The sequence below is a fragment of the Taurulus bubalis genome, assembly GCF_910589615.1.
Source record: "Taurulus bubalis genome assembly, chromosome: 16".
In the NCBI taxonomy this organism is placed as follows: Eukaryota; Metazoa; Chordata; class Actinopteri; order Perciformes; family Cottidae; genus Taurulus; species Taurulus bubalis.
The window spans coordinates 1296944-1369032 of NC_136604.1; the positions used below are offsets into that span (position 1 = coordinate 1296944).

Consider the following 72089-nt stretch of genomic DNA (forward strand, 5'->3'; position numbering starts at 1 on the left):
ACCACTAGAGGGCCAGTAGTCAGAGAGGAACCACCACTAGAGGACCAGTAGTCAAGAGGAGCCACCACTAGAGGGCCAGTAGTCAGAGAGGAGCCACCACTAGAGGGCCAGTAGTCAAGAGGAGCCACCACTAGAGGACCAGTAGTCAGAGAGGAGCCACCACTAGAGGACCAGTAGTCAGAGAGGAGCCACCACTAGAGGGCCAGTAGTCAAGAGGAGCCACCACTGGAGGGCCAGTAGTCAAGAGGAGCCACCACTAGAGGGCCAGTAGTCAAAAGGAGCCACCACTAGAGGGCCAGTAGTCAAGAGGTGCCACCACTAGAGGGCCAGTAGTCAGAGAGGAGACACCACTAGAGGGCAAGTAGTCAAGAGGTGCCACCACTAGAGGACCAGTAGTTAGAGAGGAGCTACCACTAGAGGGCATTAGTCAAGAGGTGCCACCACTAGAGGGCCAGTAGTCAAGAGGAGCCACCACTAGAGGACCAGTAGTCAGAGAGGGGCCACCACTAGAGGGCCAGTAGTCAAGAGGAGCCACCACTAGAGGACCAGGAGTCAAGAGGAGCCACCACTAGTGGGCCAGTCGTCAAGAGGAGAACCACTAGGGGGGCAGTAGTCAAGAGGAGCCACCACTAGAGGGCCAGTAGTCAAGAGGAGCCACCACTAGAGGGCCAGTAGTCAAGAGGAGCCACCACTAGAGGGCCAGTAGTCAGAGAGGAGCCACCACTAGAGGGCCAGTAGTCAGAGAGGATCCACCACTAGAGGACCAGTAGTCAAGAGGAGCCACCACTAGAGCGCCAGTAGTCAGAGAGGAGCCACCACTAGAGGACCAGTAGTCAGAGAGGAGCCACCACTAGAGGACCAGTAGTCAGAGAGAAGCCACCACTAGAGGGCCAGTAGTCAAGAGGAGCCACCACTGGAGGGCCAGTAGTCAAGAGGAGCCACCACTAGAGGGCCAGTAGTCAAAAGGAGCCACCACTAGAGGGCCAGTAGTCAAGAGGAGCCACCACTAGAGGACCAGTAGTCAGAGAGGAGCCACCACTAGAGGGCCAGTCGTCAAGAGGAGAACCACTGGGGGGCCAGTAGTCAAGAGGAGCCACCACTAGAGGGCCAGTAGTCAGAGAGGAGCCACCACTAGAGGACCAGTAGTCAGAGAGGAGCCACCACTAGAGGGCCAGTAGTCAAAAGGAGCCACCACTAGAGGGCCAGTAGTCAAGAGGAGCCACCACTAGAGGACCAGTAGTCAGAGAGGAGCCACCACTAGAGGGCCAGTCGTCAAGAGGAGAACCACTGGGGGGCCAGTAGTCAAGAGGAGCCACCACTAGAGGGCCAGTAGTCAGAGAGGAGCCACCACTAGAGGACCAGTAGTCAGAGAGGAGCCACCACTAGAGGGCCAGTAGTCAGAGAGGAACCACCACTAGAGGACCAGTAGTCAAGAGGAGCCACCACTAGAGGGCCAGTAGTCAAGTGGAGCACCACTAGAGGGCCAGTAGTCAAGAGGTGCCACCACTAGAGGGCCAGTAGTCAGGGAGGAGCCACCACTAGAGGGCCAGTCGTCAAGAGGAGCACCACTAGGGGGCCAGTAGTCAAGAGGAGCCACCACTAGAGGGCCAGTAGTCAAGAGGAGCCACCACTAGAGGGCCAGTAGTCAAAAGGAGCCACCACTAGAGGGCCAGTAGTCAAGAGGAGCCACCACTAGAGGACCAGTAGTCAGAGAGGAGCCACCACTAGAGGGCCAGTAGTCAAGAGGAGCCACCACTAGAGGGCCATTAGTCAGGGAGGAGCCACCACTAGAGGGCCAGTCGTCAAGAGGAGCACCACTTGGGGGCCAGTAGTCAAGAGGAGCCACCACTAGAGGGCCAGTAGTCAAGAGGAGCCACCACTAGAGGACCAGTAGTCAGAGAGGAGCCACCACTAGAGGGCCAGTAGTCAAGAGGAGCCACCACTAGAGGACCAGTAGTCAGAGAGGTGCCACCACTAGAGGGCCAGTATTCAAGAAGGGCCACTGACTCGCCGCTGTCCTGACAACTGGCTGACGCCACACGCTCACCACAGACTTGCCGCTGCCAGTAATCGCACTCGCTGTCTCTCAATTGTGATATTCAGAGCATTAATATATCTTCAAACAACTATAGTCTATGTAAAGATTCAGAGCAGGGGTGGACAAACTACGGGCCTGCCGAGTATTATAATTATTATAATAATTATAAGTTATAGTAAAGGCCGCTGTAACGCTTCTCCGTTCCCGACTTGAGTTTCACGAAGCACGATGATGGCAACAGACCAGCATCGATGTTTCTTCATGCTTATTTATTGCTCTTTAAGTATGTTTGTGTGCAGCACAACACGGCAGGCAGGTCGGAGGACTGTCCTCCAACAGCACGGCATGTAAAGACCGCTGTAACCCTTCTGCTGCAGGAGAGAGCACACACCAATTCAATTCAGTTTATTTTGTATAGCCCAACATCACAAACAAGGTGCATTACCAGCCGCCTAAAAGATCGCTGAGCAATAAGTGAGCACATTGTAATTGTCGTCGTGGAAATATAGCGTCCATGCTCCCCCTTAGGTAAACAGTGTTAATTCTGTCAGGACTTTTGTCGTTGTTTGCATTGATAGAACTTCACCGTAACTGTGGCTCAGTGTTGGAGCGGGCCTTCCTTCAATCAGAGGATTGGCGGTTTGAGCCCTGGCTCTGCCAGTCATGTCGATGTGTCCTTGGGCAAGACACTTAACCCCTCCAGCGGTGTGTGAGTGTGTGTGGATGTTTAGTCCTGGTGGGCAGGTGGCACCCTGCATGGTAGCTCCTGTCATCGGTGCAGTGTTAAAGCACTTTGAGAGTCGGCACCATGTGTAAGCAATCCATCATAGATGTGATCGGAATTTATCATATTTAACGTTTATGTTGCTGCTCTAAGCCTGAGCTAAGTTTTTACAACGTCTTGTTTTCATGTCTTTTTTTTTTTTACTATTTTGATTAATTTCATAAATATCTGACACAGCTCTGGAGTTGTTGGAAATAGCATTAGTTAATTTTGGTCAGAACTTGGCAAGCGGTTTATCACGGCTTTCCACAAGATCATTTTTCTATCGACTGAATAATACTTCATCATTTAAACACGAGAGGAAAGCTACATCAAAATCACCAGCTACATTTATTACAAAAGAAATATTGTTGTAAGGGCCTGTAAATAGTGAATAGAGCAGAAATTAAACGGTCTTTCAATCCTAGAAGTATGCAAACCTGACGCTCTACAAAAGGCTCACTTGTGAAAGGTGATCCCAGCATTACGAGTCGCACGGTTGTCTCGAGATTTGCAGCCGCCTGCTGAGCAATGTCTTGGCATCTGAAATTATACAGTGAAGAATAAAAAAATACTTACACATTTTGAAAAGTATCTGAACAGAGAACCTCAAACAGAAACATCCTGAGAAACTTCACCTGGCATCCATGTTTTTAGTTAACAATTAATTAACATTATTACACTTGTACTATAATGATATTTATCATTCCATCAAATGTTTTTCTTTTCTTTCTAAAATAATTAGCAGATCAATTATAAAGACAGTCGCTCAGTACGAGGGTTGCCAGTTTAAGTCCACACAAGACCAGTGGAAAGTGGATTGGTAGACAACGCGTCTCTTGCTCCTGCTTATGGCTTATTTGGTGTGTGGAAAAAAAACACAAAAAAGATATGATTTTCCCCAAGGGAATGCTAAGAAAATATCAATTAAATATAGTTGCAGCCTTACAACACATGTTGGAAGACAATTATTAATATTGTGTAAATTATTAATTTATTTTTGTTATTATAAAAACATGTCACATGTAAATTTACCAACACAACACATGAACCACTTATAGTTTCTCTATATCACATCTTTATATAGAATTGCACTCTCAAGTCCCCATTATGTTAAATGCATTTTTTACTTTCTATCTATTCCTCTTTGTTTTGATTAAATCTATGTTTGTGTAATTCCACGGCACGTTGGCTTGTTTGTCCGTTATGACGTGTACAATAAAGTTATTGCTAAAAGGGAAGAACACAGGTCGACCCTGTCCTTACATCCGGACATACCGCGTGTCGCAGCGGCTCGGACCGCAAACACACGTAAACAGTGACGTCATGGTTAACAGATGAAACAGCGTTAGGACAAACGTGTAACAACAACGCCGCGTGATTCATTCATTCATTTCGCTCTGGAGATGACTCGGCAGGGCGTCGTGAGTCACGTGACGTCACCTCGATTGCCACATACGCTCATGTCACGAGCTAGCGAAAGCTAGCACAAAGCTAACTCGCTTCACGGACACGAGGCGCGCGTCAGCCTTCGGCTACGAACCTTCACTGAGTTCAGTAGACGCTGCATTCAATGATAGTTCATAAATACTAAAGATATTACCCCTGCACTGCAGATTTCGACCTCACGAAGATGGCGGATTTTCTCTTCTTCCGCCCTCTTCTTTCTTTTCCTCGTCCTCCCCTTTTTTTTGTAAATACAACTTTATTTAAAATATGCAGCTCACATTAGAAGGAACACAATGTCCTCATAATATAATGTTATATGGCAATAAATAGCCTATAGTGTGCTTCGTATTTTCAACCAAGCTCATTTAAGTATTGCCTATGTTAAACCATAAGACAATCTTGTTATTAATACCATTATTAATTGCTATAGTTCTGTTGTTCCATAAGGTGGCGCCATCTGGAGTAAATGTATCCTAGTAATGCACCTTGTTTGGTACGAGCTCAACATGCATCATTTATTCTGATGACTCTTTTGAGTCACAAGTCCCATTTTAAAGTGAGGGATATGGAGATTAATTATTGGACAACCATCTGGATGAGGTCTGATTTACTCATAGGTCTAGAAAGTCCTGTTCTTCAGGTCTTTCATTTTTATCCACTTATTATTATAGGTTTTCCACTTCACATGATGAAGTCAGGTTTGCCGTCATTTTCTATCTCAGATCCCTTGTGTGGATTTTCCTTGTCATAATTATTATTAAGGGGAATGTATTCACCCATCCAAAGTCTGAGATTGACATCTACCTTAAATGCCCATGTTACAATGTCGATGTAATTTGTATTATCTTGGGAAAACAAAGGTTGGATCTCTGAACATAAGTGTTCTATTAACCTGTGGCCTCTTTAAAAAGCCACAGCTTGAGTGAACTCTGGGTAGTGAAGATGCTACAAGAGTTTCCTGGTAAAAGGGACAGAATCCCTCTCCAAAGCCAAGCATATTGGCAACATTTCCTTCCAACTTCATTACAAATGCAAATTCACCCCTAGGTTCATAAGTAGCTAAGGGACATACAATAATGTAAAAACATACAAGTTGCAAAGTTGAATACAATATGAGGTAAAAAAATTACCCTTTAAAACTGTCTTTTGACGATAGACTGTAGTTTTAGCATTTTCAATATCTGTTTTGTCAATCTACTGTCCAGTTCTTCAATGTCTGGGACTGCTCTTGTGACAGCACCCTCTTTGTGTGGATGCATGTCACAATCCTGGTGACTGGCACCGCCCCACCACCAGGTACAACATCCTGCTGGGAGGCTGCCATCGATGGGAACGGAGCTTCAACAGTGTTCATGAGACCTGACCTGCTTTTGCAAACAAGACTTTTATGAATGTGTCAATTTGTTGTTCAACAATTATACTAAAGCATAACATCAATGTAGCACTAAGCATCACATACCGTACTCCACTCAATTACAGCATGCATCTTAAATTCACAGAATCTGAATTGTTACCAACCAAATATAAGCCATTATGGCAATAGCATTACATTTGACCTCAGGCCAACATTAGTTATGTTGAACATACAAGGAATTTTACTCAGTGAAAGGTGAATAACAATAAAAATCGACACAGAATAAAACAATACAAATATGATAAAAACAATGAACAGTGCAATAGTAGATAAATACAGTAAATAACAGATAACAGTAATTTTAAACAAGTATATATTATAAAATAAAAGCCCCAATCTCATCACGCACCAACATGCTTAAATATAGAAGAAAGAAACAGTGGCCAAGGCTTCTGATGGCATGTTCATAACACAAACACATCATAACACTAGGGCCTCATTGTGCCCCTATGTAGTTCTATGCAGACACTTAAGCTCTGAAATAAGTTACGGTTATGAGCACACAGGGACTAATAATGACTATACCAGATATCAAAGAGTTAATATTGGCAAGGCGAGTTTATTCGTAGAGCACATTTCAACAACAAGGCGATTCAAAGTGCTTTTCACATAAAACCATTAAAAGCATCAAAACATAATGCAGAGAAAACAGGAAAAGAAAACATTAAAAACAGTCAAAAAGCAAAATAAAAGATAAAAATTTAATAAAAGTTGCAGTGCAGTTTAAGAAATAAAATGCAGTAGTGAGATGCAACAATTTAATCTGGATCAATTAAAGGCTGGGACATCTGCTAGGTGTTGGCCGACCCAACCGCCCTCGCAGCAACATTCCGCTTCTCATTGAGGACAGAAACTGCATATTAATACGTGCTTTCACGTCAGTCTCCATGTCGTCAAGTTGTCTTATTTATTTATTTATTTTTAATTTTTGATTGACCTCACGCAGGCCGGTCTGGGAGAGCCGTAAGATGCCCAGTTCTTCTTCTTCAAGTTTAAATGGCGGATCGCAACCAACTTGACTAGGTGCATACCGCCACCTAGTGTACCGTAGTGTGCAGATTCAGGGTGCTGCAGCTGCTGCTCCTTGTCTCTGTGAGGAATCACATATACAGAACCCTCCTAGCAGGCCGTCACCATGTAGTTTAACCGGCTTCTCTGCCATAGAGAAACAGAGGTGAAATCTGATTGGATAAGAAATCTGCTTAACCAGCTGCGAAGCCAGAAGCTGAGGAACAGACAAGACAGGAGCTTGTGCAATGAGAAAAAAAGCTAATAGGGACAAATTATTATAATACATGTAGTGTATTTGTGAAAAACAATTACGATATAATATATATATATATATATATATATATATATATATATATATATATATATATATATATATCTGTTTAGGCCAGCAGAGAAGGCTTAGAAGGCCCTGACAGCCCACCACTGATTAGTTCATAGTCATAGCTGACCTTATTCATTAGTTCATAGTCATAGCTGACCGTATTCATTAGTTCATAGTCATAGCTGACCTTATTCATTAGTTCATAGTCATAGCTGACCTTATTCATTAGTTCATAGTCATAGCTGACCTTATTCATTAGTTCATAGTCATAGCTGACCTTATTCATTAGTTCATTAGTTCATAGTCATAGCTGACCTTATTCATTAGTTCATAGTCATAGCTGACCTTATTCATTAGTTCATTAATTCATAGTCATAGCTGACCTTATTCATTCGTTCATAGTCATAGCTGACTTTATTCATTAGTTCATTGCAGAGCTTATTCATCACTTCTTTGTCATAGCAGAGCTCATGCACTAACATGCACTAATATGCAATAACATGCACTTGAAGCACGACTGACCGGCGATGTGAACAAAGAGAGGTGAGGCAATTAAGTCTCTCCTGATCGAATTGTATGCCTGTGACCAGTTGTTAAAACCTGCAATGCCCTTAATAGTAATGACTGAACAACAGACCACTCACCTGGCAGGTCCCACATTTTTGGAAATAACCTTAGCACCTACCAAATAATAGAACAAATTGAGCCTTTGTCATGTTACAGCCCATTAACTCATCGTGCTCTTAGACATAACATATGTATACTATTTAACTTCAACTTTTCATTTCTCCGTTTAAAAAGCTGCTCTTAAATATTAGCATTTTGTAAATGGTTTCATATTGGGATGTAGTAAAGTGCAGATAATCGTCTATACTAAGCATTCCCACACAGCTGAACACTGTGCGTGTGTGTGAGGGGGCGGTGATGATTCAGAAGTCAGATTTCTCACAGGAACAGTCACTTCACTAGAAGCAGAAGCACATTGCAGTTGGCCAGTGAGGGAAGATTTTTTGGTGCTTTTTATGTCTCTTTGGTAGGGATCTGAGGGATCCGAAGAAGTATACAACTGCCTATATTGGATATTTTATTTTCAGTTCGTCACAATGTCCAGAGTTGCTAATCTGTCGAAGCTGCGACAAGAGAGGATGAAGGAAATCAACCTGCGGGTGAGTTGGCATTATGTTCATCATTGAGTGTAACATTAAAGACATTAACATCAGGCATTTGGCATTGGATTCACTTTAGGTCAACCACACAGTGTTTATTGGACAGTCACAACCACAGATATTTAGAGATTACGACTAAATGTTACTTCGTAGATTTTTTTTGTCACTTCCCCCCTGTCTATATCAGTGTCATTGCCTGCTTTTGCACATTGCAGTCAGAATACATTTCCTCAATCTGACACAGGGCCTGCCCACTACGGCATGAGCGCAGGCCTCTGAGGCCACAGGCCCTGATACCACTGATTTCTCCTCTAGATGAACAGGATACATCTCTCTGTATTTTTGGGATGTAGGTGGTGTGTATGTAGGTTTGCTTGTACACAGTGTGCTTTTTCACTGGATATTGAACTATAGCAACTGTTGCCATAGAAATAGCAGTCGGTGTGTGTTGTACTGCTTTCTTGAGAATGTTGCAGGCCTAAAAAATGTGTAACAATAAATTGATAAAAAAGTAGGTATTGCTGGATTTACTGTGGCACTAGTCTAGTCTAACACACACACACACACACACACACACACACACACACACACACACACACACACACACACACACACACACACACACACACACACCCGATCATGTGATGTGCTTGATTTACCAAGGCTCCCCAATTTACCACCACCAGCTGCACACTATCCACCTGACTATACAGTCCAGGACTGTATTGAAAACTTCTACTTCAAGGTGGCTATAATACATAGTATACATAGTAGACAAAAACGATGATCAATTAAATGCATATCCCATTGTGCGAGATGAGAATTTGGCAACAACAACTGCAACAAACATTTACTATGAAAGCTTCACTGGGGGTTGCAAGGACCTCTTGAATTTCAGGGGCAAAAGAAAACAAACAAACATTTTTGCGAAGAAAAGAACAAATGTAATTTGTTCTAAGTTATCCATTTAGAAAAAAAAACAAGATATGAACTTCTTGCGAGAAAACTGATACGTTGTAGATGTGAGCATAAGCCATATTCACTGAGCTTTCATTCTGTTTCGTGTAGCAAGCTAGCTAAATAGCTTAGTCCTGCATTACAAAAGTTATGTGGTTAAAACTACCAAAGAGCCAACATAGCAATGTCCAAGTGTCAGGGAGAAGGTGTCAAAAAGAACAAGCGTATTTACCAGGACAGCTATATGGATCTTAGCTTCATGAAACACCAGACTATTAAACACCCTGAGATGGCAGGTGAACCCAGGGAGTTTTTTCCTCCAAAAACAGGAACTTGTGACAGAATCAGGCGCCAGATCACAAGAAATCGTTTTGCAAGGATGGAAGTGACCAGAAGTGGGCAACTGTTGCATAATTTGAGTGCTCTTTCCTTTTTATGCGAGCCAAAAAGCCACACAGCATCTGGGAAATGATGCCCAAACAGGCTTGCAATGAAATTGAAGGTGTAGACCTCAAGTGGCTGACAAATGTAAGACTGTACCACTATCCAACAAGACAGAGAGAGATACAACCGTCCAGTTGGATGAACCACTGTGACAGCGGAGGCAATTCTCATGGTCCAGTATTTACTTTACAGTATTTTCAGATTCCCATAATTTTCACCCAAAATGCCTCCACCAATGTCCAGGGCCGAACCAGGCTCTGGTGAATCATAGACTGCTTACAGCCTGAATCCACCATTGCCTGATGTGTACTCCCCTGGATCCTTACCGGAACGCGGTACGTCGCCCCTGGACCGGGGGAGGGTGTTGGAGAGCCGGCAACCTGATTCACCTGGCTAGTGGGAGCCTCCTCCGCGGTGCTGGCGCCGGCCAGGCTGGAGCCAGCATGCAACTGCTGTCCCCGTGACCACTGGGATGAACCGCTAGGTGGTCCTCCGCCAGGGTGATGGCGGCCTCCAGCAACATAGGGCAGTGGCAGCGGACCCACGCTGATGTTCCGGCCGGCAGTCTCCCCACGAACTGCTCCAGGGCGATCTCATCCACCACCCCCTTCGTTCTTCCACCTGCTTATCAGGGAGAGACACAATTTGATCCAGCTGAGGCCAATTAGGCCTCTTCCGGCACTGTTCCCTGAGCCACTTCCCACACCTCCCTCTGCAGCTGAGCCCCACCACCACAGTGATGCTTTCCTGAGGAGCTAAGCCCGGCCCCAGCCGCTGTCGTTCCCCCACTGCCTCTGTACAACTATACTGAGACACCTGAGACCTCATCTGTAGATAATGATGAGGATGGCGACAATATCTCATTGTTGTCCAGTTAGCCTCCTGCGGAAGCCCGCCACCAACATCACTTTTCTGAGACTTCTCACTTATGATAACCACTCCAGCAGGATGTGTTGGAGAGCAGCTAGTACAGGAGTAATGCGATCTCTCTTCCTAGTCCTCGTTAGTACACAAGCTGCAGCATTCTGGATCAATTGGAGAGATCCAAGGGACTTACCAGAGCAGCCTGATAATACGGAGTTACAGTAATCCAGTCTTGACGTAACAAAGGTGTGAATCGACTTTGCATCGCTTTGAGACTACATGTGGCCTAATTTTTGAAATGTTACTGTGGCAGCGGGGCAGGGTTGCGCTCGGGGTTGCGTGTGTGGTTCAGGGAACAGGTGCGGGGATGAGGTGTAATCAGCCTCAGCTGTTCCCTGAACCACACCCTCGCTCAGTTCCCTTCGTGGCTGAGCGCAACCCCGCCCCGCTGCCACAGTTACGTAGGTGCAAAAAGGCAGTCCTTTAGATTTGTTTTACGTGGGAGTTAAAGGACAAGTCCTGATCAAAGATAACTCTGAGATTCTTCACGGTGGTGCTAGATGCCAGCGCAATGCCATCAAGAGCCTTCAGTTATCAAGCTCCTGTTCTGCGGAACCAGCTTCCACTTTCAGTCTGGGGGGCAGATACAGTCACCTCATTTAAGAGTAGACTTAAGACTTTCCACTTTGATATAGTTAGGGCTGTTTCAGGCTTATAGTTAGGGCTGTTTCAGGCTTATAGTTAGGGCTGTTTCAGGTTTATAGTTAGGGCTGTTTCAGGCTTATAGTTAGGGCTGTTTCAGGTTTATAGGTAGGGCTGTTTCAGGCTTATAGTTAGGGCTGTTTCGGGCTTATAGTTAGGGCTAGCTCAGGTTTATAGTTAGGGCTGGCTCAGGTTTATCGTTAGGGCTGTTTCAGGCTTATAGCTAGGGCTGTTCTCTCTCTCCTTCTGAATAAATTATTGTCTCTTCAAAGCCCATTACTAACTCTGAGTGGCGGGCCGTGGCTTTTCTACCTGCGTATTCAGTGGATCAGCTATGTAACAGCTGGGCGCGTTCTGGGCCAAGTTCAGTTCCTTCCTTATCATTCTCTCCATCTGCTAGGTGTTGGCCGACTCAACCCCCCTCGCAGCAACATTCCTGAGCCATTCTTCAGGCTGTGTCCTCCAAATAAGCCCCACCAAATCACAGACGTTAACTTATCTGAAGGGGCCTTAATGTTTTCTGGCTGCCTTCCACAATCACCTAATACATCCCATGATTCCAATTGATACATTTGCATAATACATACAGTGTCATTCATTTGATATTGCATAATCCTATAATCATACAGAGTTATGTATTTGTCTTGACCCTCCAACATGTTAACTCATTATAACACACAATAGCTCTCACACAGTAGTAATAATGTTTTTATAACAACCTGCTCCTAAAGACACACGTAATAACCTGATCCTGACCGAGGTCAGAGGTCTCTTAACAAATATACAGGAAGTCTTTATCCCTTTGGGATTAATAAAGTATCTATCTATCTATCTATCTATCTATCTATCTATCTATCTATCTATCTATCTATCTATCTATCTATCTATCTAAGTCTCTGTTTTTTCTTTCAGAATAAAGAGAGAGAGCGCATGAGGGAGCGAGAGAAGGCGGCGAGGGAGAGGGAGGCCCGTTACAGCAATGGTCACCTCTTCACGTCATTGACAGTGTCAGGAACCACACTCTGCTCATCATGCAGCAAGAGTATTACTGCCAAGGAGGCACTCAGCTGCCCTAGTAAGTTCATAGTGCACATAACAGTGAGAGGTGGGTACGCGGAAGTAGAAGTAAAAGTTCTGTCAGTTCATACTTAGGTAAGTCGGTGAAGGTATCTATGACTTACATTCCAAACAACAAAACTGCGTTGGTCTGCGGGAATCTGTGTAAGGAGGAGGTTGGGCTCTTTTACCCAAGAGATGCTGTCTGTGTCCTGTTGCATTAACATAACTAAGCATTTTGGAGTCATTTTAAGCCAAACCCGGATGTCTTTTGCTAAACCTAACCAGGTTGTTTTGTAGCATTGTTTAGTTTTGATTAATTTAAAGTTAACCACGTCTTTCAAATTGCGACCGTAATCTGGGAGAAAATACGTTAACGAGAGAGCAGATATAACCTGTTTGTCCTTTTTATGTCCATTTTTTTCCAGCCTGTAATGTCACTATCCACAACCGCTGCCGAGACACTTTGCCAAACTGCGCCAAAATGAAACAGAGGGTAAGATGAAGGCTACACCACAAAGCATCAGAACTCTAATTATTGATTAGAGTTTCTTCCCTCTTCTATTAATTGTACACGTATTTAGAGAGTTATGACATTTTTATTCCAAAGCCCCTTTACACTGCAATTGTTGTCTGGTCAATTGTGAGAGAAATATCACAACATCTTCGGTCATCAATAAAAAGTGATGTACGATGAGAACATTCAAACCAAAAGGTGAAGCAAAAGAAGATTATGGGACATAGATAGAGGGGCATAGATGCTCCAATATACAGTACGCTTTTATATTTACATGGTACAAGATTCACATTCATTACAAAATCGGACAGCCGATTAAAGTGATATTCTACAGCCCGACGATCTAGATTCAACTTTATTGTCATTACACATGTACAAGTACAGAGCAACGAAATGCAGTTCAGCATCCAACCAGAAGTGCAATAGTAGTAAGTACCAATATACAGATAATAAGTAAGTATTTTATAGATAATAAGTTAACGCTCCAAGTGGAACTGTAATATATAAATATGGAATATACAGATTGATTGATTGAGGTAATATGAACATATTATACAGGTTGATTGTGCATTAAATGTAGGTAGACTATGAACAGGAACTATAAACATAATTTACAAAAGGCAAATGGGCGTATGATAAGTTAGATAATACAGATTGAGTGAACGTTAAATAGTGCATAATAATAAACAGCAGCTTCCTAATGTTACTAGACTAGTGCAATGTTCAGTACATATGATAATAGATTATGGCCAAGTGTAAATATACAACACACAAACCTTTAGAATAATATGAACAGCAAGTAGTCACACAAAGATACACAAAAAAACAGATCAAAAACACATCATATTGCAGATCATTGTAGATCATATTGCTACAACATTGATCAAGCCCCAATCTCTATTTTGAATTAGAAGATGAAGATGATAGACTGTTGGTGAGACCGGCCAGCAGGTCTATTCATAACACTTCCTCCAGTTAAATGTGGATCCTAAACAAATTGATGACAATTTTTTGTTTTTTGGAAACGATGGAAATGTGATTGAGAGTTTGAGAGAGCAGCGCTGGTGTTGTCAGAGTTTCTTGAATTAGAATACAGAAAGTGTAGCTTTCCACACATAGATTGACTTTATATGGAATGCTATTGTACATGCAACATTCTGATGTGTGTTCTTTATTAATACAGCAGCAGAAGATGGCCCTCATAAGGAATAACTCAGCCGTACAGAATGTCACGCTGCGCACAAAAAGTGAGATCTTTTCTTACACATATATTCAGTCTCCTTTTCCTATCTCACATCTTTCTCATGTAGCCATTCCTATTTTTCTCCTCCTGCCTTCCTCCCATTTGCCTGTCACTCTCCGACAACTTTTTTTTAAATTCCACAGCTCCAGGAATGCGCGAGCGTCCAAGTTCAGCCACCTACCCTTCTGACAGCTTCCGGCAGTCCCTGCTGGGATCTCGCCGTGGACGCTCAGGCCTCTCTCTGTCGAAGAGTGTCTCTACCAACAACATTGCAGGGTGAGCTTCACTTTCATTGACCAGCAGCTACAACACAATGTAAGGCACACTCTACCTAAGGCACAGGATATGGTCTGGCGTCGGCCCACGGTAGGACTTGTCCACAATCACAACAATTGTGGATCTTGATCCTGTGAATTGATACATCTTTTGTTTCATTCTCATCGTAGGATGTGCAGTAGATCATTGTTCATCATTATATCATGTTTGCATGAAATATTGTACAGCTGACAGACTTTTAAATGTAGAGAAACTAATTACAAGATAATTCTTTAACCCGCACTCCAGATACAAAGTCTAGCATCACTAATTGTAGTGATGCTAGACTTTGTATCTGGAGTGCGGGTTTGAAGCATTAAGTTCGTCGACATCTTGGATTTTTTTTTTTCAACCAGTGGATATTATGCTGTATTGAAAATATTTGAAACTAGCGACTGAGACTATAAACTCATGTTAACAATGTTTAGGGAGATAATACATGAGACTTTTAATTTTTTGATTTTTTTACCAGAGGAGCTACTTTTCCGTTTGCTGCTGCCTTTAATTGAACCAGATTCAAGGATATGAATCAATTACTGCATCTCACTACTGCATTTTATTTCCTAAACTGCACTGCAACTTGTATACTTGTACTTTAATCGCCTTGTTTATGAAAAGTGCTATACAAATAAACTTGTTGTGTGTGTGTGTGTGTGTGTGTGTGTGTGTGTGTGTGTGTGTGTGTATTGTAGGACCCTGAATGACGACTCTCCCCTCGGGCTGCGCAGGATCCTTTCCCAGTCCACAGACTCCCTCAGCTTCCGGACCAGAGCTATGTCAGTGGAGTCTCTCAATGATGACGGTATCACTACATTCAACCTATACATCATAGTACAATGGCTGGGGAATCTGGAGACATTGGGGGAGATGTAGGTTAGCTAGTTGGTAAGGTGTATAGTGCAGAAGCAGGAAAGACATGTTAATTATTATATGTAGACCTTCGCTTAAATTATTCAGTAAATGTTTGTAAAGAAGTGCCATAAGTAAATTGAGTAATGTGGATGTAAGTGAGGTAAGTTAGGCACGTAATAGTTAGAAGTGCAATAGGAAGGGAAATATTTCAATCAGGAGAGAACAGTTGGATGAAGAAAAGATAATTATGTATTATTACCAGATGATATGTGATGATAAAGCCTTGACAGGGTCAGCGCTTGGACTCTACTGAGATTTGTAATTGAGGGCCATCTTGAGTGAGCATGCGTGAGGAGTGATTGGCAGATGTATGAGAAATAGGGGGTATGTAGATTGACAAATAGCCTAGGCTTCTCTTTTGCCATAGAAGTGGATGGGGACTAGTTAGCTCCTGTTTGCATTACCAATGCTTAATTAGAGACAATTAGGTGATCGTTTTAGGTATGTGACAATTCAAGGACGCCATCAGAAATGCGACATATTAGATGACAAGTTTTTAAATATTGACCCCAGGGGATGTGGTGGTGACTTTGACACTGTGTTCTGTAGGCTTTGGCTTCCTTCTTTTCCACAGCTGAGTCACTTTTACATCCTCTGTCTGCTTCACTCTCAAATCAAACCACTTTTTTTAGTTAAATAGTAATTATTTAGGGAGTGCAGTTAGTGGCAGTCTGGTAATGCAGCTCTTACAGCTTCACTCAGTAGCGGTGGGGGTGGGAAGTAACAAATTTGCTCAATATTTCCCTCCTCCTTGTGATCTTTGATGTTGATGGCTTTCTCTTATTAGGAGACATGTATTATACTGCAGTATTGGAGGATCTGGAGCTAGAGGGCCATGACTTTAAGGCTGACTCATGGAGCATGGCTGTGGAGAGCAGCTACTTGCAGACGCACCGCAAAAACGTCATCAAGAGGCAGGATGTCATCTATGGTGACAGCTGTAGTTGATCAACCTTTTTATTTTTAACCCAGACATTTTATGTATTTTTGAATACACAGTAGCTGGAGGAAATACAAAAATGTCCAGAGAAGGTATTTATTGTGTGTGTATGTGTGTGTGTGTCCGTCCTTCTCAGAGCTGATTCAGACAGAGCTGCACCACATGCGGACGCTGCATATAATGGAGAGGGTGTTCCGGCAAGGCATGCTGGAGGAGCTTCAGCTGGACCTGTGCACCGTGTATGCCATGTTCCCCTGCTTAGACCAGCTGACCAGGATACACTCCAATTTCCTGGCACAGCTTCTCCTGCAGCGCAACAGCAGTCTGCAGTCTGGGTCCAGCTGCAACTTCACCATTCACCAGCTGGGGGACATACTACTGGAGCAGGTGGCTGCCATGCATCCTTACAACCATTAACACTGGCACAGTGACACAGAACTGGATCCAACATGTAACTGTATTTGGTCATTGTTTTTTTGTGTGTAATTCTATAATTTCGCCAAAGTCTATAACTACAATAGAGACTAGTGTCATAACGGTAATGAATGATTCCAACATGAGTTGAACACAATTTCACTGCGAGAACAATGTTTTTTAGTAATAGATATTTCACATTTCATATATGTCTTCATGTCATTTCATTTGCAATAGTTATTTTAGTTGATTTGCAATGAATTGCTAAAATAACCACAAATATGTATTGATATTTGTACTAGCTTTTTAGTTTTAATAATAATATTTGTTTGTGATTCACTATTGTTGTTAGAGTCTGTCAGAAGAGCGGCACATTTTACAAACCAAGAGAAAACTGTATTGGAGAAATATGAAGACGATATAAATACATAATTTGTTGAAACACACAGTTGAAATTGACTAATGCAGGAAGGACAGCTGTCGAAAAAAATCCCAGACTGAGAGAATGTGTAAATTAAGAGCTTTATAATATCACTGCTTCATATAGAGCATGATCAATCTGATAATTACATGTATAAACAATATAATCCAACATTCCATGTACCAAGCTTTGATTGGTCAGTAGACGATGCTTTCACACAGTTTACACTCCGGAGCAGATTATGTTGGTTAACCCTGAAGTTACCCCACATCTTGCTTCGTAGTACAGACCCTAGATCTGAACAGTGTCTTTACACTTATGTTCACAGACAAGTTAATGTGTGCATTTGCTCTTCTGCCAGTTCTCAGGCCAGTGTGCAGATGAGATGCGAAAGACCTACGCTGAGTTCTGCAGCCGCCACTTGAAGGCTGTCAAATTGTACAAGGAACTGCTGGCCAGAGACAAGAAGTTCCAGTGCTTCATACGGGTGAGACGGCACAAACACATTAAAAACACATCAAATAGACAGCATAGAGTGCGTCAGCCAATCAGCGTTGAGAAGCTCCACCCCCGTCATCACCGCCGTCTTGCTCTTGCTGAATCAAACTATTGCTTGTCTGCCTGAAGTAGCGCTGGTAGCGGCTTCATTCAGACGCTGTTGTGGGACTACGGGTAATATTATGAACCCAGACACCATGGAGTTTGATGTTCCCACGTATGTGGAGTTTACACAACAAGTATAAAGCAGAACTAGTGGTTATTTATTCCATGGTCAATAGCGGAAATGATAGCTCTTTTCACGGAGATAAGCCACGCCCCCTTTGACGCGGCGGCTACGAAAGCGTCGTCTTTACACCTCAGGTACCAGCTCATAAGTCCTAAGTATTGCATTTTTCACTTAATCGCACCTAAGACTGCACACATCTCTTGTGCCTTACCAACCAACTTGCACTGCAGTAGTAGAGGCCAGACCTCCTTGGGCAATGCAGGGCAGCGGCAATGAGTTCAAATGCACGGAAATAAGCTTCTATACTTCAGTTTCCCGGAAGGGAGGGACCAGAGCGATGTTTTTGCCAACATCGAATGCCGAAGGAGTTGAAACTGGCTGGGGGGAAACAGGATGTTCAATAGCATCCTTTTGAGACTGTAACTCAAGCTGGCGGATTGTTATAGCTGTGTCAGCTTCAAGCTTCTGGCAGCTCAGCTGGAATTCTACTTCCTCTTTACACGCCCTCTCTTTTGCCTCCAGTTCAAGACGAGCTAAGCTCAAATTTAAACGAGCACCCACATTAGACACAGGAGAAGAGTCAATCGAGAAAGGTTCAAGCTGTGGTATCGATAGAGGTGGTTTTCCCTCAAGTAGTTTAGCAGCATGGGGCCCCGACAGAGGCCCCATGCTGAGATATGAGATATTTCCAATTAATTTGCCTTATTTACGTCCGTTACACAACAGAGGTCTTATTCTCAAGGATGCCTTTCAAACTACATGCAAAAGAAATGTCAGCCATGATAGTTTTCTGTGTGTGGGTGGGTGTGTGTGTGTGTGTGTGGGTGGGTGTGTGTGTGTGTGTGTGTGTGTGTGTGTGAATCTCTCTCTGTCACTGTGTAGCGGGTGAGTCGCGGACCCCTGCTCCGTTGCCATGGTGTTCAGGAGTGCATCTTGTTGGTGACTCAGCGAATTTCCAAGTATCCTGTCCTTGTTCAGCGCATTCTGGACAATACCAGCGGTAAATCATCATCATCATAATGGGTTCATAATCAATGGCAAATCAAATCAGGCAACAATAAGCATATGCACAGAACACATTATATTCAGTATATCACTGTGATATATATATATATATATATATATATATGTATATATAAATAATTGTACTGCAGTTCACCAACATGTTACCAATCAAAATCATTCTAAAAGCAATAGTGAGTCTGTGAAGAGTTTAATGATTGACAACATTGATGAATAATAATGTGTTGTACACTGTGTCTGTCGCCTTCAGGTTGTTGTACCTCCACAGTAAAGTTGCTTGTTCATTTGTCTTCCAGATGAAGATGAAGAAGAAGCCTCCTCTCTGGCCCAGGCTCTCTCCATGGTCAGAGAACTTCTCAGCTCAATAGACCAACAGGTACCACATTATTTAGTTGGCTAGAATATAAGACAATTTCATGGCTATTAGCATTTTTGATGCTCCTACTCAAGACATGTTATGGCACCAGTGATCTCATTTATTGCAAGACAAAATATTACAGGACAAAAAGAGGGGGGAAAACAAAGAATGAATGACAATTACAACATGTGGGTGTGGGGGGCAGGGGGGTGCTAATTATTATTGTTATCATTATTAATAAATGCGATTAATGGGCACTGGCACTATTTGGCAGCCATGGCTTTGTCACTGGAGGTGCATGGACATGGCTCTGAAGTTTCATGAATATGAGATACACAATGTTGCATGAAAGGTAATTTACCAATAATACATTATGTTGCTGTATATCAAGTGTTCACAATGTAAATAGGATGATGTCATCACATAAGGCTTACGTCTTGTTGTCAGTAGGTGGCGCTATGACTTTAAGGCTATTTTGGGGTGCAGATACTGGACTTATTATACAATTTGGGGAAGATTGTACAATGTTAAGTTGAGTTACAACAGCTAACTGGCTTATGACAAGATATGCAACTTGTTCGCCTCATCATGACAACACTGTTCCATGACAACTTAAAAGATTAACAATTTAGCATCATGAAGAATTTTGGTCGGGCTTGGTAAATGAAAGCAACTGTAAAATATGTCCTGGGACTAACACACACTAGCACATTTGTATTTCTCTGTATGAGCAGGCCCGGCACCAGGCACTGATTTGCGGGGGGGCCTTACGTGGCTTTGGGGGGGGCACGTGTTTTCTTTAGGTTTTTTTTACAGCCTATGGTAGCATAGTAGTTCAACTTTTCACCTATAATCGAACTCCGGCACAAAAAGGTGACAGACGGTATTATTTAGAATCTCACAAGCTAATAAATAGGCCAGCTGAGCAGGTAGCCTACCCAATAGAATTAGACATGAACCGTAGGCCTATGGCAATCAATCAACATAGCAATCAAGCAACACATAAGTCCAACAATATATTGTATTGAAAGATCAGCAGATAGCAGATTCAGCCACAACAAGACATTTAAAAAATAGGCCTAAAAAGGTGTAAAGTGATTAGGCTAACACATCCAGCAACAACATTAACAACAACAATAACGATAACAACACACTCAACAACAACACACTGTCCGGTGTTTGTCCGAAACAGAGCGGAGCGCAGCATGCAGCAACGACGAAAAGGGCCTACCAACAGCTAGCCTACAACAGAAATTAAGACGACATTGCTTTGCAGAACATGTTTGTTTGTTTTTCCAAGAAAGAACAAACACATAGGCCTACAACCAATCATTTAGCCTCATCCATAGGGCCAGCAGGCTGGATGAAACCAGATAACTCACCATTAGTAGAGCGGGAGACGACGGTTGGCCGCCAAGGGAAATCTGCGTAGGACAGTGTCCCTCCATTCACTCCTGAACTTCTTTGTTAAGTCCTTCTCCAAAGCATAATCAGGTTGACCTTTCATTTGTGGAGCATCGACTGTCTGTGATCAAAATGATTTTGCTCCTTTTTTCAGGAGAAATCTAAAAATCTGGCAAGTATTTGTCATTATTATATGTTATAAAGGCTTAAAACACTGTGTAAAAAGTAAAAGGTTAAGAAATGTATTTGAATTTTCATCATATCTCTCTAATAAACAATTGAAAATGAACATGGGTTTAGGTGGGCCAGCAAGTGGCAGAACTCTCAGAAACTATACTAATACTATTATTTACAACCACAACATATTATTTCCACGCATGGCATTGGAAAGCTATGCTTCTTAGCGTTCAGAATCCGTTGGAATTACGATTACGTCAATGGTGTAAATATTTGAGGAGTTATGGTAATTTTAGTTTTGCATCCTGTTTGCATGTTACTTCCTGTGACAGCTCCTGTCGCCGGCGACAGAGAGTTGCGCTCTTTTTTTTTACGTGTGATAAGTAACTGACAGGCTTGTCCGTCCAGGGCGGGCCCAACCGAGTCCGAGGGCGGGCCCGGCCCCCCAAGGCCCGCCCATAGCGCCGGGTCTGTGTATGAGGTTACGGGGTCCATTCACTGCACAATAGGGTTGCGCAACAAGTAGTGACTGTGTGGGTTATGTCTTTTAATAACCTTTAGGATATTTGCAGGCACCTCGTTACTAATATCACTGATGCTCAGTAGATGGGTACCAATGATGTTCTGGTTGGTTTGAATCCTCCTCCTGTCCTGGGCCGTGATCAACCCATGCTAATGTGTAATGTTTATAGTTAGGATTCTCCTATTGCTCCTCTGTAAAAGTTAACAAGAACTTGGCATGGGAATTTAGCTTTCTTAAGTTTCCTTAAAAAAGTCTTTTATGAGCTTTCTTCACCAGGACGGAGATGCGTGTGAAACATATCAGGTTTTTTGTGATGGTGATTCACAGGAACTTAAAACTGTTTCATTGATGTGGTCAGGGGTGTCGCCTCCTTTCTTCAGAAGTAAGTCGTTTTCTGAGCACGACTCTGTAAACATGTTGATTTGCTCTCTATATGAATCTCATCATTGTTTGTAATCCGGCCAATGTCAACAGAGTTCTCTTCATGTGTGGGGTAGTGGCTACACGTGAACAGCAGGGGGCTGAGCACACGACCCTGGGGGGGCTCCGGTATTCAACACTATGTAGCGTGAACGGTGCTCTTGCCAGGGAAAGAGGAGGGTAGGGGGGAGAGTAGGAAAGGCAAGACCTCACACCTAACTCGGTGGCACTCCGTCGGCTAATTATCCTAGTGATCCCGTAGGAAATAACAATCATCATCCGATATTGGCATAACGCCTTCGGTCTTTTATCTCACCCCGTGCTAAATCGTTAGGTTTTTGTGTTATTTTCATATTAAGTTATAGGTTTTGTCGAGGGTGTTTTACAGCTTGCGCTCTAGGTCCCCTGCGGTAGGCTGTAACTTCTCTCAACCCTTATCAAGCGAGTACGTATATCGTCTATACCTTCTCTCTACCTATTTTGACACCATCTCATCATTATGACAAACACTGCAAAAGTCTTCACCCAAAGATACTTACCTTAAGTCTCTGGTAGATTCAGTCGTCACTTCTGTATCTCACGGTGGATGGACAGGGAAAGAGGGTTTAAATTGTTTTAAAGAACCAGAACCTTTGGTTTGGTTTCAATCCCTTACGAATAGTAAGGCCGAGTTTTTATTCAAAGTTTATCTTACATACAAAAAATTAAATTCAATCAAACAGTTTAAAAGTCACAAGTAACTAAGAGAAAGGGTTAAGTTTTTAGAGCTGGTGAGTGAACACCTCTTCTCTCTTGTCTACTCCTGCACAGAATTGCCAGGCACCCTCCTCCTGATAGCAGAAATTTCTTCCAGACTCTAAAGCTGGACCAAAGCTGGTCCAATCTGCACTCTACTCCTGCACAGAATTGCCAGGCACCTGTTAGAAGGTGTGTGGTGTTGAGGACCCAAATGCACAGACACAGCAGTTCAAGTTCCAAGGGCGGACTTTATTGCGACAAAACAAAGCACAACGAATAGACACAAACTAATACAACCGGTAATGTCCAGCGAACTCAGGAGATCCTCCTCTCCTGCTCCAGAGTCGGGAGGGCAACTCAACCGCTCTTGTGATCAATGCTCTTGAAGCACGCCAGACTGATTCCGCTCCAGAGTCGGGAGGGCAACTCAACCGCTCTTGTGATCCACTCTCTCTTGAAGAAGCAAACCAGACTGGTACTGGAACAACCCGACAAATGAGCCAGGTAACGCTGTGGTCCCTAAATCACCTGCCGGTGATCAAGGCAATGCACAACAGCTGGGATGAAGGAGGGGGGCGTAGCAGTGGGCGGAAACCGGGGGTGGAGACTTAAGAGCAGACAGGGAATCCAACAGTACGCCCCCCCTTAACGGGAGCCTCTTGGCGAACCACCGGGTCTATCAGGGTTCTGTCGATGGTAGTCTCTAATGAGCCCCGGATCAAGAATCTGAGAACGGGGCACCGAGCACCGTTCCTCTGGTCCATACCCCTCCCAGTCTACTAGGTACTGATATCCCCTACCCCACCGGCGGACATCCAGGAGGCGATTGACCGTGTAGACGGGGCCCCCCTCAATGAGACGGGGGGGTGGAGGGGGTACAGACGGAGGATTTAAGGGACTGGAGACAACGGGCTTGAGGAGAGAGACATGAAATACTGGGTGAATTCTCATGGAACGAGGCAGCTGAAGTTTGACCGACACAGGGTTGACGATGGAGATGATGGGATAAGGACCGACATATCTGGGGGAGAGCTTCCTACACTCGGTGCGGACGGGGATGTCCTTGGCCGAAAGCCACACCAATTGACCAACACGGTAGTCCGGGGCTGGAACACGCCGTCGATTCGCCGATCTCCTGTTCTGTTCTGCTGTGCGAAGTAGAGCGGCCCGAGTCTCTCTCCACACGCGCCTACAACGACGGGCATTGCTTTGGACCGAAGGTACGGCAACCTCAACCTCCTGGCTGGGGAACATGGGAGGCTGAAAACCCAAAGAGGCCTCAAATGGGGACAGCCCGGTGGCAGTAGATGTGTGGGAATTGTGGGTGTACTCGACCCACGGAAGGTGACGGCTCCATGACGAGGGATTGGTGGCGGTCACACACCTGAGGATGGCCTCGAGCTCCTGGTTCAACCTCTCAGTCTGGCCATTAGTCTGTGGGTGGAATCCTGAGGAGAGACTGGCCGTGGCGCCGAGGGTGTGACAGAAGGCCTTCCACAACTGGGACGAAAACTGAAGACTGCGGTCCAAAACTATGTCCGCCGGGATGCCATGAAGCCTCACCACATGTAGAACTAGCAGATCGGCGGTTTCACGGGCCGATGGAAGCTTGGGCAGGGGAATTAAGTGAGCAGCCTTTGAAAACCGGTCCACAACCGTCAGAATGTGGCCCGAGAGACGGGACTCGTGGGCCCACCGCAGGACTCGGGAACGGGAGGCCTCAGGAACAAACAGGCGGTTCGGGGGGCCTCTTCCGGGGTCAGGCTGGGTGTGCTGGGCCTCACGTACCACCCTCTCAATCTCCCAGGTGACTGCACCCAGCACGCACGAGGCGGGCAGGATGGTGTCGGGAGTAGAACCTCCCTCCTCCGGAGCAAACTGACGGGAGAGTGCGTCCGGCTTGGTGTTCTTGTGCCCTGGCGGGAAGGTGATGGTGAAGTTGAAGCGTGTGAAGAACAAAGCCCAGCGGGCCTGGCGGGAATTGAGGCGTCTCGCCGAATGGATATATTCCAAATTGTGGTGGTCGGTCCATACAATGAAGGGAAGCACCGATCCCTCCAGCCAGTGCCTCCACTCCTCCAAGGCTAACTTGACCGCCAACAGTTCGCGATTGCCAACGTCATTATTCCTCTCCGCCGGGGACAATCTGCGGGAGAAGAAGGCACAAGGATGGAGCTTGGAGTTGGAAGCGGACCGCTGGGAAAGTACAGCTCCGACTCCGGTGTCCGAGGCGTCCACCTCGACGACAAACTGGCGGGTCTCGTCTGGGTGGACCAGGATCGGGGCCGAGACGAACCGATCCTTGAGGGCACGAAAAGCCCCGTCTGGGGTCCATGAAAAATGGACCTTGGAAGAGATGAGTCGTGTCAGTGGTTCAGCCGTTCGGCTGTAGTTCCGGATGGACCGACGATAGAAAATGGCGAACCCCAGAAACTGCTGAAGCTTCTTTCTTGAGGTGGGCACCGGCCACTCCGTTACTGCCTTAACCTTCTCGGGGTCCTTTCTCACCTGACCCTCCAAAAAGACCCCCAGGAACTGCACAGATGTAACATGGAACTCACACTTCTCAGCCTTCACGAAGAGCTGATTCTCCAACAGTCGTTGCAAAACCAGGCGAACATGGTTGGTGTGCTCCTGGGGGTTCGGGGAGAAGATGAGAATGTCGTCAATATACATAAACACAAAACGGTTCAAGAAGTCGCGGAGGACATCGTTCACCAGGGCCTGAAAGACGGCAGGGGCATTAGTTAGTCCAAACGGCATCACCAAATATTCAAAGTGTCCCAGGGGTGTGTTAAAGGCCGTCTTCCATTCGTCCCCCTCGCGAATTCGGACCAGGTGGTATGCGTTGCGGAGATCCAGTTTGGTGAATATCTTGGCTCCAGCTAAGGATTCGAAAAGAGAGGACATCAACGGCAACGGATATTTATTCTTGATAGTGATTTTATTCAAACCTCTGTAGTCGATGCAGGGACGGAGGCTCTTGTCCTTCTTCGAGACGAAGAAGAAACCCGCTCCCACAGGTGATGAAGAGGGGCGTATGATTCCAGCGGCGACCGAGTCCGTGATGTACCTCTCCATAGTCTCACGTTCTGGCCGGGAGAGATTATATAACCGGCTCGAGGAAAGTGGAGCGCCCGGGAGCAGGTCAATGGCACAATCGTATGGGCGATGAGGGGGAAGTGAAAGAGGCCGCTCCTTGCTGAACGCCTCTCACAAATCCACATACTCCTGAGGCACTGCGGCGAGGCCAGGACCGGTGTCTGGTTTGCTGGGGAGAATAACCTGACGGGGCAGCGCAGATCTGAGGCAGCGGGAATGACAGGCAGAACTCCAGCCGATGATCCTACCTCCAGCCCAATCAATCTGAGGATTATGCTCCTTGAGCCAGGGAAGTCCCAGAACCAAGGGTGTCTGGGGGGACGTAAACGCATAGAACCGGGTATTCTGACTGTGATTGCCAGACACGTGCAGGGAAATTCCAGTGAAAGTCCAGTGTGTTATCTCCGCCAGTGAACTGCCATCCAATGCGCTCACCAGCAGAGTGCGCTCTAGCGCCTCCACAGGAATTCCTTGACTCCTAATAAAGTCAGTGTCCAAAAAGTTCTGTTCAAAGAGAATCAATGAGGGCTGACAGGTGCACAGGCCCCTATGACAGCCTCAGGGTGGCAGGAAACAATGACCGAGACTCAGAATGGGGAATTCTCCTTGACCCACTCGCCAGCACCCCCACTCCTACTGACGAGCTCTCTCTTTTGGCCGAGCGGAGCACACAGCCATACGGTGTCCCGATTCCCCGCAGTACAGGCAGCTTCCTGTGTGGATGCGTCTCTCTCTCTCCTACGGAGAGAGATGAATCCGCCCGAGCTGCATCGGCTCCGGTTCCAACGGGGGAGGGCCCGAGGAAGGAGAGCGGGCGCGCACCTGGCCGTACCGTCCAACCGGGCTCGGAGGCTGAGAGCTGGGAGCGGAAGAAAACTGACGCACCGGATTGGAAGACCGGTAGTTCCTCTCCCGACAGCGTTCCCAAATACGGCTGTCCATCTTGACTGTGAGAGCGATGAGCTCCTCTAAGGAATCCGGTTCGTCCCGGACGGCAAGTTCATCTCTCAGAAGCTCCGACAGACTGCAGCGGTATATTCCCTTCAGCGCCTCACTCCCCCAACCCGACTCCGCCGCCAGAATCTGGAAATCCATCAGTTGTATGGGGGAGATTGTGTTAACGGCTGAGCTGAAATCAACAAACAACTTTTTGATGTAGGTGTTGTTATTTTCAAGATGTGCGAGGCCTGAGTGAAGTTTGAGCCTTCCAGTGGTAAAAACAAGCATTTTCTGTTGACATACATTAGCGGTGAGAAGTTGCCTGTATGTAATTACATTACAGCCTGTTTAGGCACTGCCCCACTTTAATTCCAGCCGGGAGCCGATGTGTCATTCCCATCTCTTCCCATCTTTCTCGTCTGCCCTCTATAACATACAGTTGGACCGGCCTGGTCAAGGTCTGGTCCTAAAATCTTAAAAAAAGAAAAGAATAATCAAATAGATCAGCCTTCGGTGGCAGATCCACGCCTGTTCACTTTACTAAAGTCAGTACTGATTCAGCATCTTGGAGCATTGCACTGTAAAAAAAAATTGTCATATCATATTAAACTTCTTGCAAGATTACTGGAATCATGACAAGTTTAAATGTTTAAGATGACCAATGCAGCCCCGTTTTCTTTTTTGCATGGTCTACTATATTCAATTGAAATGTAATTGAGGTTCATTAATTCTCTGTTATTCAAATGGTAGATTACTTTCATCCTTGTTGCAGATGGAGGACCTGGAGAACGCTCAGCGTCTGCAAGAGATCCAGTCCAAGCTGGACCCGCGGGCCGAGGCCAAAGTAAGAGACGGTGGACTGTTCAAACCTGGAGAGTTGTTCCGCCGGAGACTTGTCCATGACGGGAACCTTTTCTGGAAAACCCCAGGATCCAGACTCAAAGGTACCTAACGCTTTGAAAACCTTAGTCTGTGGGTAAAATAAAGTATAAGAATGTAGTACAGTACACATAACTGCACAGAATGATGTCTTGTAGGCTCAATCTGGTGCTTCATATTCAATAATGTGAAAATAGTACGGGTCAACAACACTACTGGAACACTGTCACAGGTTTACTGTGTTGTCATGGCTACCTTCCTGAGTGACTGCAACAACGACAGGCTTCGTAATAGCTGCTCACTTGTTCATGTAATACGGTTGACAGAGTCACTAACACACTGTGAGGAACACAGTATGATTACAGAAAGGCATTACAGCTACACAGTGTTGGGGTAGTTACTCAGAAAAAGTAACTAGTTACACGTTACTAGTTACTTCTGAAAATTGTAACTTGATTACTTTACTAGTTACTGCATTTGAAAAGTAACTTCACTACTAGTTACTTTACTTTCCATTTTTTTAAGCAAATGTCCAAATTAACTGCAAAGATACATGGACAAACATCATGGCCCTTTCATCACTTTATTTTCAATTTTCAATAATAATGTATTATTATTAATTAATATAATTTCCAATAATAATAATCACGCAAGTCACACGACACTTCCTGCATGAACAATCTACCGTAAACGTCGGGTTACGAGTCGCTACTACCTTCGGTCAGAGTCCCCGTTAACTCCCCGCTGTAGCCGGCTGGGGCTCCTGCTAGTGCTACGTCACTTCCCCGCTAACTTCCGCTAGCTCTCCGTTAACTTCCGCTAGCTCCCCGAAAACCACCGAAGGTAGCGGGACCAGGCTCAACACCCGACTTGGGCAGAGGAGTCGCGTGCAGTAGCAGCAGCAGCGCTAGCTAGCAGCTTGTTGCTATTGTTCATGCAGTAACGCAGGAAAGCGCGTTACTGAGGTCTAGTAAAGTAGTGTAGTTACCAATATTTTGAGTGTAATGCGTTATTTTACTTTGTTACCTATAATAGTAATATCGTTACTGTAATCCGTTACTTTGTAACTCGTTACCCCCAACACTGCAGCTACAGTTAGTTACTATAATGAAAATAAGTGTTTGTCCCACATCATCTGTTCAAAGCAAGTTTACGAATGGACATTGAATTGAATTTAATTCAGTTTATCTTATATAGCCCAAAATCACAAATACAAATTTGCCTCAGAGGGCTTTACAATCTGTACACATAACATCCTGTCCCGGGACCTCACATCGGATCAGGAACAACTCCCCAAATAAAGATAGTAAAAACCCTTTCACAGGGAAAACAGTGCTGTCTCTGTGCTATGATGCTTCTTAAATCCTGACTAAAACTCCTCAAATAAACTATTGTTATGTAAAAAGTCACACAACTGATTTGCGACTACCTTCTCCAGTATCTTAGAGAGGAAGGGAAGGTTAGAGATAGGTCTGTAGTTAGCCAACACCTCTGGAGCCAGAGTGGGCTTCTTAAGAAGCGGTTTCATTACAGCTACTTTAAAAGACTGTGGTACATGACCTGTTAGTAAAGACCCATTGATAATATCTTGTAGAGAGGTACTAAATAAAGGTAATACTATGAAAGACTGTGGTACATGACCTGTTTGTAAATACACATTGATAATATCTAGTAGAGAGGCGCTAATTAAAGGTAAAACTTCTTTAAACAGCCTCGTCGGGACGGGGTCCAGGAGACAGGTAGAAGGTTTAGAAGTAGAAATCGTTGAAGACAGTTGGTCGAGGTTGATGGGAGAAAAGCTATCCAAACACACAACAGGCCCCACAGCCTCCTCCATGGTCACTTCACCGTTTTTTCCACCATAGTTTTAAACATTTGGGAAAAATAAGTTTTGGTCTTGAACTTTGGGAGTTAAATCAATTTTGATTCCGTTCTGTTTTTTTATAAATATATTTTTTCATTTTTCAGTAGCAGATTTTATATCTTCAACTTTCAGTCTTTTTTCCAGGTTTAAAACGGATCTGTTTATAGTCTTTAAGAAGAATGTGACAGAGAGGCTCAGAGGCACATCTGCCTCACGCAAAAATAATAAACCAGTTAATCCAAAACCAGTTCATCTCACACACCGGATGTAAGGACTGTTCACAGTGTGCTCCTCAGATATTACAGTGTGGTTTTTGAATGGCACAACCTAGCATACTTTATTGCTCTTATACTGCGATTCGTGCCAAGTATGGTGTACAACCGCTTGCTATACATAACTTTGTCACTAATAGCAATTTTGTTTCCTGCCAATCACATGAATATGGTGTATTGAAAACAGTGGCGGGCCGTGCTTTTTATACTTAGGCCTGCTGTCTGATATCGTATACATAAATACGTGCATGACGGGATGGCGCATTTTTATAATACATGTAGTGTATTTGTGATAAACAATTACATTATAAAATAGTTGAGGCCACGTCCCTTTACCAGTCAAGGACATGCCCCTTTTCCAGTTGATATCACGCCCTTTACCGGTCGAGGTCACGCCCATTTACCAGTTTATGCCACGTCCATTTACCAGTTTATGCCACGCCCATTTACCAGTTTAGACTGCGCCCATTTACCAGTTTAGACCATGCCCATTTACCAGTTTATGCCACACCCATTTACCAGTTTATGCCACGCCCCTTTACCCGTTTAGGCCACGCCCATTTACCAGTTTAGGTCACACACATTACCAGTTTAGGCCACGCCCATTTATCAGCTTAGGTCACGCCCATTGACCAGTTTAGGCCACACCCATTTACCAGTTTAGACCGCGCCCATTTACCATTAGTTTGAAACGTATTTAGATACAAAGCGGGTTTTTTCTGTTCAAGAGGAGTTTTCATTTATTTTTCTGTTATACAATAACAGGATTTGAAGTGAATGCACGGTATTTTCCCGACCGCTCCTACAATAAGTTAAAAATAGACCATCTAAACTCCAAAAAGAACGCCAGTCAACGTGGAAATGAAGGAGGCCCAGAGTCACTGTCGTTTGAATTGAGCTGGACTGCAGCCAGAATCAGATTTCACCGATACCATGAGTAACTATAGACGGCAGGACACCGCAGATCAATATCACTGCACGGAAACGGAAACAAAGCACAGCCGCGCATGAAAGAATATAAATAAATAAAGAAGTAACCGAAATACTAACGAATATTCCAACAAAAATTGTCTGACTTACTTGGAAAACCCCCTGAGTTGGACGCAGCGCAACAAATAAAAACATTTAAATCACTCAGCGCAACACGTAGAGGAGAAACTCTCACACTGTACACAGACAATGAATGAAATAAAGGCAATGATGAAAGGGGTGCTGATGTTGACAATGTGAATAAAGCTGCAAAAGAATTTCTAAGACTGCTGGATGTATTTAAAGGGTCTCATGATTCTGTTCAGTTATTGCTGCCTGAGGATGTGAGAATGATTTAAAATCTGGACTGGTTAGAGCCCAAAATGGCTGATTATGATGTGTATGTCTGAGGTGGATCAATGAATAACATCTCAGCCTGACCCACAGCCTCCTGTGGAGGCTGGGGACAGTGTCTCACAGACTGGCTCAAGGAGTTCTAAAAGTTCTAAAGGTTCCAAAAGTCCAAATCCTCATCTTTGGTTTCAGCACGCATGAAAGTAGCTGCAGACAAGGCTGCTCTGCAGGCCAGAGCTGAAGTTCTTAAAAAGAAACATGAACTGGAAACGGAAAAGTATCAGCTGAGTTTAAAAATGGAAACGGAAAAGCATCAGCTGAGTTTAAAAATGGAAACTGAAAAGTATCAGCTGAGTTTAAAAATGGAAGCAGAGAAGCATCAGCTGGGTTAAGAATGGAATCCCTGGGCTTGGACGCAAATATTGCTGAAGCGGATGCAAAACTAAAGGCTCTAGATGCATTTGAAAGTGATGAAGCATCAGAATCTGGAAAAAAAGGGGAAGAACAAATAAATGCATCTGACAAAATGGAAGGAAGCCTAGCACAACTGGAGTTTGCACGGATAGGAACCATACCTAAGACACCCTAACGACCACCAACTGGAACAACAGAAAGGCCTGAGCAACCACCAAAGGCTCCAACAAACCCTCGCACACGCAGAGCTGTGGTTTCTGATGGACCACGCAGACGAGGTGAATCCACTCCCAGAAGTGAAATGGCTCAGAGCATCGATCTCACAAACATTATACAACGACAGACAAACTTGACGGACCCTCTAATGATAGAGCAGAAATAATCTAAAATCCCAAGGAGGAGCTGGTGTTTGACGGCGATCCTCTCACTTTCAGGCCATTTATGAAGGCTTTTAAGCACCACATTGAGGACAAAACCAAAAGCAACGATGACCGACTGTACTTCCTGGAACAGTATACTGTTGGACAGCCAAAATAACTAGTTGAAAGCTGCTTTCACATGAATGCCACAACTGGTTACAAGGAAGCATAGCGCCTACTTAAATATCACTTTGCCGATGATTTCAAAGTCATATCCGTATACGTCGAAAAGGCCTTGAACTGGAACCAACTACATACAGATGATGGAAAGGCACTTCATAGCTACGCCCTCTATCTGAGAGGCTGTGGTAATGCAGTTGAGGGCTCTGCATACATGTCAGAGCTGGACTCACCATCTAACATGAAAAGACTTGTTTTCAAACTCCCATTCAAACTTTGAGAGAAATGGCGATCTACTGTGTGTGATCTGAAAGAACAAAGCAGAGACCTACATTCCATGACCTTGTTCTGTTTATGGAAAGGCAGGTCAGAATCATTCAAGATCCCATCTTCGGTGATATACAGGACGCTGCTGGAAGCACAAGAGGGAGAATATCCAAAAGAGACTCACAGTATATGAGTATCCTAGCAGCAAGAAAAGCTTTGCTACGACTGTTGTGCCCAAGACAGAAACCTACAAGAACACTAATGCACGGGAAAGGGCAGACAGGCCACAAATTGCTACGGTCTCATCAGCAGCACAAACAGGGCACAGAACCACAGACTACAAGTTAGCAGTGGTACCCGTAAAGATAAAGGCACATGAAGGCAGCTGTTTGATAGAAACCTTTGCATTTCTAAACCCTGGAAGCACTGCTACCTTTGTCACGGAGAAACTGATGGAACAGTTGTCTGTCAGAGGAAAGAAAACAGAGATCTTACTCCGAACGATGGGTCATGAGAAGCCTGTAAAAACCCATGCGACAAGAGGACTGGAATTATGCAGCCTGGATGGCAACAGCCTCATAGGGCTTCCTGAAGTCTTTATGCAAAATGCCATTCCTGTCAGTCAAGAGAACAATCCTACAGAAATGGACATAAAAGGATGGTCTTATCTAAAGGATGTCCACTTAAGGCCCATCAAGGCAGAAGTAGATCTATTGATCGGTGCAAATGTTCCAAAGGCCATGGAGCCACTGAAAGTGATCAATAGCCAAGGAGAGGGGCCCTAACAAGCTTAGGTTGGACTATAAATGGACCTCTCTGCAGTACTGTACCTATGGATGAGCATGGTCGACCACAGATAACGTCCAACAGAATATCAGTGGTCAAGCTGGAAGAGCTCCTTATACGCCAATACAACCAGGACTTTTCAGAGTTGGCCTACAATGAAAAACAAGAACACTCATTTGAAGACAAGAAATTCTTGCATGTGATGAACAGCTCAGTCAAAAAGAAAGATGGCCACTATGAAATACAACTTCTGTTCCGTCAGGATAACATCAGCCTGCCAAACAACAGGAAGGTGGCGGAACAAAGAGTATTAAGTATTGCCCGCAGATTCCAGAACGATGAAGCCTTTCGGAAAGACTATAATGGCTTCATGAGTGATGTCTTGAGAAAAGGGCATGCAGAAAGAGTGCCAGAGGAACAACTTCCCCAGAAAGATGGAAGACTGTGGTACATTCCTCACCATGGTGTCTACCACAAAAGAAAAAGGACAATCCGGGTGGTGTTCGATTGTACCTCTTCATTCCAAGGAACTTCCCTAAATTGTGAGCTGCTGCAGGGTCCTGACCTTACGAACACCTTGTTGGGTCTACTCCTCAGATTCCGACAAAAATCAGTAACAGTGATGGGGGACATAGAAGGAATGTTCCATCAAGTAAGAATATCTGAAGATGATGTGGATTTCCTCAGATTCCTGTGGTGGCCAGACGGCGACACGAACCAACCACTAGCAGAGTACCGGATGATGGTGCATCTCTTTGGAGCAGTCTCATCCCCGAGCTGTGCCAATTTCGCACTGAAGCGGACAGCTGATGATAACGAAGGAAAGTATAGTACCAAAGTTCTCAACACCATTCGGCACAACTTTTATGTAGACGACTGTCTCAAATCTGTCCCAACCGAGAGCCAAGCAATGTGTCTGGTGAAAGAGCTCAGATCCGTATGCACCACAGGTGGATTTAACCTCACCAAATGGACCAGCAACAGTCGTACTGTCCTTGCCTCTGTTCCAGCTGAAGAGAGAGCAAAAGAGGTCAAAGATCTAGACCTCGACAAAGACAAACTGCCCATAGAAGGTGCTCTTGGCATGCAATGGGACATCAGACACATTCTTCTTCTCGATCACCCCAAAACAACCATCAGTCACCCGCAGAAACATTTTGTCTGTGTTGAACTCAGTATACGATCCTCTTGGGTTCATAGCACCGGTCATGCTGACAGGGAAAGAATACTGCAGGATCTGTGCAAGCTAAATTGTGGATGGGATGAATCAATACCAACTGCTTACACAGATAGATAGGAGTGGCTGAAAGATCTTAACCTGACTTCGAGCCTAAGAATCAGGAGATGCCTTAGGCCACCAGATGTTGATGTTACTAGAGCACAGATGCACCACTTCTGCGACGCAAGTGAGCGAGGTTACGGGACAGTCAGCTATTTGAAACTGACCAATGACAGTGGACTAGCCCACATGGTGTTTGTGATTGGGTAGGCAAGAGTTGCACCATTAAAGATGGTGACAATCCCAAGGCTGGAGCTTGCCAGTGCAGTCCTCACTGCTAGGATAGACAGGATGCTAAGGAGAGAGCTTGAGTCAACCCTCGGAGACTCAGTTTTTTGGACCGACAGCACCGCCGTCTTAAAATACATCCAAAATGACGGCAGAAGGTTTCAAACCTACATGGCTAACAGAGTGACCACTATTCAGGATCTGACACACAAATCCCAATGGCCGATCAAAAAACATTTCCGATCTACCTCTACACAGGATAGCACCTGACTTGCCACCCTTTACCCATACTGGACTGGACTACTTTGGTCCCATAGAAGTCCAGCGTGACCGCAGCAAAATGTAAAGGTATGGCGCCTTGTTTACGTGCCTCACATGCAGAGCCGTACACCTATAGATGGACTAGAAAAAAAAAGAAACATGCACTTTATTAATCCCCTTGGGGAAATTCTTCTCTGCATTTGACCCATCCCTGGATAGGGAGCAGTAGGCAGCCCTTTGAGGCACCCAGGGAGCAGCTGGGGGTTGGGTGTCTTGCTCAGGGACACTTCGACATGTGAGCTATGGGGGGACTGGGGATCGAGCCGGGGATCGAGCCGGGTACCTTGTGGTTTTGGGACGACCACTCACCCCCCTGAGCTACAGTCGCCCGACTACTCAATGGATACAGACTCCTGCATTTCTGCACTCCGACGATTCATCTGCAGACGAGACCAAGTGAAGGATATTGTTTCTGGCAACGGTACAAATTTCATTTGGGCAGAACGGGAGCTTCGAGATGCACTTACCCACCTTGACCTCAGCAAGATCCAGCATTCGATGCACGCTGAAGGTATCAAATGGAGATTCAATCCACCCTATGGTTCTCATCATGGAGGCGTATGGGAGCGGCTCATCCGGATAATCAAAAAGATCCTCTACTCCAGGCCCGTAAAGATTATCCCCGCAGCCCCCGCACCACGGGGGGGCCTCGCAGGCACAGGGGGCCTCACGTGGCAATTTTTTTTTCTTTTTTTTTCCCAACTTTCCGCGACGCAAGTAACGTTCCACAAAATCGCTCGTAACTATCCTTTAAAACAACGGATTTCAATAATAAACACATCTCCGTGACCGTGCGGGCATGTAGGAGTCGAACAGCGCCAGCCACCTATAAGTAACTTTAAATTCCGTCAACCGTCGGAGATTTTTTTATTTTACATTTCTGGGTCCAGTATTTCCCCTGTCAAATGGACGATCTTTGATCCACCTCAGACGGCACATTCAGTCTACTGAAGAGAATGCACCCGGGCTGGCTTCTGGGAAATGTAGTTTTCTTATAGAACTTTGACATTTTTGAACCGATTTACACAGTTTTTCCCCTGAAAAGCCTTCAAATTACCCCAACACTTTGTTTTTGTGTGGTTTCATTGCATATTCGGGTTCTTTAGGCTCTGTTCTTTCTAACAAGGGGTGTTATTAGTATGTGAGACCGTAAGGGTCTGAAGCACACATTTTGAATTTGAATTTTGAATGTCGGAAACCGCTCGAAAAACATTTTTCTGCCATTCTTAATTAGATCATGCTGGATGTTCATAGTTATGATAAAAATGTTATAAAAGTATTTTTTTTAAATATACATTTTCTTCACAAGAAAATTCTGAAAAAAATGATATAAAATAATACAAGTATTAGAACTCATTTGTGGTTCATACGACTATTTGAAAACTTAATCTTGAGACGCTCCCCCAGTACCAGGGGAATGGGTCTTCACAGTTTGCTATTTGACAGTTGACTGTTGCTATGTGAACGATGCCTGGTTTGTGTACGTTCCAAACTTCCTTTGCTTCCCGATCTCTGTGGCCGTCAAAATGAAAGTCCCATTCACCGTTGACACTTAAATCATATTCTGTGACAGAGGATAAGGGAGAGTCAGACGTGCGCCAAGGTTCTGCAACTCTAGCGAAGTCAGGCTGCAGTGAAGAGCCAGGCTCCAGTGAGGAGGCCTCGGGTAGCCGTGCGAAAGAGTCAGATGAAACTTCTAATACTACACTTTACCCTGGTGACCGGGCACATTTCTTGGTGGATATTACTGATGCTGACATGAAAAAGTTCATTTTAAGGCAGGGACCATGTAAATGTGAAGGTCCGTATCCTAAAGATAAAAAGGGGAGATGTTTTTCTAAAGATTTGTATTATAGTGTCAAAAAAAGGAACCAAGATACAATGCAAATGGCTGTGTTACTCCCCCAAAATTGACAGAGTATATTGTGAGCCCTGTTGGCTTTTGGGTGAGAGAAGATCTGCATGCCAAAACAGTGCCTGGGCTACGGGAATAAATGATTGGCAAGGACTGTCTAGAAAAATAAAAGAGCACAAACACACTTGCTTACATACCTGTTCATTTATCTTTGGATAATGACCGCCAGACAATACATTATCCCTTACATATGGGGGGGCGGGCCTCTCAGGATTATTCTGCAGGGGGGCCTCATGTGTTTCCGTTACGGCACTGCTCTACTCCATCACAAGGGAACAGACCCTGTATGACGAGAGTCTCCAAACAGCTCTATGTGAAGTAGAGGCAATTGTGAATGACCGGCCCATCACAGTCTTATCACAGGATGTAAAAGATCCAGAACCTGACACCTAACCACCTGCTTCAAATGAAGCAAATACTGACTCTTCCACCTGGACTCTTTGACAAAAGTGATACCTATTCCAGAAGAAGATGGAAACAGACCCAGTATATAGCTGATCTCTTCTGGAAACGCTGGACATGAGAGTACCTCCCATTGCTATAAGAGAGACAGAAATGGAATAAGATCAAAAAGAATCTGAAGCATGTAGACATAGTGCTGAGCATCGATGAAAGCTCACCACGCAACTCCTGGCTCATGGGCAGAATCACGGAAATCTTCCCCTACAAAAAAGGACATGTACGTCGGGTCAAGATCAGGACACAAAATGGCACCTTGGAAAAAAATTCTATGGACACGTGACAATCTTGAATATTGTCACAAAGGACTTATGTATAAATGTATGAATTGCCCTATACCGGTCAATTAGGGGCCAGAGTGTAGAAGCCATTATATGATTTGTGTTTTACCTGTCTGTTTGATTCGTTATGTTTTGATGACTCAATGATTTCAGGGGGCGTCAACGTTATATATAGACGTCACCTAAGTGCAGCCAGGTGTGTTTTTGTTTAGAGAGCGGAAGGGGAATTTTTAACCGCATGAAAACCGCGTGAAGACCGCATTATGAAAACCCATTAAGACCACATTGACTATATATTGATATGGTTCACATGTGTGCGTCTTGTGTGTCTTTGTGTTGCGTAGATACACAGGTCTTATTGATGACAGACATCCTGGTGTTTCTGCAGGAGAAAGACCAGAGATACATCTTTCCATGTGTGGTAAAAACAAAGTATTCACTTACAAATACAAAGATGCACAAAAATGTTAAATACCGATTGATGAATTGGTTGTTTGTGATGACTGCAACGTGTTCATACTGACATTCTCCCAACTTCCCTTTGTGTCTTTATTACTTTTCTTCAAACAAAACTCTCCTATGTGATCCAGGACAAATCTCCAGTACTTTCCCTTCAGAACTTGATCGTTAGGGATATAGCCAATCAGGAACGAGGCATGTTCCTCATCAGTGACTCCTCTCCTCCGGAGATGTATGAGTTCCACGCTGCCTCCAAGGAGCACAAGAACGTCTGGATACGACACATCCAGCGCACCGTCAGCAAGTGGGCAACAACACACGCAGACATTTCTTCTCACTGCACTGACAAATACATCTGTTTAATTGAATTAACTGTATTCTTATTTGCTAACTTAACATACAATATTTAACTATATTGAGTATTTAATCACTATACGTTAAACTATGGATTGTGTGTGTGAATAAATGTATGTATATATGTATGTGTGTGTTAATATATACATCAACTCATATATATATATATATATATGTATGTATATATATATGCTGTATATATATATATATACAGTGTGTATGTGTATGTATATATATATACTGTTTATATATATATATATATATATATATATATATATATATATATATATATATATATATATATATATATATATATATAAAGCTTCTCAAACAAAGAAAAATGAACAATGCCAGGAATAAGAAGTGGTTAAACTATACATTTCCCGCACTAACACCACAGCATCGCTCCAACACGTAAATTAACCCATACTTGTATAGCGCTTTTCTAGTCTTGCGACCACTCGAAGCACTTTAATGACATCATTCACCCACTGATTATAGGAGCTACCATGAAGGAGCCACATCAGATTATCTAACATTCATACACCGTAGAACAGCTACGGGAGACATGTAGGGTTACGTGTCTTGCTCAAGGACACATCGACATGGGCTAGCAAAGCCGGGGATCGAATTGCCAATCCTCTGATTGAAGGATGACCCTGCTCACCACTGAGCCACAGTCGCCACAGTGCAATCCTCATTACTCCAACAACACCCTTCTTCTTGTTGTTTAGTCTGAGCGCTCTCCATATGTTAGCTGTGCCATCGTATCTTCAGCATGACGAGATCTATGGTTGTATATCATTGTTGTTGTACCAAGGCCTCATATCAGTGTCAAATATGTAACAATACAACTTAATACCGTAACAATTAGTAAATATAATCTCAGAAATGTTAGAGGAAAACAGACCATGTCACATAATTGATGGACCTGTGTGATCTTTGTGTGCTCAGGTGTCCGTCACGAGAGGAGTTCCCCCTCATAGAGACTGAACACAAGGCCCACCTCAGGAGACTCAAAGGTCAGGAACCATCAATGACCTGATCAAAGCACTTTCATAAACACAGTTATACATGTTTTATTCTTGATTAGTAAGCTTGTCTTATGCGTTTCATGATTGGGTTTTCATACTTTATAAATGATGGATTTCCCATTTAAATTAAGGACCAAAAGGGCTGAAGCTCCAGATTTCCCTCTATGTCCTCAATCCTCTTCGTTACGGCGCAAATTCTCAAATGCTTCTTTTTTCTCGGGGCATAGTTGTGCATAGTAGTCCATCACGCACTCTTTGATAAACTCCCCATCAGAGATCGGCTTACACAAAGCTGGTCTTGGCTGCTCCATCCCTGGACGTGTGAAGCTTGGTAAAAAAGCCCTGTTGCCTTTGCAGCTTAGCTAGCAACGCATCAGATGTCTGTGCCGCTGTGCATCAGTCAAGTTGCTGTATTTCTTCGCGTGTTTCGTCTCGTAATGGCGATTCACCTTGGAGCACATTATTGCTTATACGTGTGTCAAGTGTGTGTGGATTAGGGCTGTGTTACGTGCACAATGAACAGAGGTGTGTTTGGAGTGTTTATCTATGATAGGTGGCAGAATATAGGTATCGGGTGTTTATTAGATATGAGACTTCGTTAAAATAGGCAGGATTTGTTGTCATGAGTTGTTTTAGATTTGTGTTGGATACATGATTGATTAATCTTCAGAAACCATCCACAGCTGACCTCCAGCAGAAGGACCGGGAAATGCTGGAGCTCCTACAGGAGAGGGTGACTCTATTCTGTGAGCTGGCAGAAGTGACAAGTGGTCAGGAGGCCCTACAACCTCCCATAACCCGCTACTTGTTCAGGGCAGACACACCTCAAGCTCCCCATGCAGAGAAGCTCCTACTGGATGCCACAGCTGAGGGTAAGTTTCCTGCCAACTAAAACAAATAGTTAATAATGTGTTAGTTGGCAAGACCAGCTGGTAATACAAGTTAACATGCAGTGTTGATTGATTTGACAGAACTTTTTCACAATTTAAATGAAATTGTATCCCCAACCTTAAACGGAATTGTTTTTTGTTAAGAAAGAAAAGATGTGCAAGGGTGTTTGAAATTGTCCTGGGGATGTGAGAATCAGAGTCAGTGGGGGGTCCTTGTCTTTGTTGATGATCCCGGCTGCAGCTGGAAAGAGGCTGTTCTTGTGGCGTGAGGTCTTGGTCCTGATGGACCTCAGCCTCCTGCCAGAAGGAAGAGACTCAAACAGTTTGTCCAGGGTGAGAGGGGTCAGCTACAATCTTACATGCCCGCTTCAGGGTCCTTGAAGCAAACAAGTCCTGGAGGGATGGCAGATTGCAGCCAATCACCTCTCAGCAGAGCGGATGATGCGCTGCAGCCTGGCCTTGTCCTTGGCAGTGGCTGCAGCGTACCAGACGCTGATGGATGAGCAGAGGATGGACTCAATGATGGCAGTGTAGAAGTGCTCCATGATGGTCTTTGGCAGGTTGAATGACTAAAAATAAGATTACTGCTATTTCTTTCTCGATAAAAATGCTCATCAATGGCAAGACTAGAATACTATCTGGCACAATTCGGTTTGAATCTATGAAAAACCCAAATGAGCAAATGGTTAATCACTTAGCCAACTGACATCGGGTCAACTGGTTCTAGCCATGGCGATCTTGACTGACGAGTCCACCACTATGCTTTGAAGCTTCATTTATAATTTTACGTTTTAACTATAAATCAACATTTGAATGCTGCGCTGCTTTATTTACATTCATGTTTATAAAGCTGGTATTTCTGCACATTTGCAGGTATAAATCTGGCTACACTATCATTATTAGTATTATCATTTTAAAATGAACAGTGTGGGCCACTCTGGTTGGTATTGTTAAGTCTGATGAGCATTCTGACATTATCGTAACAAAATGTCAACAACTATGTAATCGCCACGGTTTGGGATGTGGGATCATGTCTCCCAATATAGGAAATGTGAAAATTTGCGAAAAAAATAATAATTTCTCACTATTTTATCATTTAAAATATAATTTGTGAGTTATACAGGAGTGTGTCTTTCCTCAGTTGACAGGTTGAGTGAGCTCCTTCTGGGTTCCAGGGTGGACATCCCTCTCCATCACAACCACATGGAGGTGGTAGAAACCAGTGAGTCACTGAAGACTCCCATCATTCATCATCAATCATCATTGCTGTCCAGCAACTATGGTGGCAAAATTTACCCAATAAGTCTTTTTAAGCTTAAATGACTAATATTGTAAAACAGAACTTGTCTATAAAAGCATGTATTGTTTTAAGAAGAGGCAAAGTTATACTGAGCCACAAGGATTCTGTAGAAGTAAGCACTGAAGAGAAGAGTTATTTAGGACTGACCAGGATGTATTGGAACATGATGCTTTTTGTGTCGTGGCTCGGTCAGCGTGGCCACACGCACAAGACATACACTGAAATATAAATACCTTAAGGTATGACCTGTCCAGGTGGTACAACAGATGGTACTTTCTTACTTAACAGGCAAGACTTTATTACTTAGCCCTATAAACCCCAGGTGCCCCCAAAGGGGCAGCATTCTTCATCAGAAGCTCTTCCTCAATCTCCAAGTCCCCTCTGTTGTGGAACCAGAAGCGTCCAAGGTCCAGGAAGAAAGTTTTTTAAAGTTTTTTTTGCTTTCTGTGGACCTAAACCTAGGTTCACGAAATCTGCACTAAATTAATTACTAAAAATATTTAACTTCACTTAATCAAAGTCAAACTTTGCAGAGATACTGGTGACATATAGTGCTATATTAAAGTAGAATTTATAGTATTTATATCAACAAATGATAGAATTATAAAATGATATGCATAATTAAAGTTTTTCTTTTAATCATCAACCAATAAACCAGTAACACATATACTGCTATATGAACCTCTTACCTGGTCTCATAAGTGTTCTCTGCATATTATACTTTTTGAAATTATTCAAATAGCCCTTGTGGTTGAGGAGGTCTTCTGTATTTAGTATGGCTGGGGCTTTACTGGGGCTAAGCGAGTTATGCATCTGCTGCACGACCCTGCATTGGGTGACTACCAATATGACATTGCCACTACACAATTCAAAATTATAACAATGAACAACATTTTAGAGGCAACATTTTTTTACACAAGAAACATAAAACAGACACACATTCAGTCAAACATACGGAACACGTTTTCTTCATCACATTATCATTGGCAGAAGGACACCTTTAGTTCACTAAAGATGGTAACATGAGAGCAGGACACCAGCAGGAGATGTTCACCACTGATAATACAACTCACTACAACATTGAATAATATTTTGATTGTAAATAGCTGATTCAAAGAGATACTAGACTCATGTGATTTTACATTTCAATGATCATCAACCTCGGATTTAGATTAAATGAAGATATATAAAAAAAATCCTCTTCCATCTTTGTTTGTTGTAATAAATAGTCAGACATTCATTATCATAACTGTCTGTAATACCATTGTCTCTGCTCAGGTGATCAGGATCAATTGGCCAATGGAGCCCATGATTTCTTAGAGTCAAAGGTGAGATGGGGGCCAAGAAAGTAAAAGGGTTGAATGCTGTAAATCGTCCTATTATTACTTATTAATGTAACTTATTACTAATAAATGTATCGTTTGTGGCATATTTTTCTGGTACACTGTTGATAGTGAACATTAAATTGTAACAAAAGGCGTGATGCTCAACCCGCTGGATGCTACTCCTCTTGAATGAATGAATGAAAGAATGAATATATACTTTATTAATCCCCAAGGGGAAATTTGGTGTCGAAGTAGCAACAATTTACAGACAAAAAATAAGATATAAAAACAACAGGGATGAAAGATATATACAATAGAGTCATGTCTGAATCATATGTATGGCTTTTGTTTACATAGTGTGTACTTTTTTGCTGTGAGTAGGATGGCTGAATGAATCATAGTTTTCTTCATTTCAACAGTTTTCGGTAGTTTGATTAATCACAAATAGGTGTGGGAATTTCTAAGTGAAATATCAAGTAGTTATTGCATTATTAGCTTACATTGTAGAGGGACCCTGTGCTTAAATTAAGTCCCAATACCTTACATATTTAAGTTCAATAAGTTGATGCTGTAACAATATATGACACAGAAGAACACACATGCAGGTATTTTTCTATATATAGGTATATATTATATTTGAATCACTGGGATCTTAATTACCTTCTTCTTCTAGACTCTCCACTTCATTACAAACATGTGTGTGATCAATTCATCAAGATGCTGTTTTAATGAGGATGAAAGCAGCACATGTCATTTGTAACCAGTTCATAACACAGCCATCTGTAATGTACCAAACGATCTAGCCCAGGTCTAACTTCACCACACTTCTTCATGGATTCATCCATCCATTAAGATTCTAAACCCACGTATCCAGTGCAGAGCTGGAGGGCTGCATCTATGCTCTATCTATCACATTGTGCATGAGCACATGTCCAGACAACCATTCACAATGACATTATGGCAGTTTAACTCATACTATAAATAGCGTATTACTGTTTTATGTTCAATGTAGCGTCATTGTGGTGATACTCTCCTCTGTTTACACTCTAAAGGATTGCATGAGGAGACAAGACAAGTCAGCGCCTGCAGTAAGTAAGGGGGTGAAAGTTCCTTTGTGTGTGTGTGTGTGTGTGTGTGTGTGTGTGTGTGTGTGTGTGTGTGTGTGTGTGTTTGTGTGCGTGCATACATACAATAATAATAAGTATACTTCCTGTTTTTTCCAGAAGATCTATCAGAGGCTAGTGAATCTCAGTGTTTACCTCCATGCACTCCAGGTGAGTGTTTCTGTGTCTTTCTTCTTCAACATGCTTGAGCCCTATTTACCAGCTCATGCATAACAAAACACCTTATGCTCCAAAACATGTTATTTAAGAAAGTGTTACTCAAACAATGTATTATTAATGGTCATGTGGTGCTGTAGTGAGTATTTGTATGCAGGATTGAGTCCAACATAAACAGTGAGTCCCCAGTGCAACAGTCCGATGGGTTTCTATAAATTATTATCAAAAGAGTAAATACACAAACATATAAATAATATATATATATATATATATAATTTCTTTACAAGTCTACTGTTGATTATAAACAATTTGCAATGATAAACTTGAAAGAGTTGTATGTTTGAATAATACATAATAAACTGAATTCTCTATCATATCCTGCAGGGTGCTGTCATCAAACAAGACTCCATCTTGGAGCTGCTGCTGCAGCCGCAGGATAAAGTGGCTCCGGCTGCAGGAGGAGCGTGGCGCCCTCTCTGGAGAAATGGTGGAAACCGGGAGGTCAATACCGGATCAGGCATCGGGGAGCTGGTTCTTTTGCAGAGACAACACAGCCTGCTGCAGGAGGAGCTGCTGAGGCTGCGGGATGCTGAGAGCCGGTTCAAGGACAGCGAGAGGGCCCGGGCCAAGCTGGAGAGGCACGTCCGACACATGAAGGGCTGCAGCAGGGCTGCCCCTGCCTCTCAGCAGCTGGGGGCGCAAGTGAGAACATTTGATTTGCAATTTCACAAAGTTAGGCAATACATCTGATTCTGAATGCGGCACGGTGTTTTGTGTGAGCTGCTCATTGTTAACAGGCCGATTATAACTTGAGATGCCATATGGAGTTGGAGTAGTGAGACTGGATTGTTTCATAAGTGAGTGGCCTGTTTCCAAGGTCATTTTAAACCCGTAACCAGACGACAGCCGATGGGTAGGCCAACGTGTCCCACCTCTTTTATCATCCTGCCTGTCAAACGCCACACCCCCAGTCTGAATACAAGCTTTTTTGTTAAACATTTGTAATCTCAATCACAAACTGAGAGAACCCTGATGTTGCCATAGTGATGTCATCAGGGTTATTATTCCTCAAGACCTTATACAACCATGTGGAATGAGTTTGATGTATATAATGGGCGCAGTGCTCCTTTTAAAAAACGCTTTTCAAAGGAATGATACAAGTCTCAGCGATCAGCAGGTTTACAGTACATGTTGTCCCATGTTAATGTTCTCTATAGACTCTTTGCTCTTGTATTGCAGCCTGCCTCTCTGCAGCCAGGAGGGGAGGTCTCTACTGGAGCTGACACCCTGTGGGTCAGCCAGGAACCTGCCCACCAATCAGAGGGCCTCCTGGACAGCAGTGATTTGGAGGTAGACATGACGTCAGATGATGATGATGATGGGACGGCATCTGAAAGCTCCAAGGGTCAGATTAGAGACATACACACAATGACTGTAAATGTTACATTTATCATTTTGGAATCATTGTGTATTTTAAGCAGTATGGAAAAGAGTACTATTAGGTCATGTTAAAGTGAACTATACATGTTTCTGTTACATTTTTAAAGGAAGGAATTACAAATTAAATTGAAGAACACATTATGCCACAAACAGTGCATTAACAGGTTAACGTTTACACCAACCAGACATTTAGAAAATGTCTGTGGAAAAAAGAAAAATTGCCATATTACCCTTCCATTGCCAGGTAATATGGCCATTATTATCAATCATTATTATCAATTATCGATATATAACTGCCCTCCTCAGTGTAGCTCCAAAAGAATAAACCGGATTAGAGAAGAAGTACTAAAAGAGCGATGTGCAACAAGTAAAGTACAACAGGCAGTATTCGGCAATATAAATGAAATAACCTTAAGCAACAGAATAAAGCATCCAGGCAGCTGACACAGAGATGTGAAGACGATATGAACAGCAGCGATAGTGAAAGAAAACACACACATTAAAGCAGGAAGGGAGACTGCACAGTTTTCCACACCCTGCACATTAAACACACACAACGCTAGGTTTCTAGGCAATACTGTGATTATTGACTTCCTTCTCTGTCGGTTCAGTCATTCTATTCAATTTATTTAGTATAGCCCAAAATTACAAATTTGCCTCAGATTGCTTTACAGTCTGTACACATAGACATCCTCTCTCCCGGGGCCTCACATCGGATCAGGAAAAACTCACCAAAACACCTTTAAAAAAGGAAGAAACCTCCAAGAGAGCAACAGAGGAGGATCCTTCTGAGGATGGACAGAAGCAATAGATGTCATGTGACCAGAATGACGTAACAGAGTTACAGCACATTACATGAATATGACAGAAATTATTTATATAATGAGTAGTAGGCATGAAAAAAGTGACAACTACCAAAAGTAACAGTAGATATAGTAGAATAATATTGATAATAAAAGCAGTAATGGTATCTGCAATACTAATAACAATGTAACTAATAATAATAATGATAACAGCAGGAGGTGTCGGGCAGGACCAAGGTCCAGATAAAACCACGATCCAAGTAAACCTGTGAGGAGAGAAAGCACAAAGACTCTGGGAAAGGAGCGAAGTTATCAATGTGCATTAATGAGACATGAATTCATCCAGAAGGAGAGAGAAGAGGAGAGAGGAGCTCAATGTATCCTAAGATGTCCCCCAGCAGTCTAGGCCTATAGCAGCATATCTAGGGGCTGAACCAGGACAAACCTGAGCCAGCCCTAACTATAAGCCTGAAACAGCCCTAACTATAAGCCTGAAACAGCCCTAACTATAAACCTGAAACAGCCCTAACTATAAGCCTGAAACAGTCCTAACTATAAGCGCTATCAAAGAGGAAAGTCTTAAGTCTACTCTTAAATGAGGGGAGAGTCGGACTCCTATACTGCTACTGGGGTAATATGGTACTATAAACTCTCTAGAGGAGTAATATGGTAATATGGAAGACTAGCTCTCTAGTGGGGTAATATGGTACTATAAGCTCTCTAGTGGGGTAATATGGTACTACAAACTCTCTAGTGGGGTAATATGGTACTATGAGCTCTCTAGTGGGGTAATATGGTACTATGAGTTCTCTAGTGGGGTAATATGGTACTATGAGTTCTCTAGTGGGGTAATATGGTACTATAAGCTCTCTAGTGAGGTAATATGGTACTATAAACTCTCTAGTGGGGTAATATGGTACTATAAGCTCTCTAGTGAGGTAATATGGTACTATAAACTCTCTAGTGGGGTAATATGGTACTATAAACTCTCTAGTGGGGTAATATGGTACTATAAACTCTCTAGTGGGGTAATATGGTACTATAAGCTCTCTAGTGGGGTAATATGGTATAAGCTCCTTAACTTTTACAGAGGAGTATTGAAAGCATCTGAAGGGAAACGTTACAGAGTGGCATGCTGTTCACAGCCCTGGAGGATATAAAGTGTTGAGTTTACATTTATAACAAACAGTAAACTCAAACCAGGAATATATCAAAACAGGGAGGCTTATGAAATACATACTTAAAAAATAATGAATAAATGCTTGGTTTACTCTCCAGTCAATGCAAATATATAATAGTTAGCTACTAAAACTCAGAAGTTTGTTTTGGGATTATTAAATGAATATTCAGTTATTAGTGCCAGAGAACTCTAAAACAAAAGAGCAAAGCTGCAATGTGTGAGCTTTGAAATGGTTCAATAGTCTCTCCAGTGTCATATTAGAGCATAAAGACACCAATGAAATGTCACCTTCTTGTAGTTTTAAGGGAATCGAGTACTGAACTTTGATTTGTTCTCTCTTTTTCAGACCTTCAAGATATCCCAGAGGAGATCTGATTCTCAGTGCTAATGAGCTAGCAGCTATAGTTGACTATGATAGAAGCAGATTGATTCCAACAATGAGCACGTCTATCTTTTCTGCCAGTCGTAATGATTATTTAGCTGCTTTGCTTTTCAGTAGATGGCTTGTGACAGTGGGTTGCTTTTAAACAGTTTCCATATGCTTTGGATTTTTGGATGTGTTTCCATCACTTGTTTTCATTTGTAATCTTCAAACATTTTGATGTTGTGGAAAAATAACTGAAATCAAATGAATGTAAAACAGGTAAGGTTCATGCTCCACAAAGAGAAAACAAAGTTTATATTCAATGCTGCTAGACAACAACCACACTCAAATACCCTAAAAATACATAACCACTAAAAATACATTACCACTAACAATGTAATACATCTGTCCTGCAATAACTGATGCCTTTACTATGTGCATCTTATTCTTTGTCAGATCAAGTAGAAGTTGTAACTTCTAAAAATAGCGTCCGAGTCACTCATGAAACGTTTGACCATAGCTGAGGTCTTGCCCTGTGGCCTGATTACAGTAAAGCAGCTCACTGCGTCACAATGTGGAAGAAATAGAAACACATCATGCTTCACACGTCACTGCCTCTCTGGGGAAGACTTGTGTGCCCTCTCCAAAGAGTTAAGGCTTAAAGCTGCTATGATTCCATATGTTCATAATCACTGTATCAACTGATAAGTTAAAAAGGTGTTCAGCTGATACTGAAGCTTTTCTCAGCTTCTCAGTTACATTTCAAGGTAGGCGTATTTTCTACCGGATTACAGCCACATTTTTAAACAAAACAAACATGCAACAAAAGTGTGTTTAGTTTGGTATAACCTTATGGTTTGACTAGAAATGATTGCTTTTGTTACATAATTAAATTAAAATAAGTGGCCTTTGACTTTTGGTTTTCCACAGGACCCAGTCTCTGTGTGGACTAGAAACTGTCAAAATCAAAATGATGTAATTCAAAGCAACAACAACAAATACATTGTGGCGCTGGAAGAGCTGGAATGTTCTAAATAAAGTCCTCACATTACCATCTCTGATAAGAAGTCCTCCAAACTAAACCAACAACATGTCATTCATGATCAAAAGCAGTTTAGCTCAGTTTTGATTCATCGGTCTGTTATCTACTACGCTAACATTAAGCTTCTGGTTGAAATAATACATCTTTGGTTGGAAGGAGAATCATGTGACCCGACTTCATCCCTTCAATGTTTCATCCTAATACTCACGCCTGCTGTACGTCTAAATGACCTCAATAACTGTACAGTAGCACACTTAAATTCATGGCTGTCAGACACATATTCACATTGTAAATGCATTTGTATGCAAAATGTATATTGACAATGTATTCATGAGTCCAGCATTTCACAAACTTTAAAATGTTTATGTCTGAATAATTGATTTCAATCCTAAAACCTGGATGGATATGTGTGTACAAACATAGAGCGATTATTGAGTTGAAATGAGAACTTATAGTCTTTACATTGAAATGATTTACAGAGATAGTCAGTAGTCTGCTTAGCTTGGTTGTTTTGCATGTTTTCCAACCTATCCTCTACCTTTTCTTAAAAAATAGCTTAACTTAAATGACTGTGTCTTTATTCTTAACAGTTGTGATTGTATGTTAGAACTGGCTGATAGCAGTCTAGTCACACAAAAAGGAGCAGGCAAAATGAATGTCATATTATCTTCAGAATATAGCTTTTCAGTGGATTTTAAAAGTAAAAAGTGTTTTGAACACCATTTTGAGTTTTGCAAATACTTTTGTGGCTGCAAAATGATTGTGAACTTTATATTGTTGTAACTGCGTGTCTACTTTTCTGCTAAATGTATTTTAGCCGTCAATCTCTAAAAGTGACATCGCTGCCTAAAGAGTCTGGATGAGTACAATATTAGATGGCAAGTACTGTTCAAAGTCAACATGGTTATGTATTATGAATCAACAGATGCTTTATTCGTCAGTGAAACTGAAAGGCCGAACTAAAACAAGGGCTGTGCTTACTTTTGTACAAACTTTTGTCATTCACGTATTACTACATGAAAACAATTAAATCATGTTATACAAAAATGTATCTGTGTTGAAGAATGTGTTTCCTAGTTGGAGATGAGTAAAAAAAGACTTGTTCCCTTTATATAGTTGTGTTAATTGATTCACCTCACAGGGACATTATGATTATAGTATTGTGTATAAACAATACAGAAATTACAATATTGTTTATACACAATACTGTACTTAAATTGCAATAGTGCAGTGTCGCCCCTAGGTCGTGTGCTTTGCCTTGAGGTAAAGATACATGATGAGTGAAGGGCGACCAGGGAGAGAGCTTCTGAATGCAGAGGTCCAACACGGAGGTAGGGGTCAGAAAGAAAGAAGGGTGAACACAGAGGAGGCAACGGGGTCCACTGGGTCAACTGGGTCCACTGGGGCCACTGGGTCCACTGGGTCCACTGGGGCCGGAGGGAGAACGGGCCCTCCAGCAATGAGTTGGGTTGAAACACTGGGCTCTGAATGAGAGCCCCTTTTCTCACCTGTCACCGTCGGTAACGGCACTCTGTCACCGTCGGTAACAGCACTCTGTCACCGTCGGTAACAGCACTCTGTCACCGTCGGTAACGACACTGTGTCTCTCCAGCGTTAGCGTTGGCCAGATGTTTGTGTGCCAGCCTTTCCTTTAACATCGTGGGTTAAAACTTTAGTCAAGTTGCTTCATCACTTTGTTTGGATTGTTTTGATCTTTACAGTTTGGTTTTTAGGGCGGGGCTACTTGTGATTGACAGGTCACTACTGCTATCCAAGCTAAATGCGGCGTCTCTTCGTCACTCACCAGCAGTCCTAATATGGTCTTCTCGAGGCAGTCCACACACCAATGGGAGACGTGACGACAACGACCTCCATTCCTGGGAGACAGTCACAACATTCAAGTCACATGTTTGGAGCATTTTGCTGAATCCAGCTATCGGAGCCGTTTCCAAGAGATTCCTTTCCGCCTCGTTCCCATCGTCAAGGCTCTGACCATGTGATGTGAGTGTAAACCCTCCTGGGGCTCGCGCATGCGGTTGGCTGGAAATGGAGACCACATCTGATTGGCTACAGTTGCCTCAGAGTGACGACAGGGGACTCTCAGGAAATCCACAAAGAAACAGTGAAGTTCACACATGACAATCAGTTTGTGTATAAATGTAACACACAAATATGTTTTTGATTGCATTTCAAATCCGTCTAAAGGAACAGCGTGCAACATTTAGTGGAATGAATTGGCAGCAATGCAATACAATATTCATAATGATATTTTAATATGTGTAACTGAAACTAAGAATCTTGGTGTTTTTGTTAGCTTAGAGAAATATATTTATATCTACACGGAGTCCTCCATCTTCACCTCCATGTTTCTACAGCAGCCGAGGACGGACTCTGGCCTTTTGCTCTTTTAATTTATCTGAAGGTAGGGATGCGTTCTGAAACCCCGTATTACATTTTTCCTGGTGCTAAATAATTAAGATGGTAGTATTCATAAGCCCTGACTTTACTGGTGCTTTTCATTAGTACTTTTTAATGTTTTGGATTCATTTGTTATCTCGCTGCATTTCCTCTGCTCTTTCTGTCGGGCTGAACTCGTACACACACACACACACACACACACACACACACACACACACACACACACACACACACACACACACACACACACACACCACACACACCACACACACACACACACACACACACACACACACACACACACACACACACACGGGCCGCTGTGGTGAAGGACCAGGTGAAGTGAAGGATACTCGAGTTGACGGAAACTACGCAATAAAATATTTGGGAGTAAAAAGTCCACACTCTATTCAAGTCAGTGACCGTGCTACGTTTACAAAGCACAGCACGCACAAGTCCAAAAGTTCTCCAACATGCTTGGAAAGTGAGGGGTGAGCAGAGGAGTATTTAGTGCAGTTACAACTCACCACTAGATGCCTCTAAATCTTACACACTTGACCTTTGCATGTACACTACCGTTCAAAAGTTTGGGGTCACCCAGACACATTTTCAGTTTCTTCGCAATTTCTCTCATGGAATAGTCTTCATCTCTAAGAACAAGAACAGACTGGTGAGTTTCACTAGAAAATTCTCTTTTTCTGGCCATTTTGAGAGTATAATGAACCCACAGTGTCATGCTCCAGATACTCAACTAAGGAAGGCCAGCTGTAAAGCTTCTCTCACCAGCATAACTGTTTTAAGTTGTGCTAACATAATTGCACAAGGGTTTTCTAATCCTCCATTAGTCGTCTATGTGATGAGCAAACACAATGTCCCATTAGAACACTGAGTGATAGTTGCTGGAAATAGGCCTCTATACACCTATTTAGATATTTCATTAAAAACAGACGTTTCCACCTAGAATAGTAATTTACCACATTAACAATGTATAGTGTATTTCTGATTCATTTAATGTTATCTTCATTGAATTTTTTTATAAATCTTAAAAAAAAAATGGAATCCTTCATGTGTATTCACTAATATTGAGACTGACCTGACACCATTTCTGTGTATAGTATATGCTCCATCACTTAAACTAGTGTGACTGGGACTCCTATTAGAAGCCTCTAAAAAGCAACGCAAAATGCACTTTGATGATATATTAATGTTCTGAATGTCGTATATTGCTCCTTTATATGCACTCTGAGGAGGTATTGAAACAGACTGTGAAGAACTGTTTTACACATTCTAACAATGAATGCTAAATTACACCTATAATTATACATAGCCTCTTGTCCTTAATGCTGTCACCATATACAGTGTATGAGCACACTGGAAGAGCCCATTATAGAAAAGGTCATGTCCAATAAAACAACCCACAGACACACAGAGACAGCCATCAACCTCCTCGTCACACTGTTGGTTTGTATTTTCCAGAAGGTTTAGAGTTTAGCTCCTTCTTTCAAACACAGTAACACCACTAACTTCACCAATAATTCTGCTCCTTTCTCTCTGCGATCATCTATTGGTATTTGCAGCTCGTCTCTTATTCTAATCCACTGGACAATGTCAGCCAAAAGATGTTTATTAATAACCAGCTGGTGTCTAGAGCGGGGAATAACTGACATAGTCCCCCCGCCGCCCTGTACTCTGTCCATCCCCAGGAGAAATCCAATTATAGGCATTACAGACCAGGTGATGGAGTAGGGTTACAGGACGGCCATTCCTCCTCTGTGTCACTTTGTATTGTGTTTGTTCTGTTTCACTACCTCTCAACCCATCACAAGTTCTTACAAATGAAATGGTTTTAATATCCATGCTCTGGAATAGTCTAAAAATCTTCTAATGTGACCTTTACTGCTTCGTAGACAAGTGCTTTGACCTTTCTAATTCAGTTCGCCACACGGCTGAATAGTCTGGAGCAAACCTCCATCATGTGCAACGCTCAAGGACACTCCTCTTTCCACTCACATCAGTTCACCATACTGTAACCAGAAAACAACTTCTAGTTTAAACTGTCAGAAGACTTCAGACTGCATTGGCATTCGGATGCGCTGTTTTAGTCATAATGGGTTTGCATGGGGCGGAAGGTCCAGAGCTAGTGGTGACTTCACGGAGTGAGAAGGAGCTGTAACATATTGTTTTCATTTCCACAGTTTTCCCATTTCATACTTAATTAGAGAGGATTTAAGGTCAAAGAACATCTTATTGGTCACATTTGGCTCGGGGTGTCTGGAAGTAACGGGGATGCAAAGAAACTGCTTTCCTGATATCAGACAGAATCTCCATCTTCCGTCTGATGTTGCCTCCACTCAAATCATTTCCATGGGGGTTGGGGGATTATATTTTTGCGAGACAAACCCATGACAACATATTTTGTGGCGGTGTTGTAAGAGTGGGTCGGAGAGAATTAAAAGAGAAAGTAAAAAAACAGAAATAGCCCGATGTAGGGCAATATTGAGAAGAAATGCCGTACATATGTAAAAATGATTTGGTAATCAAGGATGTCAATTCAAATTCAAAACTATTATTCAGCAGCACAAATGCTAAAGCAAGGCCACTGAGTGAAGGATTCAGAGATGCGGTGCTGATTCTCCCGTATAGATCTAGCTTCTATTCCGAGAGGATTGGTTTAAATATTTTAGGGTTGAAGATAAAAAGGAAGTCAGAGGTTAACAGACACAAATGAGGAAGAGAAGAGACGTGAAGAGAAGAGGGATTGTGATACGCCAACAAAGACGCCATTGTTGTTATTATTACTCTCCGGTTCCACCGCACAGATGACAACCTTTGAATCAGCTTAAGGTGTTACTTCCGGCCCTGGTGCCGTTTTGCTTAGGGTTTCTCCACCCGCTCCGTTTATTGGTTGATTTCATGTCCCAATACCCAATGAATTAGTGGACTGGAACGTGGTGGAGTGGGCATAGGATCCCCCATGAGCATTATTTGGAAACCTCTGAACCAACAACTCACTCCTCTGTAGAATCTGAAGGATTCTTCACGTTGGAACCTTCGGTGGTATTCAGTGACGTAACATCCTGAAATACAGCCGCTGAAGGCTTTTATTTTTCAAAATAAGACTCATAGAGTAACTCTATTCGAAGAGTAGAGTTACTCTATATGCCAGAATCATTATGCTGCCACTTGGTCAGTGCCCCTCAACAGCAGAATGTATGCGATAGACTGGGCTTTAAAACTACAAAATAAACTCTCCATTAGCGAACCATAAGAGAACGTGACTTAGTATAAATTGCTTGAGAGTCTGCATAGGGCATGTGGGATGGGTGGTGACACTGTTTTCACTTGTAGGTCTTGGCAAACCCCACGGACAGATGACGCCAGACTAAATTAACCTTGCAAGTGAGTGTGTTTGCACAACTACATCAATGATTTGTCTTCCAAGAGATTGAGGGCATTTTGATTGCCTTAACAGATGCCTTAGCCAGCGGCTTGTAGCTAACTGTGCTAACAGTGTTTACCTGAGGGAAAACCGGAGGGTTGGGTGGTGCGCTTCCACGATAACGGCGTCTGTGTGGACGCCATTATCCACCGTAACCATTGTATGGAGAGATGTAGAGTGGCAGCCGTGAGCTAACCAGTGGTGCACGCTTCCATGCACGCACATGTACTGCTGGCATGCATTGATGCTACAGCACTATAGCATGCATTGATGCTATAGCACTAGAGCATGCATTGATGCTATAGCGCTAGAGCATGCATTGATGCTATAGCACTAGAGCATGCATTGATGCTACAGCACTATAGCATGCATTGATGCTATAGCACTAGAGCATGCATTGATGCTATAGCACGAGAGCATGGATTGATGCTACAGCACGAGAGCATGCATTGATGCTATAGCACGAGAGCATGCATTGATGCTATAGCACGAGAGCATGGATTGATGCTACAGCACGAGAGCATGGATTGATGCTACAGCACGAGAGCATGCATTGATGCTATAGCACGAGAGCATGGATTGATGCTATAGCACGAGAGCATGCATTGATGCTACAGCACTTGAGCATGCATTGATGCTATAGCACGAGAGCATGGATTGATGCTACAGCACGAGAGCATGCATTGATGCTATAGCACGAGAGCATGGATTGATGCTATAGCACGAGAGCATGCATTGATGCTACAGCACTTGAGCATGCATTGATGCTATAGCACGAGAGCATGCATTGATGCTACAGCACTTGAGCATGCATTGATGCTACAGCCCTAGAGCATGGATTATTGCTATAGCACGAGAGCATGCATTGATGCTATAGCATGCATTGATGCTATAGCACGAGAGCATGCATTGATGCTACAGCACTATAGCATGCATTGATGCTATAGCACTATAGCATGCATTGATGCTATAGCACTAGAGCATGCATTGATGCTATAGCACGAGAGCATGGATTGATGCTACAGCACGAGAGCATGCATTGATGCTATAGCACAAGAGCATGGATTGATGCTATAGCACGAGAGCATGCATTGATGCTACAGCACTAGAGCATGCATTGATGCTACAGCCCGAGAGCATGGATTATTGCTATAGCACGAGAGCATGCATTGATGCTATAGCATGCATTGATGCTATAGCACGAAAGCATGCATTGATGCTACAGCACTATAGCATGCATTGGTGCTCTAGTGCTATAGCATTCATTGATGCTATAGTGCTATAGCATGCATTGATGCTATAGTACTATAGCATAACTGCTCCTTGCCTTCCTCAATCTGTCCATGTTGTACTTTCCCACTGTCTGTCTGTTGTCAGCTATTTGTCTGATGTCCACTGTCTGTCTTGACTTTGCCAGTCGACCATCATCTACCTGCATGTCTTGTATTGTTGTTTAGCTGTGTTTGACTCTGCATGTATTGTAAAAGCGTTGTAATCGTTGTATATTTAATTGTATTTCTGTTTTTAGGTTTATTTTAGTTTTTTAACATCTGCCTCTTGGGACTACGGATGGGAAATAGCCTCTTGGCTAACTCTGGCACTTTTATCAGAAATGTTTTTATTAATGTGCACTGTCCCCTTATTACATAAACCCGTATATAACGCTCTGAATGTAAAATATTGCTCCTTTAACAGTTATGGTGCCTAAGTCCCATATTACCTGGCTTTCACTATAAATATCTAAAATGGAAAATAGACTTTCAACCTTTTCTCGTCATCTGACAACTCAAAGTGCTTTTAAACTACATGTCATTCATCCATTCATACACTGATACAATCAGGACGATCTAATCATTTATACACAGCATGCATGGGAGACATTTGGGGTTAAGTGTCTTGCACAAGGACAAATAGACAGATGGAGCCGGGATTCAAACCCAATCAGAAGATTGAGGGACTCAATAGCAGCAACAGCTGTTGTTTAACTGCGTTGTGACTAAAAAAAGTACAATTGAATATGCAAACATGTTACAACATACTTTTTATCTATTTTTGTATTTTGAAGAAAAAGAGTAGTAAAAGAACAACAATCAAAGGACCCCCAAAACATTTTAAAGATGACTCATAGACTGAAGTTGCTTACAAACCCACAACTGACTGGTCATTTTATTCCTATGACTAACATCCAACCAATTGGTCTGTAATTTGAGCAGTGTGTCAGACAGAAAAAGACAACAAAAAAATCCTTTGTCATGTCTTGTAGCTCCGCCTATTTCATGGTCGATAAACTATTTTGAAAGTTATCTCTCTTTGTTTTCAATGTTTTCTTCAATTTAGAAGCCACATCACAGGACTGGGCCAGAGACCTACAGAGCATCAAATAGTGGAATGTTGAGCTATTTCAGTTTCCAAGCATGAACACATACATGCAACACATTATGTTTAGTGTGCAGGTTTGCTTCATCTGAGTGGTGATTGTGTAAAATAAGAAGAGGTGCGGTCGTGAGTTGGGGGCTCAGTAGTGGGAGTGTCTCCTCCCTGTCATATAAATGCCCTCCCTCTATCTTTGTCAGAGTTTAGTGTCTCCACCAGGCTCTCAGGTTGTCTGTTTGTCCTTAATCTTACACGGCTGCAAAACCCCATCAGCTAAACCTCAGCCAAAATGGAGGCCATCAAAAAGAAGATGCTAATGCTGAAGCTAGACAAGGAGAATGCTCTGGACCAGGCTGAACAAGCTGAAGCAGACAAGAAAGCAGCCGAAGACCGAAGCAAGCAGGTGGGTCATGAACACAGATGCAATGCAACGAGTTCCAGTCAGACTAAATCCCAAATCAGGCTAAATAATCCTGGTTCTGCTCATCCAGCTAATTTGGTTCTTTGAACACAGTTTGAGGATAGATTTGAGTTTTTATCCTGGATGAAGTTAACTGTGTGCTCTTATTTGAAATGATGGTCAAATGAGTAGAGTTGAAACCATGAGCAACATTCTGTGAAAATGATATGCCATATATGGCTTCTAACAGTCAGAGTGTTTTAGTAGTTTAGTTGGATCTGATTTGATTTCTTCTCACAGTATCCCAAACCATAAATTGTTGTATATTGTGACTCCATCCATCAGTTATCAGCCGCTTATCCGGGTCGGGTCTCGCTGGCAGCAGGTCCAGCAGACCAACCCAGGCTTCCCTCTCACCGCAACACGTCCAGCTCATTCTGGGGGCTCCGTTCCCAGTCAGCCGGGAGATATAATCTCACCAGCACGTCCAACTGGTCTCCTACCAGTTGGACGTGCTGGAAGGATTATATCTCCCAGTCAGCCGGGAGACATAATCCCTCCAGCGTGTCAATGTGCAGACTCTGTACAACGGTAGCTGGGAGGAAGCCCGCTGTGACCACAAGAGTCCACTGGCTCAGCTCTCGTCCTGGTAACTGGAGGCTGATGATGATGATGATGATGATGATGATGATGATGATGGTGATGGGGTACAGAGCTCTGCAAGTGCTGGCTTTATCCTTCTCTGAGTGTTTTGGAGGAGACGTCGCTAGACTTCCTCTGAGGTGAAAGTGCTGTCATCAGCAACACTTTCTCTTAGTGTAGGAAGCCATTGCATAGGAAAGGATCAGGGTTTGTAGGACTGGATGACCTCATCCTTATGGCCGCTGCCACAAGAAAGCTGCACCCTACAGTCGACGTTGAGAAACACCTGCAAAGGCAGAAGAGCGCTCCGCTCCCCACCCAGTCATTGGTTTATGTGTGTGTGGACGAGGAAGGATGAAGGAGAACATCAAAGCCATGCTGGATAACCGCTCTCAACCTAACGGATCAGATGGATTCAGCTCCTTCAGCCACCAGATGCAAAGCAGAGCACAACAGATTTGACCAGCCAGCTTTGCAGAGTATGACACTCTCTCTCACGAATATGTTGTGTTTCTATTATACTTCTACATGTCAACACTACATAATCATATTATATTACATTACATTGTACACTGTAATGGTATCATATTACTTTGTTTCTTCAAATGAATTCCACCACTGCGTCACTTCAGTTGAGACAATGCTTCACTATCTTTTAATTGTAATCAACTTTAAATGTCACATATGATATGTACGCACAGCACACTGCTGCATTTCACTCACCCAGGAGCAATTTAAGGGTTCATGCCTTGCTCAACGCAACCAGGAGATGCCCACCAGGTGAACTGGCCTTTCTTCATCTTCCAGTCCACACTCCGTCAGTTTGCACTGAGCTCCTGCCGCCTCCATTACTTTCTATGAAATGATGCCAATCTAGTAGAAACGTGTGTGTGCTTCACTTCTTGCCAAACGAACCATCCTGAGGTTGCATTAGATCCAACAAGCTTCCTGGCTTTTCAAAACAGAAAATCTAAACATGACCTGACAACATTTGTGATTGGATAGTTTCTACGGTTACATTCTCTTTAGTCCTTTATTCACACAGAACATGTGGATGTGGGTGCATGCCAGAAGGATCTTTTGATGCTAGTAGGAACATGTTTCCATACCTTTAACTTGAACAAGCTGCTGACTCTGTGTGTGATCTCCCATGCCATCAGCATGAAGACGAACTTCTGCAAATGCAAAAGAAACTGAAGGGGACTGAGGATGAGCTGGATAAATACTCGGAGGCCCTGAAGGACGCTCAGGAGAAGCTTGAGGTGGCCGACAAGAAGGCTGCGGATGTGAGTAATACACTTCCAAATAACACTTCATTTACAGTTTGTGTCCTTATTGTCTATCCTGTATACTCCTCACCTAGCCCAGATGACTTCTTTACAAAGTGCAGTAGTTGGTCTAAACCCTGTGTATTTTCTACATTATTTCCACCTGATCAGGAAGAGGAACTGTCGCACACTGTAGATACATGTACACACATGTTTTATCTGCATTGCTTCTCATACTGGCAGACAATGTGAGCCCTGAGCTGAGGCTGGCTGGTTCCCTGCTGCTCCTCTGCATTCCATTCTCCTCACGCCCTGCATGTCCTCTCAGCTGTCGGGGATTCAGAGCCCTGCTTTGGCCATGATGTCAGGCGCTCAACCTGGACTCAGCTTAACAATGGTCCAAGTCCATTTTGGGTGCATCATCCATCGCTCTCGGGTCACCGTATTTATTTAGTCCCTTTCCTTTTGGAGAGAATGAATATGCCACCACAAATAAAAGATGTATTTGTGTACAGCATGTGAACAATGGATTATAGATATGAATAGGGTTCCGTGTTGATCTACTATCACAGAAGGAAGGAAATAAAACATTCCAGCCTTTAGTCTGCTGCCTCTTTTCAGTTTCAGAGTCATTGCTGAAAAATGATTTTCAGAGTCTACATTTAGAAAACACAGCTGTTCTGAGAAGGCCTGCAACACAATACCAGTGGAGGGCGTGGTCCAGTACTAGCAAGCTTCAAATCCTACTTAATCAACTAAAAGCATTAAAAACAATCACTTACACTTTTCACACCATTCCATTTGATTTAAAAAAAATCTGATCAAAAAGTGCAAACATGGGTGACTGAAGCATTTTGGCCCAGACGTTTGGTCACAGCACCATCCTCACGCCGCCTTAGGGAGACGCTACCTTTCATTCCAGCCTTAACAATACTTTAGCATGTTTTCTATCAGCTACAGTGTTGCACTGAAAGAAAACACTTTTCATTCCGGTCATTTCTTTCGGTGCTAAGGCTGAAGCAGAAGTGGCTTCCTTGAACAGACGTATCCAGCTGGTGGAGGAGGAGTTGGACCGAGCTCAGGAGAGACTGGCGACGGCTCTGCAGAAGCTGGAGGAGGCGGAGAAGGCTGCGGATGAGAGCGAGAGGTGACTTCCTGCTGTGAATGAGTCACTGTGACCAGTGTTCTTAGATGAGAGGGATGTGTAGATCACATTAACATCATGGTTCCCAACTATGAACTCTGCTCTGTTACACCTGGAACCATCAGTAGCAGAGATGTCACAGCATGCTAGAGTACATCTGCACGTCACTGCAGTACATTAAAACAACCGACATACGATACCCAGGGTGTGTGTAGCTACTCTACAGGTACAGATCATTAATATCTCTTAACAACTATCATATGGTAAATAGACTGTACTTCTATATATCTTTTCTAGTCTTCCGAAAACTCAAAGCTCTTTAACACTACATGTCATCATTCACCCATTCACACACTGATGGGAGGAGCTACCATGAAGGTACCACCTGTCCATCAGGACTAACTAACATTCATACAGTGTCTTTGCCCAAGGACACATGGACATAAGCCGGGGATCGAACTGCCGACCCTGCTCTACCACTGAGCCACAGTCTCCCTCATTATATAATGTAATATATGAAGATCTAGAGGAGTAATATCCTTTCAGAGCTCCTCCTCTCTTTGTTTACAAAGCTGGCCGTGGGCCTTCTCGTGCATGTGTGTGTGTGTGTGTGTGTGTGTGTGTGTGTGTGTGTGTGTGTGTGTGTGTGTGTGCGCTCGCGGGTGTGTGTGTGTGTGTCCCACTGACCAGCTAATCGTCACAGAGGGAATGGACACTGTGAGAGAATAAGTAAAAAGAGCCTTTCCCACCTTGTGATAGATGAGACTTGTGACACAAACACAAAAAATATGGTGAGAAATATGAATAAAACAAAAATGAGACTACGCTTTGCTATTTTTATTAAAAATCAACAATAGGAATAATGTTTCATATAACTTCTTCATTACAATTAACATAATTTAGATTTGATACCAATCGGATAATTATTGTTTTTTTTCTAGTTAAGAAGCTGTTTAAACAAATTAAAGCTGAAATAGAAACAACTCAAGATCATTTACAAAATTGCAAGAATAACAAAGATTAGATGTTTTTTTTAACCAGTAGTTTCTGGTCTGTGATTTACTTCATTTTTTCTAAAAAAGGAAAACACTTGAATATGTGAGGTGTGAAACATAATGGTTTGTGTGTGCAGAGCTATGAAGGTGATCGAGAACCGGGCTCTGAAGGATGAAGAGAAGATGGAGCTTCAGGAGATCCAGCTGAAGGAGGCCAAACACATCGCAGAGGAGGCCGATCGCAAGTATGAGGAGGTGAGCTGGTGGAAAGTGCAATGAAGCAGCTTCTTCACAAACATCTGGAAGGAGCTTTTTCCTCATGTACTTCTGCAGTATGGACTGCTGTGTGTTCGCTTTACCATAAAAGATTCAGAGTTTAGTGACACTGAGATCAGCACTCTAACTGAGTCCACACACAAAACACCATGATAGTGACTTGATGAATCCCTATGTGAAGCTTTATAAATAAATGTATGTGTAATGTATTTGTCCAGGTGGCTCGTAAGCTGGTGATTGTAGAAGGAGAGCTGGAGCGAACCGAGGAGCGGGCCGAGCTGGCTGAGGCGTGAGTACCACTCCTGTTGGGCAGGGAGAGGAACGAGGCGTCACCACTGAGTTAGTTACCCCTCAGCAGCAGCCTCTCTTGTGTTGAGCACACTCCAATTATAATGATCTATCTTCTGATCATGTGGGCAGTTTGGTTTGAGACTCACAACTTCGTGCTGGTTTTGCTGATAAGGATTCCACAGAGAGAATATCTCCACCTCTCCATAACGTGAACATGCTATAATGATAACAGTCCAATAACTAATAACTGATAGAGGCTGTTTTACTGTTAACAGTGGCCACTGTACATGTGCAGTACCAACAGTGCATTTAGCTTCTGGACTTTTTTTCTGGTAATATTTTGATAGCAGGAATTTTAATGTTACACAACAAGAAATAAAACAAAATAAATAGGGATGTGGAGTCTCACAGGAAAGAAAGCATTGGTACACTATGATATTACTATTTATTATTATTATGTTTCTACTGAAGGGAAGGACCTAAACACTTCCTTCCTTCCTTCCTTCCTTCCTTCCTACCTACCTTCCTTTCCGGAAATCAAAACATATCCAGTAAATGTGCTGAGCTGGAGGAGGAACTGAAGAACGTCACCAACAACCTAAAGTCTCTGGAGGCCCAGGCTGAGAAGGTAGAGACACTCAAACCTCGCTTCACTTATTTTGGAAGAACTATTCCCATTATACTCTATAAAAGTTGAAAGATGCTCAGTGACTTTTTATTGCTGGGGCACAGATGGCAGAAGACAACACGATTAGCTGGGACCAACACGGTCTCAATCCTCACTTTGTCAAATACCTAGCTGGTCGGTCCTCTCACGCCTGATACCGACTCCCTGAACATCCTTCAGCATCTGTAAGGGATGGACTAGCTTCAACTAGGACTAATGTAACACAACCTTTCAGTATCAGACGGTAATGCAACATGAACCCCTTGGTAAATGTAAACTTGTATGCGTCTTCCAACCACTCAAAGCGCTACCATGCAAGTTGCCACCAGAACTAGCTAACCCTCTACATCCACACACCAAAGGGAGCCATGTAGGTTCAGTCTTGCCCAAGGACACATGGACATGGACTAGATCCTCTTCTGAGGACAACCTGCGCTACCACTGAGCTGCAGTCCCAGTGTTCTGTCACCCAGAAAGAAAACACCTTTTGTCCCGTGTGGAACCAAGTCAATGATGATTTATTTGACCTTACTTTTGTTACGTAACAAACTTCATTTATTTATAACAAGTCCACACAGAACTAAGTCCACACAGAACCAAGTCTAACAGATACAGGACTGCACAGAACCACACAGAACAAGTCCACACAGAAACAAGCCCACATAGAAGTGACACTGTACAAACCAAGATCAGAACCTTGTACCCATACCTCATAAACCCTAGGGTCCACTAATTACCCTAATCAGGGTAATTAGTGGATCCTAGGTGTTCTACAGCTCATATGACCTTGATATGAATACCAGACCCTATTATTCTTGATCTCATGAAAAACGGCCTTGAATGTTATTCCTGTTCTGTGCCAACGCTCAGTTGTTCAGCAGAAAGTAGTTTGTCATCTTCATTAAGTTTCCTTCCCTTCCATCGCTGCCCTCCACAGTTATTGTAAAGATAAGTGTTTCTTAAATGAGTTGGTAATCCAGGGATTTTCAGAATCAACCCCACACTAAATGTAGATGTATTTTCTTCTTTCTTTAAGAAGAAATTAGAATCTAAAGAATGTTGTTTCTCATCACAGTACTCTCAAAAGGAGGACAAGTATGAGGAAGAGATAAAGATCTTGACTGACAAGCTGAAAGAGGTGAGCAAGAAGCCAATGTTTTGTCTCCTACACTAAAGAGACTTCAGTAAGATATGCTGAGACACTAAAGGTTGACAACCCCTTTCATAGTTTATCAAGGGTTTGCTATAGTTTCTTGACCTTAAATGTCATCTGACATGTGCTTTGTCATGTCAGGCTGAGACCCGGGCGGAGTTTGCTGAGAGATCTGTGGCCAAGCTGGAGAAGACCATTGATGATCTGGAAGGTCAACCCTTTACACTGACTTTAAATTCACCAACCAAAATGAAAAATGTATCACTGCCAAACCTTTTGGATCCAAATGTGACGTGTTGAGAGCTCTGATCTGTAATGATGGGAGTCATCCAAACGGGACTCTTAAAAACGTATATGTATTTCACCCGGATAGCTGTGCTCCGGGACGTCTGAGTGTGTGCTCTCAGTCACATTCATAAGTCAGTTTGGTACAAAACATGTAGGTTACTTTTAATTTGCACTATAGAGTCATATTGGAATGTGATGACTTGTGCCCTACATCATGTGCCATTAAAGTGTGGGATGTAATTTACTGGTTAGCTAACAATAGCTAACTTTTAACAATTGAACTTTGCGTGAACAGGTTTTCTTTGTAAACGAGCCTCAGTGTTTGGTAACGTTTGCCCCATGGAGCTCTAAACCTTAAAGGATGAACTTTCCCTTTTAAGCGGAATTATTAATCTACTTGACGAGGCTTCCACCACAGTGCTTTGCTCATGAGGGGTTGTTTTTCATCAAGAGAAAAGTAAAACAGTTTAACATTGGCCTATTGTAGTTTTTAAATGTTGCTCTATATGTTGTTGTATACAAAAAGATCCCAAATCAACACTGTAAGTGGACTACTTTTTTCCGATAAGCAAATTATGTACAATGGATTTGTATACGAACGATTCTGTCCAAAGCGTTTTGATCCATATGAGCGGTATCACTGCAACCGTGAACAATATCAGCTTTTTCCACTGCATTTTATTATCAGATCAAATCCGGTACATGGTGATAATACAGTATTATTTTGTTGACAGATGAATGTAAGAACTAAATTGTATGCACAAAATGAAGCAGATAAGACAGCTGGTTATTAGCTAGCTTGCTAATTCCAAATTCTTTAATACATTAGCGGCTACTTAAATGAGCCAAACAGCGGCAGGTGGTCAATGTGTGTCGCTCTCAAGATAGACAAGCTACAAAGCTAACCAGCCACACATACATATTGGGAGCAACAACATTCACCAATTTCACTTGTACTAGTCAAATGACTAGTACTACTAGTCATTTGACTAGTACTACTAGTCAAATGACTAGTAGTACTAGTCATTTGACTAGTAGTAGTACCCCGCATTTTCACGTTGGATGGAGACGAATAATGTCCAGAAGGTTCATACCAGTGTTTAAGGTTCTGTCTCTTGCATTGTTTCTGGTCACTTAAGATCTTATCAAATATTCCACAATACTAATTTAAGCCTCTCTTGTGTTTTCCCAATTCCTTTGCAACCCCCTTGTTCCTGGTGTGTGGACATACAGATGAGCTTTATGCACAGAAACTCAAGTACAAAGCCATCAGCGAGGAACTGGACCACGCTCTCAACGACATGACGTCTATGTAAGTGACATGTAGTGAGCAGCTTCCTGAGCCTGCTACTGGGACATCATTTGGGAAATAACTGGATTGTACACTGATCTTTTCATGCTGGCTATTGCAACCGCAATACAAAGTTTATTTTAAAAAATTACTTTATTTTGAATAATTTACAATATTACAATTTCTAGTAAAAATATTGATTTTGCATTCCTCAAAAAGACGAGAATGTAACAACCTTTGTGTTTTTTTTTACCGAGTAAAATACTTCACACAGATTGAGTTAATAGCTATCATCTGGGAGTAGAGGAACTATGTCTGGAATCCTGTGGCCAAAGAGCTGATGTCGTTTTACACACACACATACACACACACACACACACACACATATATGGATCTGTTCTGTCAAGGAGAATGTTATGGGGAGTTTTCAGTTGTGCTGCTCACATGCATGTAGCATCATAGACATGATAGACATCATAAACATGCAACATCATGCATGTGACATCATAAACATGCAACATCAGGATGTGACATCATAGACATGATAGACATCATAAACATGCAACATCAGGATGTGACATCAGACATTGTATGTCATACAAAATGAATGGGACATTGTTCATAACTCTAGTAAGTTTCCTTTCAGACATGTTTCAAAGTATGTAAATCCTCTGCTGTGATGACTCACGGTCTCTTGTTCTTGTGTTTTCAGCTAAAAGGCCAGAAGCTGCACCGCCCTGGAAAGCTGTGGCTTCAAGACCTCCCCCACCGATTCCTTCTCTTCTATTGGTCCTCATTGCTCAACTGTTGAACTGTGTGCTGGTTGTACTTAGTTTTTAACCCTTTATTTATGTATCTGTCTACTGGACGTTGCTCATTGTATGTTTTCTGTTTAAGGATGTTGTTTATCGGATGTTCTCTTCATGTATCATTGATTCTGTATTAACTCAGTTCTCTATCAGAGTTAAACAAGTGAGAGGAGAAAGTTTGAGTGAGCGTGTCCATGTCTGTTCTTGTTACAAACTAAATGCACATCAGAAAACCTTTATTTTTGTAATTGTCCATATACATACAGGTATATAGATGACTGAGTGACTCACAGCAGAAAGGTGTGGCAGCTACAGTTTTAGGTGAAAAAAAGAAAGAATTCAATCTGGCAAGAAGATAACCTATGTAGTATGATTCATAATATGAAATACATGTCTATCCATCAGGAGTGTAGGAGTTTATTCTACCAGCTCACGTTGCAGAGCATCATGTTGGTTACGGCGAGGCTCCAACACAAACCACAACACTAAAGTACTCATTTCACAATGAATGACAACTCTGAACGCTTTTAAAGTCACGGTGGAGAGAAAGAACAGTACCAGTATGCACTACATTACATAAACTATATATGAACATTGTGTCCATGAGTAAAACCCTTTTGATATTTCAATAAACTAGTCACAATGTGGTGAAAAAGTACTCAGATCTATACTTAAGTGAAAGTAGCAATACTTCACTGTAGAATACTCTGTTACATGTACAAGTCCTGCATTAACAATATTACACAAGTAAAAACATTATCAACATACACTTCGTACCAAAAGTAAAGCCTCTCATTATGCAGAATGCAGTCATTCGCTTTATTTACTGCTGGCTACACTATATAACATTCACACTACATTAATACATGATCATCTATAAGTAGATGACGTTTTTTTTTAATAATTTGAATCTGTAACACAACTACAGATAAAGTAGTAAAAAGTACAATATTGGTGGAGTAGAAGTGTAAACTAGAATAAATGCAAATACTCAGTACTTTAAAATTGCACTTTAGTACATGCACTGTTAACATGAATACATTTGACAAGATACAGAGATAACCTGCTACACCTGAGGCCAGAAGGCATGAGGACTGTGATGTACTGTGAGAAACCTGCCATGAAGACACTGCTGCCTGCCTGCTGTGTGGACTGAAACAGAAAGAGGAGATGGTTGACACTTTATCAGTGTGCAGAACTGCATTTCCAAGCTTTGCCTGAGAGGAAAAGCCTGAGCGTGTCTGCGTTGAGGAGGAGCTGCTGAGAGACACGAGAGGTTCAGGAAAACTACGCTGACAGAGCTCTGAACACACCGTCATCTCCACAGGACGTCACAGAGGACGTGACCGTCAAAAGACTGGAAGTGGTGAAAATAATGATTGGTGTTATATCATAATTTTAAAAAAGCACGAACAAAATTCTCAGTCACTGTAAAAGTATGAAGATGTGTCAACGTTATAAAAGGATTTAAATCAAGGGTTAGCTTGATGAGTCTGTCACAAGAGGACACATTGCTCAGAGCAGAACGCTTTGTCACGGTGGGGCAGGAAGGCTGGAAAGCAGATATTCATTCATGATGATGATCAACATTTTACCTAAAAAGATTTAAAAAAAACTAAACTAGGGCTGGGTTGCACCAACATGGATTAAATTAATCCTGGTTCAGAGTTAATCTAGGGTTAGAAAATCTAGGTTTAAACTGGTTTATAATTAATCAGAGATGTGTTGCACATCTTCATTTTAACCCTGGATTAGTTAAACTAGTTTAAACAAGGGTTAAAACAGAAATAGTTTGTGTTGCCGTGGAAACATTCCGTTACTGATACCGTTAGTTACCGTTCATAGCTACCACTACAGCGGCTATAGCTAGTAAAGTCACTAGCTAGCTATCATGGCCCGTCAAAGAGGGTCAAACTTTTCAACATTTGAAAAGATGTTGCTGATTGAGTTAATGGACCTATGTAATTAGAGATAATGCAACCTATCTCTAACTACCCATTAATTAGAGATGGGTTAAACCCAATTGAATTTTATGACAACAGTGAGTTTTCACAGCGGTATAGATTCACAAAGGAGTCTGTCATATACCTCAATGGGAAGGTTGGACCAGCAACCAAGCATGGAAGTGAGAGGAATGTTGCTGTGCCACCACTTCTCCAGCTCCTCGCTGGAGTCAAACTCCTTTTCAAATGTTGAAAAGTTTGACCCTCTTGTGTTTGTTATGTTTGTTATAAGTAAAGATCACAGAGGTCACCTGAGTCTCTGAACTCTTCACTGGAGCTGTAAGACTATTGTCCAGTAAGACCAATGTTACTTACACAATGTACAAAACCACAGCACTATGAATCAGGATAGGTAGTAACCCGTGTTCCCTCTAAACAGCGTGCGTGCGCGGCCGCGCAGGCCAGTCGAAGTGGCCGTGCAATAGATTTTTCAGACCGCGCACAATCCTATGTAAGCCCGTTTCCGCCACACAAAACAAAAAGAGATGGAAAAAAAAAAATAAAAAATATCTCATAATTATGAGATAATAAAGTCGAAATTATGAGATAAAAAGTCATAATAATTAGATAAAAGGTCATAATTATGAGATAGAAAGTCATAATTATGAGATAAAAAGTCATAATAATTAGATAAAATGTCATAATTATGAGATAGAAAGTCATAATTATGAGATAATAAAGTCAAAATTATGAGATAAAAAGTCGAAATGATGAGATAAAAAGTCATAATAATGAGATAAAAAGTCATAATTATGAGATAGAAAGTCGAAATTATGAGATAGTAAGTCGAAATTATGAGATAGTAAGTGCACATGCCCTTCAGTGAAGTTGGCTTTTCTCCTTCCTGTTATCTGCGCTGTCTTCACAAGTCTCTTTATTCCGTTCGCCGGTCTAACCATGCAAACAATATGCAAGCGTCAATAAATGTTGTACCTGCTGAGAAATGACTAAGCAACTTTGATACTTTTATTTTTTATATATATATCATTATCAGTCATAACCAGTGAACCAGTCATAACCTCCCCTTATTGAAGTTCAACAAAGATCCTTTAAGTTTAACTAAACTGACTGGTAAAACACCATCATTAAAATGTTCCCAAAGTCCAGCCATTATAAAGGATATTGAATAAATATCAACCTTGTATACATATTGATGCATTTGCTGTCATCTCTTTGAGTCCCCTATGGCTAACGCAGGCTTGTGGTCATTTTCGGCAGGTCGTGTGGTTGCGAATTGCTCACAGTGCTGAAATGTGCGCTCAGCAAAAAAATGTTTTGCTCAGTGCTGAAAAAAAATAGAGGGAACATTGGTAGTAACCATATATAAATAATGAAATAATACAATTTCAAACTCATACCATTTAATAAATAACAATGACCCATATTAAACAACATATTTGGTTGGCTCCAATGAACTAGAAGCAAAAATAAAAAAAGCTGCACATTATGAAGTTGAAAATAAAAATCATATTCAACAAACAATTTTCAGTTGCATCCTTATTTATTTATATTCAAACAATAATTATTCTTAAAATGTCCTGCATGGTGCAAGATGTTTTCTAGACTACAGTATTGACGTTAGTGAATGTCCTGCACTTTCCGCCTAGTAGTGAGTCTAATGGGGCCGACTGTGGCTCAGTGGTGAGCAGGGTCGTCCTTCAAACAGAGGATCGGCGGTTCGATCTCAGGTTCCGCTAGCCCAAGTCGATGTGTCCTTGAGCAAGACACTTAACCCTACATGGACATCAGCATGGACTAGCGGAGCCGATCCTCTGATTGAAGGCGCCCGGCTCACCCTGAGCCCGTCTGAGTTTGTGTTGAAGGCCGAGCTGAAATCTACAAACACTTCTTCTGATGTAGGTGTTGTTATCTTCAAGGTGAGTGATGCTGAGTGGAGATCTGTTGGCTCTGTATGTGAACTGCTGAGGGTCCAGATTGTTTTGATGCTGAGAACCAGTTTCTCAAAGCACTTCATCAGAATGGAGCTGATCAGGATGTTCAAAATGTTTACTGAGGTAATAAATCAAGTGAGAAGTGGAGCCACTTTCTCATAGACTTCTACTGCTGTTGCTCTTAAGCAACGCAGAATAAAGGATGCACGTTTAAGGCAAATAGAATAAAGAATGCACCTTTAAGGCAAATAGAATAAAGAATGCACGATTAAGGCACTTCTGCATTGGTTTTCAATGTTGTTGGCTCACTGTCTGTATTTGTATTAGGTCAATTTCTAAAAATATTAAGAAGATAATGTAGTTAATAAACTAAAATATGCTGTTTATCTGGGCAGTAATCTGTTATCGCTCTGCTCTTTTTGTGACCTGCAATGTCTTAAGATGCAGATTCCTTTGGCAGGAAAACCAGGAATGGGTAAAGACTTGAGGCGTTCTCTCTCCTCTAATCGCTGCATCTATGTTTCATATTTGAAACATAGAACATGATTTGCTTAATTAATTTCCAAACGATATAATGGCCCAGTGTTGTTCAAATAAACTAATTAGTTTGGTAACAACATTTAAGAAGAGGGGAAGAAAAGGACATCAGTTGTTTTCATGCTACTGTATGTGGAGGCAAACATTATTCTATTCAAAAACATCCTTCATTATAACCATCACTTTCAACCACTTCGGTTGTTTTGTATGTGACTAATGTAAATAACCTCTGTATTAATATAGACTGATGTATAGCTCATAACAGTGATGAAAGTCACTGCACTTTCATTGTTGTAGATTTACTGCAATGTGCTTTGTCAAGTGAATGAGATGAAAAGGAAACACAGTCGTCAACAGACACAAACATACTTATGAACACATGAGGATGTTATAATGGTTTTAATAAAAAAGATCAGGTGCGGTTAATTACAACATGTATGATTGTGCCATTCCAAAATGATACATCACAAGACAAGTAATATAATTACACGAGTACAAGACATCTAACAAGACGTATTGCTGGAAGTACTGATTACAATACTGCATCTTCTCCAGAGTGAAACATGATCAGTGGATCTGAGTTCACAGTTGCTCCAACAAATAAAACTAAACTACTGTGAACTCAGATCCACTCAAATGTTGCTAGGAGTCAGCAGCAGCGTTTCAGCTCGTCTGCGCACCTTTCTGCACGTTTAAAATATGTAACATTACAAAGCTAAATAAAAAATGTAATGTCTCTCAAAACGACAGGACTGTTCCTGTATTTTGGTGACAACACCTGGATGGAGTCTTCCTCACTTGGCCTCTTGCACATCTGGTTGATGGAGCGTCGTACACCTTGATGTAGCTACAGCCGCTAACACATTAGCAACAAGAAAACAAGCTGGGACTTGTAGAATGAGATCTGTTCACTGTGAGTGTTCCATATACATGGACTACATACTGACGGACAACAGGAGCTCATTTCAATCTGTTGAAGGTGGATATTGGGACCTTTGTCACTGTCCTCACTCATGACTCTGGTACACTTTACTGCTCCTCATTGTTACCGTAGTATTACCACAGGACAACATTTCAAATAGTTTGGAATCCTCTTTGATAACACAACGTAAATGTTCTATGCACAGTGATAACCAAAGAGTTTCCCAAAGTTAGCAACCACTCTATAAATGGTACACTTCCCAACCAGCTCCATTAAAGGTGTATCCTCAGGGACAACGAGCTGAGAGCAGCCACTGACTTTCACTTTCCTGTAGAAGTGTCAGATGAGGCCGTGCTCACTCATTTGACACTACGCCCCAGCCCTTCTGAGACAGTAATACTGTATATGTTTCACTTCCCGCTGAACATCCTGGACTCTTCTGCCTTCCTCTGCTCCGCTCTATGAACTGCTGCTGAGTCTTCGGCGTAGCAGAGACGCAGGCTTGCTCTCCGTGTCCTCTACGTCGCTTTCACATTGTCTCTGCAGGGAAGAGGAGTTCAGATGGATTTACATCTAACGCCTCCACATGTTGAGACTACACCTGGAACTGTACATGTGGATATG

At 42.6% G+C, this 72089-nt stretch overlaps 3 protein-coding genes across 3 annotated transcripts in view; 2 read left to right on the top strand and 1 right to left on the bottom strand.

The window, feature by feature from the left end:
• Positions 1-8100: 8100 nt before the first annotated feature.
• arhgef2a (Rho guanine nucleotide exchange factor (GEF) 2a) lies at positions 8101-47707 on the top strand (the record flags this gene model as incomplete). The annotated part of the gene is made up of 22 exons (XM_079232449.1): positions 8101-8163; positions 12043-12205; positions 12615-12682; positions 13887-13950; positions 14090-14222; positions 14954-15063; positions 15961-16104; positions 16250-16500; positions 17310-17435; positions 18558-18675; positions 18995-19074; positions 27132-27303; positions 37531-37607; positions 37777-37949; positions 38954-39021; positions 39717-39905; positions 41065-41145; positions 42502-42551; positions 43772-43822; positions 44213-44530; positions 45068-45233; positions 47598-47707. 22 exons carry the CDS (start codon positions 8101-8103, stop codon positions 47624-47626), a joined length of 2694 nt encoding a protein of 897 aa, XP_079088575.1. The 3' UTR covers positions 47627-47707.
• A 9410-nt stretch (positions 47708-57117) lies between these two features.
• Positions 57118-66771, top strand: LOC306748663 (tropomyosin alpha-1 chain-like). Its single transcript, XM_079231869.1, has 10 exons — positions 57118-57290; positions 59090-59215; positions 60211-60344; positions 61474-61591; positions 61831-61901; positions 62456-62531; positions 63646-63708; positions 63865-63934; positions 65245-65323; positions 66015-66771. The coding sequence occupies exons 1-10, from the start codon at positions 57177-57179 to the stop codon at positions 66016-66018; spliced, it is 855 nt and encodes a 284-aa protein (XP_079087995.1). The 5' UTR covers positions 57118-57176; the 3' UTR covers positions 66019-66771.
• A 4162-nt stretch (positions 66772-70933) lies between these two features.
• The window catches only part of LOC306748542 (death-associated protein kinase 2), an 11247-nt gene continuing 10091 nt past the window's right edge, over positions 70934-72089 (bottom strand). The window contains exon 12 of the mRNA XM_079231719.1: positions 70934-72005. Within this exon, the coding sequence (XP_079087845.1) occupies positions 71925-72005 (81 nt within the window). The 3' untranslated portion in view covers positions 70934-71924. The remainder of the gene's footprint in view (positions 72006-72089) is intronic.

Coding starts and splice junctions, on each gene's coding strand:
- LOC306748663 (XM_079231869.1), top strand. CDS start 57,177: ATGGAGGCCATCAAAAAGAAGATGCTAATGCTGAAGCTAGACAAGGAG. Junction 61,592..61,830: donor CCGATCGCAAGTATGAGGAG/GTGAGCTGGTGG, acceptor GTATTTGTCCAG/GTGGCTCGTAAGCTGGTGAT. Junction 62,532..63,645: donor TGGAGGCCCAGGCTGAGAAG/GTAGAGACACTC, acceptor TTCTCATCACAG/TACTCTCAAAAGGAGGACAA.